This window comes from Bufo gargarizans, chromosome 10, assembly GCF_014858855.1.
Source record: "Bufo gargarizans isolate SCDJY-AF-19 chromosome 10, ASM1485885v1, whole genome shotgun sequence".
In the NCBI taxonomy this organism is placed as follows: Eukaryota; Metazoa; Chordata; class Amphibia; order Anura; family Bufonidae; genus Bufo; species Bufo gargarizans.
The window spans coordinates 22,532,044-22,604,132 of NC_058089.1; the positions used below are offsets into that span (position 1 = coordinate 22,532,044).

The 72,089-nt window shown below is 44.9% G+C and overlaps 1 protein-coding gene across 6 annotated transcripts; it reads right to left on the reverse strand.

Annotated features, from left to right (window-relative positions):
- Positions 1 to 38,941: 38,941 nt before the first annotated feature.
- Positions 38,942 to 59,127, reverse strand: LOC122920592 (protein phosphatase 1 regulatory subunit 12A-like). 6 transcript variants are annotated; one of them, XM_044270222.1, is made up of 21 exons: positions 58,811 to 59,127; positions 56,829 to 56,959; positions 55,141 to 55,259; positions 52,834 to 52,993; positions 50,818 to 50,962; positions 50,391 to 50,465; positions 50,163 to 50,248; positions 48,712 to 48,836; positions 47,462 to 47,538; positions 47,196 to 47,354; positions 46,935 to 47,011; positions 46,639 to 46,842; positions 46,112 to 46,186; positions 45,941 to 46,031; positions 45,674 to 45,823; positions 45,421 to 45,570; positions 45,274 to 45,332; positions 43,351 to 43,407; positions 43,060 to 43,079; positions 42,007 to 42,095; positions 38,942 to 39,046 (listed from the first exon to the last, which is right to left on the reverse strand). In XM_044270222.1, the coding sequence occupies exons 1-19, from the start codon at positions 59,060 to 59,062 to the stop codon at positions 43,076 to 43,078; spliced, it is 2,196 nt and encodes a 731-aa protein (XP_044126157.1). In that variant the 5' UTR covers positions 59,063 to 59,127; the 3' UTR covers positions 38,942 to 39,046; positions 42,007 to 42,095; positions 43,060 to 43,075. The 6 variants fall into 6 exon arrangements, with proteins under 6 accessions (XP_044126157.1, XP_044126152.1, XP_044126154.1 ...); XM_044270217.1 differs by having other exon boundaries at positions 48,712 to 48,860; XM_044270219.1 differs by having other exon boundaries at positions 42,007 to 42,122; positions 48,712 to 48,860.
- Between the last annotated feature and the right edge of the window lie 12,962 nt (positions 59,128 to 72,089).

Sequence of the window (72,089 nt, forward strand, 5' to 3'; positions counted from 1 at the left end):
AAAATCTTTAATCTGAATTTTTGGCATTTTTTTTCTCGCTATGTCTGTCAAAGTTGAGGTTTACCTATGATGAGAATTACAGGCCTCTCTCATCTTTATAAGTGGGAGAACTTGCACAATTGGTGGCTGACTAATACTAATACTTTTTTGCCCCACTGTAACTTGTGGCACATCCAGCAATTTTACGTACAAAATGCAGATTCTAGCACCAGATGAGGAGGTATGGTGGCTGGTCAGATGGCAAATGATTGACACTAGAAGACAGTTATGGATATAGGTGTCCACTGTGATACAGGCTTGATTTAAGTCTGGCCTGGTGATGATTCTAGGTGATGGGTGTCTGAGCCGTAATCCCTCACCTGCAGAAGTGTCTGTAAAAGCTGTAATTTCAGTGATCACTCTGCTATCTTGACACACTGAGGCTTTCTTCAAGCATTGTTCTTAATTCAGCTGATATCTCTAAAGTGTTGGTCTTACAGGAGAATCGGATACGGTCCCTTGGAGTAGGAGCTCTGGCAAGTGCTCCCCCCCCCCCCTTCTCCAGCTGAACTGTAACTCCCTCTCCTGGCAGGAATCAGGACCACCCCACTCCTACCAAGAGAGGAGGAACAGGATGGTTAACCCTGTTCCTGCCAACCATACCTCTTCTTCTGGAATAAATGGCCAAAACATTAAAATACATAACAATACATAACTATATAGAATTGCAGATAACCTTAGGTCTGCGGTACTTAAAATAAAACAGATAGAACTTGTAAAATGGAACTGAGAATGTGAAACCACCTCACTAGGTGGATTAAAAACCAGGGGGTAAAGAGAATAGCTAATAATTGGCACATTATTGTAACAAAAGTAACTAGTTTTTCATGCAGAGTTTTATTAAAATAACATTATTAAAATAACATTAACACAGACTCTAAAAAAATATGACATATACCGCTGTCACTATTAAAGACATATGATGTGCCGTCACAATTTCCAGAAGATCTTCCATCTAAATTAATCTGTAATTTACATGTGGTTTTCCTTAAAACCTCCTTAAACCCTCTTTCATTGTTACTGTCCTTTTAAGAACATGCAGGTGGGCCAGGACTCATAAATAACAATTTTATGTAATAAAAGCTTCAGGCCAGGGGCAGTCTGAGAATGAATGTGAAATCCTGCTTTAGTCCAAAGTAGGAACTGCATAAGCTCTCGGGCTGACGTCTGTAGGTTAAGTAACATGCTCAGATATTGCTCTGTTACATTGAGTGTTTATACATCCAGTGCAGAACGTCTCCCAGTTCCTCGGGCTGTATAGGTTTTAATGTGCACGGCCATAAAAGGTAGATATAACAGGACTGTGCCATCCGAAAGGGATGTGTTATTGTTAGGATGCTATAGAAACTAATCTTTATATAAAAGAGTTATTACAGGAAAAAAAATCTCTTTCCCCTTCGAGGCTCATAAGATAATCTGTGACAAGGCCTGCGGTGCATTGCATAACTTCAGACCTTGCAGTAATAAAGGGGAACTTCTTACAGTGCACATATACGAATGTTCACTTATTCAGCTTTAATTTCTTCGGACTTATCTGAGCTGACATTTTATTTTCCACAAATTGTTACTTTAGCAGGGAGTTAGGCCAGCCATACTCATTAGATAGCTGTGGGCCAACAGCTTTCTCTCCCAAGCCCACCATAAACATGCATGTGTCCTGAACAGGGAGGGGAGAGCAAGCCGCTACCAGGCACCTCTGGAGGGTAGTTTATCTCCCTGATGGATCAAGAACATCGAAGTCCAACTGCCAACGATCCTTATCTCACCAGCACCTGAGAGTTGGGCGGCCTCCATGAATATTGGATGGTTGGCAACTCTCATCGAAATTGGTGGGTTTGCCTGTCATTTATCTAATATGGATTGCCCAAAATTAGTCATTAACAATCACTTTCAGCTCGGCTATGCGGCGGGCCTTATGTGAGGGCCTGTAGTAAATCTCAGTGGAAATAGACCTCCTACTTGTTAGGCTGGTAGCAATGCAGTGAAGATGTTTCCATGCCCCCTGAGTCCAGTGGTGGTCTGCATTACACCAATGCAGCCAAGGCTTGATAATTGCACATGGTGATGCAAGGCACACAAGCAACTGCTGGACCTGGAAAGCCTTCTTCATGAAGCTCCTGATGGACAGACTTTGTGATGATGCCACTTCCAGAGGCAGTTCTAGAAGATTAGAAGTGTTTCAAGCAGGGATAGCAATATATTATAGATTGAGAGGAGGAGATGCAAAGTGAGAAAGACACACTGCTGGGTCAAAAGCCCTAGGTGCCCCTTACGCTATCTCCTTACCCCCTAATCCACTTGCACTATCCCTATCGTCACCCTACCTAAGCATGGACTGCCCAGCTTTGCCCGACAGAGAGAAAATGGTCCTGTGGATCCCAAAGAGCGATTTTTATGGCTAAACTGTGTCACAATGCGGCTCAGATGGCCTGTAACTGTAAAAACATGCACCTCCCTAGGGTCCGTACAGAATCCCTTGATAAAGATAAGTGAACAAAAAGGTCCCGACGCGTTTCAAGGAACAGAACTATCAAATCAGAGTTAATGGCTTCACATTTTCCCCAGTCTTACAAGACTGTTTTATCACGCCCTGTCTTTCAAACTGTGCATCCAAACCCTTACCACCTCCTGCTGCCTCCACCTCAAAAACATTTATTACATTTTCTTATTCTTTTCTTAACTTTAAGTTAACAAAAATGCCTGTACATACCCTCATAATCCCCTGCCTAGACTACTGCAACATCATTCATTGTAGCCCTCCATCTAACTCTTTTCAGTCCCTCCAATCCACCCTCATCTCTGCTGCCCAGTTAATCCGCCTCTCCCATAGTTTCTCTCCACTCTGCCAATCCCTTCACTGGCTCCCCATTGCATTGCTCAGCAAAATCAGTTCAAAATAATAATAACCACATGCAAGGCTATCCACAACCCATCTACTCTATACATCTCTGACCTTATCTCCCGATACCTTCTCACATGTAATCTCCGATCCCCCCAAGACCTCCATCTTTGCTCTTCTCTTGTTCACTGCTAAATCTATTATCTCCAAAACTTCTCCAGTATCAACCCCATACTCTGGAACTTACTACCCAAACTGATCAGGCTTTCCAACACCACCCAGACTTTTAAAGGCAATCTGAAAACCGTCCTCTTCGAGAATGTCTACAACCTAATTTGCGGCTGATCCCTTTCACATTTACACGCACCAATTATCTATATAGTTAGACCGATATCTGCACGAGTAAATTGATCCATAACATTTGATCTGGTATCAGAGACCAAATGTATATTTGTCCATCAGAGATGTGTCAGATGGGCCAGATCATCCATACTATTTTTTAAAGTTAGAGTAATAGGAAGAGTAGTTCAATTAGGACTTCGGTGAGAGAGGAAGTAGCTAACTTCTCTTCGTATTTGTGTTTCTCTCAATATAACTAGCAGCCTAAGAACTGCCTAAAAATAAAAGTAAACAGAAGCATAGCTATAGGGGTGCAGAGGTAACAGCTGAACCCAAATACACCTTTGCTACATAGGAAGACACCAATATTATAAACAGCACAAATATGGTTGTAACGTAGAGACAGGGGCGTAGCTATAGGGGGTGCAGAGGTAGCAGTTGCTACCGGGCCCAGGAGCCTGAGGGGCCCAAAGACCCTTGTGCCACATAAGACACTGGCATTATAGAAAGTGCATACTGGTCAAGTTACACCTCTGGCTGGAGGGAAAGGGTTAGGTCAAGAATTTGGCATGAGGGGGTGCCCTTTCAATGTTTGCCTCAGGCAGCAGGAAGGCTATGTGCTCCCCTGCCCCTTGCCAACAAGCACTGAGGGACGGGGGCCCAAGCTGAACTCTTGCACTAGGGCCCATGAGCTTTTAGCTACGCCCCTGCGTAGAGATAACCACATAGATGACCACATGCATCGATCATTATGGGTTCATGCCACCTCTATCGTCCTCCAACTATTATCATTTAAAGATGACCAATTATAATGTGAAAGGAATCATTATTAGATATTACAGAATTAAAGACTGAGATTGCCTATAAGACTCCGTACATCAGCTGGTATCTCCGCAAGGAGAAACAAACCACCACCAGCCCATCCCTGAGAGCTAAAGATTGAGTGATGTGCCTAATATACTGGTTCCCATATAGAACATGTTATGATAGTAGCATTCAGTATATATTGGGGCACTCATTTATTGACACCACATATGTGAACATATTCATGAAATGGCAGCACCCAGTTGTGGTAGTCGTAGAAAATACATGGGTGGTGTGGGGAGATTAGCTTTGGCTGTAGAAGAAGTTCTGCATGACCCCTCCAGTCACCTAGTTACAACCCCAAATCAAGGTGAGAGGCTTGATATAACATTATTATGTTGGTAATCCTGCAAATACCAGTCACATAGCGCAAAAGCACAGTGGGCATAGAAAACAACAAGGAAAAGTATTGTTCACTGGGTTATGACCAAGGAATGTGAAATATGCTAAACCATGTGCTATTCTCTCAACCAAACCTCATGCCTTTTTATAAATGACCGTCCATAAGAGGTAAAAACTAAGGGGGTCATTTATATACTGAAATACACCTAAATTAGGCGTATTTCAGGTGCAGATGGGACTATCTGTGCTTTCTGCGACTTCGCCCTGCTCACACCAGATCTAATTTACCATTTTCTACACCGGTTTTAGGCGTAAAGATAGCTCAGAATCTGTCTTACATTTCGACCTGGCGCTGGATGCACCGAAGTTACGGAGAGGCCGGCGCCTCTTCATAACTTCGGCGGACCCTCCGCCAGCTATGGGGCTTTATTAATGCCGGCGTCGTAAACGCTGTTCTTAATAAATGTGTCTCAAAGGTTATAGTATAGTTATGACTCCATCTTTAGTTCCAGAAGTTCTGTAACAAGACCCTGATCTTTCATAGTGTAGGTCTCCTTCTATGAGGCAAAGTATTTGTTTGGGCACCTTCTAACATAGATCCACCCCAGTAAAAGTAATTAGAATGTTGAAAACCTATAATAGTAGTGGGAACAAGTAGTGTCAACCCCTTTGTATCAGCAGTCGCGCTATGTATGGTGGAGCGCACCCTCTGGACATATGTTTAACGCGGTTATCCAAGAGTAAAACAGACCTCCCACAGCGGTGACCTGCTCCCCTTGTGTCACAACCGGTCACATGATGCAAGGGACACAGGTCAGCGCTGCAGCCTGTTATTGGCTGCAGCGGTCACGTATCCCCACCCCGACGAAAGATGTTGATCTCAGCATGTCAGGGAGAAAAAGATCCAGCCAGGGAGTGTAACTTACCTGGTCCCCGCTGCTGGGTTTGGTGTCTATCCTCTCCACCACAGGTCAGCGACTCTGGAAGTCTGTCTTACTCTTGGATAACCCCTTTTATTATAATGACCTATGGACAGGTTTTAAGACAGGTTTTGACCCCAGATGTTAAATCCTGAAGGGAGGTCTCCTCTTTTTCAACATATATTTAAAGGGAACCTGTCATGTGGATATTTGATTATAATCTAACTAATTATATACAATCATTAACTACTAAAAAGTACCTTAGATGTATTCACTTACTGGTGTGACAGATGGTTACCTCATAATATACACACAAAGATGCCACATGCCGCATGCTAATGAGCTGATTTGAGTCCAGCGTCATGTCATTGAGTCCAGCGTATATTTAATTCAGAGCTATAGCCACTCCCCTGCCCAGCTGCTGCTGATTTATATGGAAACAAACTGTCACTCAGCAGCAGGTGGGCGGGGAGAGTCAGGAGCTCATGAATATTCAGGACTCATCATTATCAGCTGGAGCTTTTCAATACAAGATGTTGGCAGATTGACTGGGTCAATTAAAGAAAGTGACCCAGCATTTTGCTAAGAGAATCAGTCACTTATTTATGTTGCCCTTAGTTAGGACACCATAAAACTGGTTCCCTTTAAGTGTGATTTTTATCTATTATGTTATTGTGTGATACCTGAGGAAGGGGCTGGTCCAGCCCTGAAATGCATTGTTTTACACAAATATATGGATATACCAAGACTATGTAGTTGAAAGAGTCTTCGGCAAGCAGCGCCCGCGAGAAGTCTCCTTTTTCTTCATTGCCCTTGACACTCTTCAACCGGATTTTGTCTGGTGAGACAGTGAGGAAGCAGCTTTGGCATGTCGGGTTGTTATGCGCCTAGGTGAGTAGTTTTCATACCCTTCCCCTATGTCTTTTGGTTTTCCAAGGTGTTGCTCTATGTGTCTGCTGTGTATTTTTTCAGATATTTACAAGTTTGTATAGGTCATGTCATGCCGGAAAAGCAACAAATGTAAGGGGGTGAGCGCATTCCATCCTACCAAAAACTGATATTTTGACCATATTGCTTTTGTGGTTATGTTTTGAATATGTTTTCCTTTGCAAAATGTGGACATTTAAAGGGGGGTATTCCAATGCGAAAATTTTTAATATAACTGAGGTCGGAGAGGGCAAAAATAACAGTGAGTACTCACCTCACTGAGGGCAGCATTTAGTAGTGACAGAAACAATGATATCAGCAGTGTGTCACTCATGAGCTAAAATTAAGAGCAAGCCGAGAACCAGCATTATAATCATCACAGCATGGGCCAGGTGAAGAGTCACAGCTATCTGAGAAGAGTCATGGTTATTCATGTGTGCAGTGGCCCCAACACTACACTGGGTCTCCCGGACACTGTCGAGGTGTCGCGACATGTTGCATCCCTATCTCAGCATCTTCCTCTGGTCACTCATACAGTTTAGCAGAGTCTCTTCTACTAAGCACTGGTCCCCATCAGCAGACAACTAGGAGCTCTGACTGCTTTCCGTATATACAGTTTCTAGCTAAGGCTACTTTCACACTAGCATTAACGGATCTCTATACCGGAAGAAAAAAAAGCTTCCGTTTTGTCCCCATTCATTGTCAATTGGGACAAAACGTAACTGAACAGAACGGAATCCTCCAAAATGCATTCCGTTCTTTTCTCATACCGGAGAGCAATTCGCAGCATGCTGCGGTTTGCTTTCCGTCCTGGGATGCGGAGCAAGTCAATGGGGACGGATCCGTTTTCTCTGACAGAATCTGACACAATAGAAAACGGATCCGTCCTCCATTGACTTTCAGTGGAGTTCATGACGGATCCGTTTTGGGTATGTTAAAGATAATACAACTGGATCTGTTCATAACGGATGCAGACGGTTGTATTATCAGTAACGGAATCGTTTTTACTGAACCTTGACGGATCCAGCAAAAACTCTAGTGTGACAGTGACCTAAACTAGAACCTTCTAGTGGGAGGAGTGGAGTGGAGAAGCACAGCCTAAACAGAAACAAGGTCAGTTTTTCCAGACATAAACAAGTCTTCAGACATACAGGGCTAAGGGTACTTTCACACTAGCGTTTTTCTTTTCCGGCACTGTGTTCCGTCAAAAGGGCTCAATGCCGAAAAAGAACTGATCAGGATTATCCCCATGCATTCTGAATGGAGAGTAATCCATTCAGGATGCATCAGGATGTCTTCAGTTCAGTCATTTTGACTGATCAGGCAAAAGATAAAACCGCAGCATGTGTAGCATTATCTCCGGCGGAAAAAAACTGAAGACTTGTCTGAATGCCGGATCTGGCATTTTTTTCCATAGGAATGTATTAGTGCCGGATCCGGCATTCAAAATACCGGAATGCCGGATCTGTCCTTCCGGTCTGCGCATGTGCAGACCGTAAAAAAGGTGAAAAAAATAAATACCGGATCCATTTTGCCAGATGACACCGGAAAGACGGATCCGGCATTTTAATGCATTTTTCTGACCGATCAGTCTTACAAATGCCATCAGTTGGCATACGTTTTGCCGGATCCGGCAGGCAATTCCGGTGACGGAACTGCTTGTGGGATCACTCTGCCGCAAGTGTGAAAGTAGCCTAAACTAGACAGTCAGAAGGTCACTGTGTCTGTTTTTTTCCCTCCAAAACATTGTATAGAAAGTCATAAAGTCTCTCGGTATTAGCTGGCTGTGTATTAACCCTTTCCACAGTGCATCCGCGTCCGTTCCGTCATTTTTCACAGTTTAGCGGAGGTCCCATTCATTTCTATGAAGCTGTGAAAAAAAACTGATAGTCCTCGTGCGTTTTGTCTCCGCGTCCGTGATCCACGATTCCAGTCCATCAAAAAAATATAACTTGTCCTATTCTTGTCAGTGGAAAACAGAGGACGGACCCATTCAAGTCAATGAGTCTGTCAAAAAAAACGGATGCACAATTGGTATGTCGTCCGTGTCCGTTTTTTTCTACAAGACCTTGGTGCAATAAAATTACACTTTTCATTAACCTTCCTTTTTTTCCCTGACACAAGGAAACACAACTGAAGCAAAATCGGACACGGATCACTGAAGCCAGATCACTGACAGTGAAAAAACACTGTCGTGTGCATGAGGCCTTCAGCTGAGGCTGCGATGATTATGATGCTGGTTCTCGGCAATCACTTACCTCATGAGTGACAGACCTCTGAAATCAGTGTATCTGTCACAGACTTTGATCATACAATACGACAGGTACCCTTTATTACTCAAAGGAAGGTGCCTGTCTTGCACCTCCCGTTATATTACTCTGTTTATAGTTGTGCCATTGAAGAAGAATCTGTGTATGTCTCCGGAGCCATACTGCCATAGCATACTTACCAATGGTCCCGAATTTGCAGGAACTGACCTTCATTTTCAGAGATAGCCCCTGAAAATTTGGGCTGGCCCAAGGCAGAAAATGAGTGGGTGCTTAAATGTCCAGGGGCAGGGCTTACATGTTCAGATTGACCAACTGTAACCTTGGTAAGTATGCCGTAGCCTCTGTAAAGTGTTTTTGCTGCACCTGAGACATTGTGACTCATCCTGTGCCTGCCTTAAAGGGGTTTTCTGAGATTTTTTAACTGATGACCTATCAGCCACCTGGGACCTCCGTCATTTATCGGTCGCATGGCTTAGGCGCAACTTGGCCTCATTGAACGGGGCTGAGTTGTAATACCAAGTGCAACCACAATCAAGTGGAGGGCGCTGTGCTTGGTGAGCAGAGAGAAGGCCGCAGCGCTACTGCGAGCGTCAGTGCCTTCTCAAACAGCTGATCGGCGGGGTTTCCAGGTGTCGGACCCCCACTGATCAGGTACTGATGACCTATCCAGAAGGTAAGTCTTCAGTATAAATGTCTCAGAAATACACTTTAAAGAGTTTTTCCCATCGTATAAGGTGACGCTTGGATATGCCATAAGGAAGGGGATTCACAGCTGGTATAGAGTGTGTTACCTTCCGTGTTTTCCCATGCGCAGCAGCACAGGAACTGCAGAGCGCGCCCCATTGAAGGGCACAACTAAGCGAGGGTAAGAAGTAAACCAGCGCTGCATCACTTCATCCTCAGGATGGGATCCCAGAGTTCAGAGTAGTGATGAGCGAAGCGAGTTTTGGATGCTACATCCGAAGTCGCTTCGTTCAAAAATTCTGAATAATTCTGTACGGAGATCCATCTCTGTACAGTATTAAGATGGACAGGCTCCCATGAGCCGAAGTCAGTTATTCGCAAACTCATGCGAGACTTCGTTGAAAAACTTCGGCTTTGGTTCTGAGGTACCAGTCGGAACTGAAGTCGAGTTTAGCTCCAAGTTTTAAAGTGGTTTTCCACTTTCAAAATCAATTAGCGAAGATATTCAATGAAGTCTCGTGCGATTTTGCGAAAAACTGACTTCAGCTCATCGGAGCCCATACATTCTAATACTGCACGGAGACAGATCTCCGTACAGTATAAGGGTCCATTCACACGTCCGTTGTTTCTTTCCTGGTCTGTTCCGTTTTTTGCTGAACAGATCTGGACCAGATCTGGACCCATTCATTTTCAATGGGTCCTGAAAATGTCAGATTTTTTTTCAGGACCCATTGAAAATGAATCGGTACAGATCTGGTCCAGATCTGTTCAGCAAAAAACGGAACAGATCAGGAAAGAAACAACGGACGTGTGAATGGACCCTTGTTCTGAAGTTTTTGAACGAAGTGACTTCGGGCGTAGTATCTGAAGCTCGCCGTTCAGTGCCTTCTCACACGGCTGATCCCTGGGTCTCCCAGGTGTCCGACCCCCCACCGTTTAGAAACTTATGACAGATCCAGAGGATAGGTCATCAGTATAAAAGTTTTGTAAAATCCTTTTAAACACCGGCCTCCATCTACAGCTACACATTGTCATTTAAAATATTCTCCAGCAATATCTCTCACCAGTGTTTTCCCATAAACTCTAGTCACCAGAGGTCATTTTGCAGCATCTTGTCATATATTTTGCACAATTCAGAACGGAAATAGCATTTTAATGGTGAGTATTTATAGAAGGATGGATAAATAGCATATGTTTGAAGACAAAGAGGTTCCAGAAAATCTAATAGACAGTAAATAATAATCTGGGATATTGGCGTTGTAATTTCACAGGGCCACCACTAGGTGGTGCAGCGTGAAGCTCTTCTGAGCCTACTTCTTCCTAGCAGAACACTGCTTCTTGTGTGTTTGGGAGTTTAACCTTATAAGGATCCCTGCCGTCTGCTCCCAGCTTGGCCGGATTCTTCTCATGTGAAAGCACAGCCTGGTCCCTGCCGTGCGGCCTTTTAAGGCATATAGTGGCTGGCTGTTTATTGTTTCTTAGATGGCTGCCAGAGAAAGGAAGCGTTGGGGGAGCAGCTTCTTCTCTTGCCCAGAGGGGGTTGCAAGCACAACCATCCCTAGCAAATCTTTGCTTGATGTCCCAGAGGAAAAGTCAGACAACCTCGTTCACCCCCACCCCGGCTTTCTGTCTCACACACTTAACTTTAGAGTTTTCGGAGCCAAATCAACGCCTGTTTCTGACACGATTCCAAAAGAAAAGCCTAACTCAGATCAAGATCTCAAATAGGTTTTTCCACTAATTGTTAAGTGAACATAGCAGAAAATTAAATTGACCGCCACGCCTCCCCGAGGCAAGAAACGGAGACTGAAAAAAATAAAATAATAATAAACTTCATCTTCTGTTTCCTCTTCACAATCCTTCCTAAAAAGTCTCAAGATGTTTTAAGACTGCAACTCCTATCATGCTCCAAGGACTAGAGCAGGGAGAGCTACAAGTCGCCCAACCCCTTTTAGTGTGGTGTGACTAGAGACATTTCCCCCCACCGGAAAAATCCTTTGGATATTTCGGATGACAGATTGGTTTTCCTATTAAACTGTTCTTGTATATGAGTCCTCATCATCCAAGAGCAAGTGTTTGGAGAGGAAAATTTCAAGGTCTGGCCCCAGGCTCTGAAATCACAGGGTGCCCCAAAGGTCCAGGAGAATAAAAAGCCTGTTTGACCACATTTGGAGGCAATCTCTTGCCAACAGAGTCTATTTCTTTTAATCAAAAACCTATTAGACATTATTGATGATATAGGGGGTTGGTCTGTGAGAATCATTTCCTCTGCTGGACCCAAGGAACCCTAGTCAGATACTGGATACGGTCTTCCGACTTTTCGGTCTTCAGGACACATATATTGAAACATATGAGCAAAGGGTTCTTCACTTCTAAGCAAATATTGAGGATCCAGGGCTCTTACCTATCATATTTCATGTTCACATTGGAGCCTGTATGATAATCCAGAGCTGCATTCACAATTCTGTTGGCTTCACAGCTGAAATCTCTGAGCATTCTTCGCTGGCTAAGTTTCCGCACGAGATCTTGGTTTGGCAATCATCATTTTGGGAAGTGTCATCTTTAAAACAGTGACAACATAGTACACTATGGCGGAAATATCTGAATTTTCCACCTCATCATAGACATGTTGAGGTCCACATTTACTTTTGTGGCTGCACCTGAATACTGGCGTAACTTGCATCAAAATTTGGTGGTTTTAAATATCTCATTTTAGAAACATTTCTGACATAAGTAAGCCAAAAATAATAATCTAATGCACCTCCCCTACTGAGGGCTCCTGCCTTGGTGGGAAGGGGACGTGACTTGGAAACAAAGGGTACGGCTTGAAATACAACATGGACTCTCTACCCTTTCATGTGCTTTTCTATGACATCTGATCATCCAGACTTGCACCTATCAAATCCCTTTCATTCTAGATTAAAGGAATCATCCTGTAGATATTTTCTGCACTGTATCCTGCCACATTTCTTCCTTTCCATCCTTCAAGTTCAACAGGAAGGAGACGACTAAACAACGTTCTGCTGCTCAGATTTATTTGGGCTTTGAGGACTGACAGCATTTTTCTACCTAGGCCAAGTAGATTTGGCTCATGTTGTCAGGTCTCATTTATAAGGACTAGTGAGTTAGAGCAATGATTCTGCTTCTCCAAAGAGCAAGTCAATGGAGGGAAATAATATAGTGACTACCCAAGAACTATTACAATGAAAAAGGGAGGAGGAGGATGTGTCGGAGGGAATACAGGGAAACTTCAGTTGTTCTGTTTGGTAATGGGGTTTTCAGGTCCTTCTATATTGATGGACTATCCTCGGGATAGGCCAACAAAATTTGATAGGTGCTGGTTCGACAGCTGTTCTGCAGTTAGTAGCTCCTTCCACTACACACAATGGTTGGATCTACTGCTAAAAACCCGATCAGTGGGGGTGCTGGGCATCAGATCCCCGCTGATCAGATATCTTGGCCTGCCCTGAGGATAGGTGGTCAATATAAATGGACCTGAAATGCCCTTTAACCACCGGCATAACTATAGGGGCTGTAGAACAATCTGAATTCTTTGCCTAATTATCACTGCTTGAAGTTGCATGTCCAAAAACTTGCAGCTCCCCTGCTTTGGTGTCTCCATGATATAAGATCCCTTTCTGTTCAGTACTATCATAGAGATATGGTGTGGATCCAAATGACCATCCGACCATCCACATCAATAATTTACACCTTGCTTAAATAATGCCACTTATGTCTATACGTGTACCCTTTATGCACATGGGGCAACCTGTAAGGTGTCACCAAAAGTTCTCTATAGTTCTACTATGAAGCTGTAGGCACTGTGTGACCTGTGAGCCCATGTATGACTCCTCCATACACTATATAAAAGGTCTCATGCCATCATGTAAACTCATCATACAGTACATTACCATCTCTTTCTAACAAAGCTAGAACCAGCCGTGTACCTCACATGGATCCAGAGATCTCCACATTCATTGTTCCAATTGTTCTGCTAGATGTATTACAGGCTGGCAGCTCAAGGGTGTGTCCTTTATCATGGGGCATGTCCTTTTTGCTGCAGCTATTTTCCTATCACAGCTAAAGGGGTGTATCCTTTCTGCAGCAGCCCTATCCTTATCACAGCCCGGATTGGGGGGGGGGGGGGTCCTTTCTGCTGCAGCCCTATCCTTATAACAGCCCGGAGGGGGGGGGGGGGGGGGGGCTTTCCATTTGTTGTACAAAACTGGAGGTTGAATCTTCTGAATCATTGTTCTAACACTGACCGGACATGTAAAACCCAGAAACAGGAAGATTTGTCATGGGATCGAATGCTGGACACCCACTGATCGTAATATCGGAACCCTGTAGCCCTCAGAGCCCACTCAATGAATGTAGCAGTAGGACAAGCATCCACTCATCTCTATGGCACTGTTGGAGATGCTAATTAACTGCAAGCCATCATCTTTTGCTGCTTTTGATGGATCAATTTTTCTGATGCACACAGATAGTTATTACTGCCTATGAGAGCTGTTTGTGACCACAGAAGAATAGGCCAGATGATCAGAGACATACTGTACATTTATCTTCTACACAGTCTATTCAATTCCCCAAGTCCCTGATCTCTTAGGTCTCTTCTATATTCAAGCCAGTCATCAAATGCAGAAAACATTTCTGAATAAGGTTAGCAGATAGCAACCAAGAATCAATGTGTACGCCAGGACTTAAAATACCATATAAATCCCAAAGGGTGCACACCAGACGTAGGTTTCTTCAACTGTGACTTCTTTTGAGGCATACTCCCATAACCTAAGCATTTTTTGATCCATATAAAGTATACAAAATGTAGTATTTAAAACATATACAAACCTACCACCTTACAGAGTGTATAAAATATATAATTTTGTACCGAAAAAATCCAAGGCCAAGCTTTCAGTATGTAGATGGTCTTTCTTTACTAGCTCCAGGTCAATTAATATTCCACCTTCTCTCATTTACGTGGATTTTATGTACATATAAATATATATATAAAGGGTATGTCTGTCACTCATTTCTAATGAGATAGAACAGCTTCGCAAACAGTCTTGACAATAAAATGTTGTACAAAGTTTGGGCACCCCTTGGAAAAAATTACTGTTACTGTGAACAGTTAAGCAAGTCGAAGATTAAATTTTCTCCAAAGGCATAAAATTAATGATGACACTTTCCCTTTGTATTTTAGGCATAACATTTTTTTTTTTTCGTCTTTTTTATTAAAAAATACAAAAAAATGGGGCAGATCCTGACCGCTAATGGAGGAAGACACATGAGAGACAAGCTCCTCCGCAGCAGTCCCTATCTACAACTTTCAGAACCAGCACTTTAGCCCAGACATGGTGAAATATGGCAAAGACCGGCGCTCTTAGACCACGAGTGTCCCTCAGAATGCAAAACACTCGTCGGACATCCATAAATACCTGCAACAGCGATCCTCTAGCTCCCTGCAGAAGCCTCTCAAGATAGCGTCTGGAGACTCAGCAACGCCAGACAGCGAGGATGACTCTGACCAGCATATCGGCGGCATAAACGAACAGGGTGAGTCGGACCTTGCAGCCGCATCTAAAGCCTTTTTTAAAACTACCATTACACAAGCCTTACGCCCGATTCTCTCTGAACTTTCAGAAATAAAAACTGAGATCAAGCACGTTGGCGCCAGAGTAGAAGGCCTTGAGACCTGATGCGCCGCCAATATATCGCACTCCTCCGCCCTGGAGGCTAGATCCAATGAACATCTTGTCCACATTAATAAGGCGCTGACCCCGAAGACCAGGGAAATAGAAACAGGAGGTGTAATGTACAGATTAAAGGACTACCTGAATCCTGGTCAACTGATTCTCTTCAGAAAGTGACCCTGGAGGTATTTGCAGGGTTAATAGGTGAAACTGCTGCCCAGGAGGTGGTAATTGAAAGAATTCATAGGTCTCTCAAACCCAAACCATCATCCCCTACCCTCCAAGGGATGTGATATGTTGATACAGCCAAAATCCTAAAAGCTTCTAGAGAGAAGTCCCCGGTGACATATGCTGGAACAGAGATTGCATTGTATCAAGATATAGCTCCATCTATACTGGCCAAGCGGAGAATACTCCGACCACTACTTGAACAACTGCGCCAGAAGAACATTGCTTATTCATGGCTCTCCATCCTACATAATGGGAATCTCATACGTATACATACACCTGGGGACCTTATCAAAGCATGGTCGCTCCTAGATATGGAGCTGCTCGAGATCACTTCCTGGTTGCCAGTGGATACCAATTTTAAGACAAATCGCATCCCCAAACTCCCTAGCTCACCCTTCTCACAATGGTTCCACAGCTGCAACACTACATCAGTCTCTAAGGGAGTATCAACACTGGGCAGCACAGCGGTTTCAACGCGTAGATGTGGAGTGCCAGCGGCTGTGGGAGTGAGCCACCTCCAAATAATCAATAAACGAAAAAAAATTCCAGGGCACATCCAGGGCGTAAAATCAAAGTGATTTATTTTTATTCACCAGACAGGACGTTTCAATAGCTATACACAAGTCAGTTCCCTTTGTACTCAAACAAGTATATCAAGATACAGGAGGGAGAGTTCTGATGGTCAAAGGAGAGTTAGGTTCATAGATGTACACGTTAGCCAACTTTTATGCACCTAAGGCTCCATTCACACGTCAACAATTGTGGTCCGCATCCGTTCCGCAATTGTGCGGAACGGGTGCGGACCCATTCATTTTCTATGGGGATGGAATGGATGCGGACAGCACACAGTGTGCTGTCCGCAACCGCATTTCTAGAGTGAGCCGCCGATCTTCAGGTCCGCGGCTCCAGAAAAAAAATAGAGCATGTCCTATTCTTGTCCGCAATTGCGGACAAGAATAGGCATTTCTATGGGGGTGCCGGCCGGGTGTATTGCGGATCTGCAATGCAATACGGACGTGTGAATGGACCCTAACACTAGTCAAATTCCATGATTACTAAAGGCATTAGATACACTGCAATTGTTTGCAGAAGGAATAATAATACTAGGATGTGACTTAAATGTCACTCTGGACCCGAATGTGGACTCTTCTTCATCCAGGTCCCAGACCCCAGCCAAACTCTTAAACAAACTCAAAGACAAACTCAAGGACGTGCATCTGGGAGATGTATGGAGGCTCAGCAACCCATCCACGAGAGACTATACCTTCCATTCCATCCCTCATAACTCCTTCCAACTTCTAGATTATATATTTGTCTCAGCTTCTGCTCTCTCCCTCTTCTCCTCAGCCCAAATAGGTCAAATCACCATCTCAGATCATGCCCCTTGTTTAGTGTCATGCCTCTTTTCACAACTTCCCCTGGGTGAATGGATATGGCGAATGAATCTCTATTAGACTCTGAAGCTCGAGGCTTAAAAGGTCAGACTCCAACAATTTTTTGAAGAAAACTCTTCCCCCCCAAACATCCCCGTCATTATTATTGGAGACTCACAAGGCTTATATAAGAGGGGTTCTTGTCGCAATGGGCTCAAGAGTAGAAAAGGAGAGACAGCAAAAGTTAGACCGCCTCCTAGACCAAATAGCGAACATGGAACGACTCAATAAAGACTAATTCTTGCAGAGTAGACAAGACAACCATTCCAACAGATATTAGACCTTAGAGCAGCAAAACAACACTTGTATTTTAAACATAAGTTATATGCACATGGAGACAAGGGAGGCAAACTCATGTCCTCAATGATCAAAAAGTCAAGAGACAGGACTTTTTTCCATAAAATCAGAGAGTCCCAAGGGCCTACTACAGTCCTCCGCTCTACCAGCTGAGCTATCGAAGGTTTGCCCGATAATTTTTATTTATTTTTTTCCCTTGGGGAGTAACAGGCATTGGGGAATGGGAGGGTAATTTATAAATGGTACTTACATTGTCTTTAAAATGTAAAAATATTAATATTGATGATGATTGTAATGAATTTGTGAGATACCAATAAATATTATATATTTAAAAAAAGAGAGTCCCAAGGGCCACTACTCACACAAACGCCTGATATAGCCAAAGCATTTCAATCATACTATACTGGCCTATATAACTTGACTATCTCTCCAGATTCCTCCCAACCCTCACATCTCAAATCTTTCCTGAATTCACTAAAATTGGCCACAATATCTTCAGAAGAAGCAGCTGCTTTAATAACCCCAGTAACCGCAGAAGAAGTACAAACCATGCTTCGTAGCTTTCCCCCTGGAAAAAGTCCTGGCCCGGATGGTCTTCCCCTTCTTTATTTCAGAAAATTCAAAGACATCTTATCACCACACTTAGTCTCTCTTTGTAACCATCTGCTTTCAGGGAGCAACCTCTTCCCACAAGCACAGGAGGCACATATTACACTAATCCATAAAACGGGTAAAAATCCACAATCATGCGGTAATTAACGTCCTATCTCTCTCCTAAACTTAGACCTGAAGATTTGGGCCAAATTGTTGGCGACCCGTATTAGCTCTTTACTTCCACGTCTTAATGGAAAAGAACAAGCAGGATTTATCAAAAACAGAGAGGGAAGAGACAACTCTTGTAAGCTACTTCATGTCATACATCTTGCCCACAAACGCAGTATACCCCTAGCTCTGCTAGGAATAGATGCTGAGAAAGCATTCGACCGAGTCAATTGGGCTTTTATGGCAGCCACTCTTCACAAATTTCGTTTTCTCCCTGAATTGATTTCGGCCATATTCACCCTTTATGCACAACCTTCAGCCCGTATTAAAATAAATGGAACCTTATCCCCCCCCCCCCCCTTTTAAAATCACAAACGGGACGAGGCAAGGTCGCCCACTCTCCCCCTCCTTGTTTTTTTTAGTTGTGGAGACCTTGATTCAGAGTATCCATCAAAACCCCTCCTTTGCAGGTTTTAAGGTAGGCTCTTCACAATTAAAATGTGTCGCCTTTGCACACGACCTACTATTCCTACTCTCTAAACCAGCCACAGACCTCCCATTGCTACACGTTTACTAGAAGGTAGATTATCCAATTTCAAAGTAATGTAACCAAGTCAGAGGTACTAAATGTCTCCATTCCAATAAGAGAAGAAGCCATAGCTAAACAACACTCTCCCTACCCCTGGGCATCTAACATAACTCAAATATCTAGGGATCCAACTACCTAGCAGATTAACAGACCTCTACAAACTCAACTTTCTCCCCCTTCTAACCGAACTAAAACACCTTTTACAAGAATAGGACTTTTCCTTTATCTCGTGGATGGGTCGCAAAAACCTACTAAAAACATATATAGTACCAAAGATCCTGTATACCCCATCAATGATACCAATGCACTTACCTGCAGCCTTCTTTAGCACTGTCAGAGCCACTCTCACCAGGTTTCTGTGGAAGGGGCGTAAAACTAGGCTGCCCTATACCTTACTGGTCAAGACGCAAGAACATGGAGGGTTAGGACTGCCTGACATCTTGTCATATTATAAAGCTATTTACCTTAACAGATGGATAGAATTACTCAAACCCAGTAAGCAATTAGATATTGAAGCTATAGCTCAACAATCTCTGGGTTAACTACTGTCTAAAACCCTCTGGATGCCAAAGGCAAGTACCATCAAGCGTCCCGATTTTGATCTGCTATTAAGAGGCACATGCTCTGTCTGGCTATCCGTGAGAGATGTCATGGCTCCTACCCCTTCTCCCCTACTCCCCTCAAGTCTAATTCCAATGGCTCATACAAAGCTAGACTCCCCATACCTTGGCCCTATTCCAATAATGGAACTATTCCACTCAGACAAAGCACCTTCTATCGAGAAAATACAGACTTTAGTACAATCTGCGCACCTCACTCCACTTCATGTAGCACATTTCCATAGGGTTAGTCAGCCCTATCCACATTAGACCCGTTACTGAGGAAGGTGGGAAGGCTCTACTCTTTAATCTTATCCCCTCCATCTATCACGAAATCTGCCTTTATCTCTTCATGGGAGAAGGAGCTGAACATCTCATTGTCAGACAATGAAGTTTGAGACATTCTAAGCTCATCTCATGGATTCTCCCCATGTGTAAAGTTGCAGGAAAATCACTGTTTTTTATTTACCCACAAACTTTCGCCTGACAAAAATTGCTGGAGATGCAGGGAACAAGTAGGCTCCTTCTCCCACATATGGTCAAATGTCCTCTTATTGTGCCATATTGGAACCAGATAGAAAAAAACATTCAACTAATATGCATACTACTTTTACTCTGAAGATTGACCAGGTTGTCTTAGCTAGAGCGAGCTCAACTTATAAGCTGTCCAAAACTAATTTAGTTACCCATCTACTGGCAGCTGCCAAAGCTCTGATTCCTCTGCATTGGCTCAGCCAATCTCCACTATCTCATGGAGACTAGAGTGGGTGGCGAAAGTCAACCAGATCTGTCACTTTGAAGAACTCACTAGCATGACCAACAGAAACAGAAATAGATATCTCAAAATATGGTCTCCCTGGCAGAGATTTCGAGATAGGCCGACATCACAATAATGTAATTCAATACCCCCCGCTCCTTCTCTCCCCTCACTTCCCTCTCCGAATTTAAGATTATACAACATGTTACCGTGACTCAATGGTCGCATATTCAGCTACTTATGTGATACTCTTATACTTTAGATCAGCTGCAACTGATCTTGTTTATCCCATGCTTTGATGTACTGTATCATTCAAAAATGAGACTATACATTGTTTATTTATAATGAAATCATATAAACACAATCAAAAAAAAAATATACCAAAAAAGGAAAAGGGCCCAAAGCCAAACATTGCGCTCATTGCATTGTAGTACCTAGTAGCAGGGTTGGACTGGACCACCAGAGTTCTAAAACCATAGTAGGCTCAATCGATCCAGTAAAAAAAAAATCTCACGCACATGCAAAACGCATTACAATGTTTTGCACTCATGCGGAAAAATTTGCTGCTTTCGGACCAAGTCACTCGCCACTAGGTTCCATTTCTGTATTTCAAAGCCTATTAAACTTGATCAAGGGGTTGGGCCTTAAGAATAATTTCCTCTGGTAGGCCCCAGCAACCCCAGTCTGAACCTGTCTAGTAGAACACCCCTTTGGCAAGTATCACAGCTTGTAAACACTTTTGTAGCCAGCCAAGAGTCTTTTAATTCTTGTATCGGGGATTGTCATCCATTCTTCCTTGCAAAAGTATTTGCAGTTCTGTGAGATTCCTGGGCTATCTTACATGCATTGCTGTTCTGAGGTCTTTTCACAGATTTGCAATGATGTTCAGATCAGGGGACTGTGAGGGCCACGGTAAAACCTTCAGCTTGCGCATTTTGAGGTAGATTATTGTGGATTTTGAGGTTTGTTTAGGATCATTATCCATTTGTAGAAGCCATCATCCTTTCAACGTCAGCTTTTTTTTACAGTTGATGTTATGTTTGCTTCCAGAATATGCTGGTATTTCATTAAATCAATTTTTCCCCCCTACCCATGAATTGTTCCCTGTGCCATTGGCTGTAACACAAACCCATTGTATTATTGATCCACCCCCATGCTTAATGGTTGGAGAGGTGTTCTTCTCATTAAATTCTGTGCCTTTTTTTCTCCAAACATATCTTTCCTCATTGTGGCCAGAGTTCTATTTTAACCTCATTAGTCCACAGGAGTTGTTTCCAAAATGCTTCAGGCTTGTTTAGATGTTTTTTTTGCAAACTTCTGACGCAGAATTTTGTGGTGAAGATGCAGAAGAGGTTTTCTTATGATTACTCTTCCATGAAGGTCATATTTGTGCAGGTGTCGCTGAACAGTAGAACAATGTAACTCCACAGTCTGCTAAATCTTCCTGAAGGTCTTTTGCAGTCAAGGTAGGGGTTCTTATTTGCTTTTTTTTAGCAATCCTACGAGCAGCTCTCTCTGAAATTTTTCTTGGTATTCCAGACCTTCTCCAGACTTCCACTCTTCCTGTTAGCTGCAATTTACATAGTTACATAGTTAATACGGTTGAAAAAAGACATACTGTAAGTCCATCAAGTTCAACCAACATTTCGAACTGAGGAAATGGCAACCTGAAAAAGCTTTGCTATCTTCTTATAGCCTTCTCCTGCTTTGTGAGCCTCAACCATTTTCATTTTCAGAGTGTCAGGCAGCTGCTTAGAAGAACCCATGGCTGAATATGAACAAGCCTTAACCTTAACAGGCTATTTAATGTCTGAGAAATTGGTCAAAGTTATCTGAACGCTCAAATCTCCTCGGTTTCCCATACTTTTGTAAGGCACACCTTCCTTTTTTTACTCTAAAATTGTACAAAACCCAAATAATACACTAGTATTGTTTAAAATGTTGAAAAGTGTGTTTCATCTTTAACTTTATGCCTTTTGGAGATCATTTCATCTTCAACTTGCTTAACTGTTCACGGTAACAGTAATTTTGACCAGGGGTCCATGCCACTATATATGTACACAACTAGATACAGAAATTTTTGGACAATGACACAAGTTTTGTCATTTTAGCTATTTACCAAAACATATTCAAGACACAGTTATATAATCAATATGGGCTTAAAGTGCAAACTCTCGGCTTTTTTTTATTTGAGGGTGTTCACATCCTAATTTGAGAAACGGTTTAGGAATTAAAGCTCTTCAATATGTAGCTGCCTCGTTTTAAGGGACCAAAAAGGTATTTGGACAATTATCTTAAAAGCTATTTAATGGGCTGCATAGGCTATTCCCTCATTAATCCATAATCAATTAAGCAGGTAAAAGGTCTGGAGTTGATTCCAGGTATGGCATTTGCATTTGGAATCTGTTGCTATGAACTCGCAACATGCGGTCAAAAGAGCTCTCAATGGAAGTGAAACAGAGAATCATTAGGTTAAAAAAAGAATAAATCGATCAGAGAGACAGTGGAAATGTTAGAAGTGGCCAAATCAACCGTTTGGTACATTCTGGTAAAAAAAAAAAAAAACACACTGGTAAGCTTGGGAACTCAAAAAAGCTTGGATGTTCATAGCAGACAACAGTGGTGGATGATCGGAGTATCCTTTCCATGGTGAAGAAAAACCCCTTTACATCATCCACCCAAGTGAAGAACTCTCTCCAGGAAGTAGGTGTATCAGTATTTAAGCCTACTATGAAGAGAAGACTTTATGAGAGCAAATACAGAGAGTTCACCACAAGGTGCAAATCATTAATCATCCTCAAAAATAGAAAAGACAGACTAGACGTTGCCAAAAAACATCTAAAGAAGCCAGCCTAGTTCTGGAACATTGTTTGGACAGTTGAAACTGAGATCAACCTGTACCCGAATGATGTGAATAAGAAAGTATGAAGGCTTGGAACGGCTCATGATCCAAAGCACACCGCATCCTCTGTAAAACATGGTGGAGGCAGTGTGATGGCATGGGCATGCATGGCTTCCAATGGCACTGGGTCACTAGTGTTTATTGATGATGTGACTGAAGACAGAAGCATCCGGATGAATTCTAAGACTACAGGGATATACTTTCTGCTCAGATTCAACCAAATGCAGGTTGATTGGACAGTGCTTCATAGTACAGATAGACAATGACCCAAAACATACTGCAAAAGCAACCAAGGAGTTTTTTTAAGGCAAAGAAGTGGAATATTCTGCAATGGCTGAGTCAAACAGCAGATATCAACCCAATCGAGCATGCATTTCATTTGCTTAAGACAAAACTTAAGGCAGAAAGACCCACAAACAAGCACCAACTAAAGACAGCTGCAATTGAGGCCTGGCAAAGCATCTCAAAGGACGAAACCCAGCATTTGGTGATGTCCTTGGGTTCCAGACTTCAGACAGTCATTGCCCACAAAGGATTACACGGAGAAAACAGTTCCGGAAAGCTCAAATTGAAAAAAAAAAAAAAAAAAACACACATGGGGAAGATGTACATGAGGGAAGCAACTACATGAGCAGATCAGTTAAAAAAACCACAGTAATGCCAGACTGGGAAGAAGATTTCTCCTACTCCTCAGCTGTCGTTACTCCTTGGTTCAATTTCTTTGATTAAGAAAGGGATTTTGCTGCTTGCGCTGTTCTACCTAGACACTGGAAGTCTTCTTCCCCTCCATCATTACAGGAGTGTGTTGCAGAGATGGACCTGTTAGAGACTGGCGCTTGGAGGCTCTGGTAGCTGAGGGCAAGGACACCTCGTAAGTGGTGCACCGTACATGGGCTCTTTGAGACGACTCCAAAGTGGGTCCTGACTTTCTAGATGGTTGGGTGGGACCCACCTTGGCTGATGAGTCCAATAATAATTCCATATTCCCCTTTCCCTTCTTCTCTTTCCTTGCTTTGCTTTATATTAATATGTCATTGGAAATTGCAACTTAGTTGTATATTTGTTTACACTGACGATACTTCTGTATTAGCCTCAAACGCTTGTTTTATTGTATTTTCTGTACTTTTATACAAATACCTTAATAAAAATCTGATTGATGCCAAAGAAACAAAACAATAACATAGTAATCCCAGAAAACAACTTTAAAGTTGTACCTTTTATATTTATGAAATCTGCCCAGTGGAAATTATTAGATTCTAAACGGCAATAAGTATGATGGATAATAAGAGATTTAAATTGGTTTCCCAGGGTTCATTCTCTATGGCAGTGTTTCCCAACCAGTGTGCCTCCAGCTGTTGCAAAACTACAACTTCCAGCATGCCCGGACAGCATTTGGCTGTGCGGGCATGCTGGGAGTTGTAGTTTTGTAACAGCTGGAGGCACACTGGTTGGGAAACACTGCTCTATGGAACCACCGGACAGCGCTCGGCGATTTCCCAGTGTCCTATAACCCCTTCTCTAGATCAGTGGGGGTCCCAGCAGTCCAACCGCCACCGATCAGTTTGTTATCCTCTATCCTGTAAACATCAAAACTTTTAAATGTGGTGATCAACAGCATTATACTGGTCCCAGCAATTCAGACCGGAGAACCAGGAATTTTAGAAGCTGATCTTTGTTTTAAAGCAGTGGAGCCGCCCATAGCGGAATAGATGACCCATCTCAAGTAAACAACATCTGCGAAAAGTGCTAAAATCCCAAACTGGAAAGGGATATAAAAAAAAAAAATCATAAATTATAAAAAAAATATAAAAAAAATAAAGCTCTCTGTCAGGAAATGACTTCAGCTAAGCCAGAGGTCAGAAGAGTTTTCTTTGTATTTTCCATTTCCATCACACATCCAGGAGAAGACACTCTGGGAAAATCTGCGTTATCTGGTGCTCGGACTAAGTTTAGCATCAAGTGTGCTGGGAAAGTAAGAGATGAAGGGGAAGGCACAGCGCAAGCACAAACAAATGGAAAAACTGCGCGCACTGCTGGCCCGGGCCTCCGATGGGAAGACGGAACTCCATGTCGGGAAGATGCACTACAAACAAGTGACTTCTGCTGTCATTGCCAATGCATTTCAAGTCTGGTTGTAACAAACCGAGCGAGGCATGTGACCAGATTCCCACAGCGAAGGCGATAAATAGAATCACAGTGCAGGCACTACCTCATGTTTCTAAGAGGGCAGCCGTCCTGTCGTCAAAGAGAAGCAAAGCCACTTTCTGTAATCCAAGGGTAAACGGCTTAGAGAACAACTCCCAACAGTAGTACGTGATTAGCCGGATAAACCAACCATTAGATCAGGGTTCAGCAGCCTTCGGCACTCCAGCTGCTGTGAAACTACAACTCCCAGCATGAACACTTATTCATCTGTTCTTGTAGCTCCCAAAAAAGTGAAAGACGGATTCTGGGAGTTGTAGTTTCAGAATAGCTGGAGTGCCGGAGGTTGCTGATCTATGCATTAGATGTTCAGACAGGAACTGACAATAAACTTGCGGATCTACGTGAAAATTTAAATTCTTCGAGGTCCATAGAATGCACAGGCCGTTTATGGCAGCCTGTATTCTGGGAATTGACTACGCAGTCAGGCTGATCAGAATTATTTTTAAAAGGACTGACGTTTTTCAAACCAGGATCTGAATACATTTGTAACTGCATGTAAATAAAAATTTAGCTTAGCGACTGACCTAGGGCTCATTCACACAACCGTATGGCCGTCGTGTCCGTGTTGTAGTCCGCAATACACGGCCATTGGACATGTGAACTCTGTGCTGCAGTGAGGACCCATTGACTTAAATGGGTCTGCGATCTGCAAAATATGGCAAAAGATAGGACATGACCTATCTTTTGCGGACCTGAGGCACCGATCGGAAGCCCACGGAAACACTCAGAAGCTCTTCCGTGGGCTTTCAGGTCCACGCCTCCGCACTGCAAAAGATAGGACATGTCCTACCTTTTGTTGTATTTTGCGGATCGCAGACCCATTTAGGTCAATGGGTCCGCACTGCAGCACAGAGTTCACACGGCAGGTCCGCAGCACGGGCACGGTGACCATAGGGCCGTGTGAATGAGCCCTTAATCAATAAAATGCATCTGTATAGCACCACCTGCTGTTTGTTCTTTTCCTCATCTCTGTCCACCTTGCTGAGGTGGTCGCACATGCCCAGTTCCACTATTTAACAGCCACTAGCCCTACCTACTGTTAGAAGCTGTGACAGTTACAGGGAGAGAGCAGTAGCAGAAAGGACACGCCCGTCCTATGACAAAGGACATGCCCCTCCTATGACAAAGGACACGCCCCCTGAGCTGCCAGCTTGAAATCTAGTAGAGCAATAGGAGCAATGAGTGTGGAGATCTCTGGATCCATGTGAGGTACAGGGCTGGTTCTTTGTTAGCAAGAGATTGTCATGTACTGTATGATGTCCGATTCTCATTTTTTACATTAGTCATGGGTTAACCCCTTTAAGTCTGGGAAAGACAATATAGATTAAACAATGACGTGCATTGCACGTATTTTTTTTTTCTGTTTTTGTTTCTGCACTGTATTCTTTTTTGTTCCATATTGAGTTGTTTTTGCTACAGATTTAACAATTTTTGAAGAAATACAGATAATAAAAAGGAGGGCAACAGATGCGGACTATGCAGACATGGAACATGTTTTTGAATTCATCCCACTGACTTCTATATCTAATCAATATAGATAGGTTGTTGCATATTGAAAAAAATGTCAAGATGTGTAAAAATAAATGTGCATAAAACAATTTAAAAGGGTTTTTACGGAGTACTTATTGATGACTTATCTTCAGGACAGGTCATCAATATCTGCTCACTGGGGATCCAACACCTGGCACTGCTACCGATCAGCTGTTTGAAGAGACCACAGCACTCCAGTGAGGGTTGCAGCCTCCTCACAGCGCCATACAATGTAAAGTGGCTCTGCTTGGTATTGCAGCCCAGGCCGATTCACTTGAATGGGACTGAGCTGCGCTGTCGATGATCATGACATCACTGGGCTAGGAAGAGGCTGTGGACTCTTCAGACAGCAGATTGGTGGGGTTGTCGGGAGTCAGACCCCCACCAATCAAATATTGATGGCCTATACTTATTGTACATTAGTATTCTAGTGCCAGAAACCCCTTTAAATGTTTGGAACATTTTTTTTAAGGAAAAAAATAAAATATAGACTTGAAATATGCAAATGTGAATAAGCCCTTTTGAGAAATCTGGAAATCCACAGTGTAAGTAGACACCGCAGGTCAGCTTCCGCATCGTGTGGGTGAGATTTTGTGAAATGTCGTGCACATTGCTGTTCCTGTAATACACTGCAGATTTTCCACCAGCAATTCTGCATAAGAAAATCTGCCATGTGTGAACAGAACTTTACCTTTCCTGTGAATTAAAAACTCCAATAATTTCTACCCACGTCTATGGTAATGTCAGGTACACAGTACGACACCTTTAGGGCTCATGCATACAGCTGTAGTTTTGGTCCATTCTTTTCAATGGGGCCGCAAAAGATGCGTACAGCACACCTTTTGCTGTTGACTGGGGGTTCCCTAAACAGGACCTAACAAACCCCAAAAATTCACAGGACCCACAAAAAACGGAAGCCACCAGTGTGCCTGAACGGGCGGCCCATTGTAGAAATGACTATTCTTGTCCGCAAAACTGACAAGAATAGGACATGTTCTATTTTTTTTTGCGGGGCCACAGAATGGAGCAACGGATGCGGAGAGCACACGGAGTGCTGTCCGCATCTTTTGCGGCCCCATTGAAGTGAATTGGTCCGCATCCGAGCCGCAAACACTGCGGCTCGGATGCGGACCAAAACAACGGTCCGGTGCATGAGGCTTTACAGTCATAAATACATCAAGCACCTCGAGGCAGCCAACGTTGGGGCCAACGTTGCGTGAAAAACGTAGAATATAGAACATGCTACTATTCTCACGCAACGTGAAATGATGCGTGAAAAACAACGCTCCTGTGCACAGACCCACTGAAATGAATGGGTCGGTATAGGTGCGGGTGCTATCTTTTCACTTCACGCATTGCACCCACGCAAAAAACTCGCTCGTATGAAAGTGGCCTTAAAAGTTTAGTTCCCATAATAACACCATTAGAAGTACTTTTTAAACGGAAATCGTGAATACTTTTGCACAATTGGTGCCAAGTAAAGCAGGACAGACATAAGTTTTATCAAGAGTAGTGTCAATATGAACTTTTATTCTGCCAGATACTGCTTCTACAAAACCCTTTGAGGTGTAGCTTCACTGTAAGCTACTTCACAGCTCCTCCCCACTGCTCTGCCAGACAGTTGTACTGGTCTCCTGGTTGGATGCTACAGCTGTCACTCAGACGAGAGGGGAGGAGCTGTGACGCAGATCAGAGCAGAAAGCAGTGAAGCGCTGCCTCCAAGGCACTTGCAGGAGCAGAATTTGGCAGAACAAAAGTTAATATTTGCACTACTCCTGAGGTTTTGTCCTGCTCTCCGCAACCCCCATCAGTGTCAGCAGTTATGAATGGCCAAAACTGCTGACAGCCTCCCTTAAAGCAACCTCAAATGTAGTCTCATGCATTACACAACCACAGCCAAGAACTGCATTTGACATAAAAATGAGGTAACAAGATGCATGTTTCAAAGTGAGTTTATTTGTATGTTCGGTGTGATGGGAGGACATCCCGTCACCAGTAAGACACACACGGCTGTAGAGAAGGACAAAGTTACACACAAGGATATCAATGGAATGGGAAATATAAACCAGAAGCTCACGTCTATGAGCCAGATACAGGCATGACTCGGGGCCCCAGTCTGCTGATGGACAGACCATATACAGTCCACCAGCAGCTAGAGACCCAAGGTTTGCCAAATTCCTGCTTTTGACACAATAGGATACAGGGCATGGACACATGGAGACAGGTTGGACCGTTGGCAAAATGAGCAAAAACACACAAATGAGTGCCTTGGAAAATAAAACAGTGCATTTATAAATTATATGAACAATATCAAAGCAAAAAGGCAGTAACTGCAGCATGAAGGAACGCAGTGTCTGGTAAAACCATTTATAAATATAATATATTGCACAAAATATTAATAACACGTGAGTGAAAAAAAACACAGGCAGAAGTAGACGGAGGAGGGGGACGCAGGGGATTCAGGTTTCACAAAAGACTGGAGAGGTAACGGGAGTGAAACGCGTTTCATGTCCTTCTACACAGTGTCAGTCAGCTCTGCAGCCCTTGACGTCCCTCACTTGGTTCAATGCCAGGAAATTTGTTGAGATTCAGCCTCCTGCTTTTTCTCACTCCTCTGCTTCCTGCGGCGGCTCAAACATCTCTTTCCCTCTACAGTTGGAGAGCAGGGACAGATTTGGCCTCGTCACAGGCTGTAGTCGATTCTCTGCCTGCGTTACATCCAATGGGATACTAGGGTGGTACGTTTAGTGAAAAAGCCAAAAATGTGTTCCACGAAAGACAGGATGTTAAAAGTATGCTAGGGAAGTGGGAGCGGCAATTAAAGGGGTTTTCCAGGAGTAGAATATTGCTTAGTTTAGGTCATCAATATGTGATTGGTGGGGGTCCGACTCTTAGCACCCCTGCCGATCAGCTTTTTGAAGAGGCTGCGTCCTCCTCACAGTGCCATATATTACATAGTGGTCGTGCTTGGTATTGCAGCCCAGGCCTATTCACTTAAATGGGACTGAGCTGTACACAGGCCACATGACCGATGAACGTGGCCTAGGAAGAGGCTGTGGGACTCTCCTCTTCAAACAGCTGACTGACAGGGGCGCATAGGAGTCAGACCCCCAAGGCCGAAATACTTATTAATCTATCCTCTGGGGATAGGTCATCAATACTGAACTCCTGGAAATCACCTCTAAAACAGTCCACACTCATTCGAGTATGTATTTATAGCCCTTATCTATTCTCTTCAAGAAACACTAACAGTAGATAGCCTTTTTCCAGTGTTTGTTTCAGGAACATGTCAAAAACACAATGGCCGGGCTGAACGAAATAATCGGAGGCTCCTAGCGCAGACAGGGCCGAGGAGGGGAGGCTCCTAGCGCAGACAGGGCCGAGGAGGGGAGGCTCCTAGCGCAGACAGGGCCGAGGAGGGGAGGCTCCTAGCGCAGACAGGGCCGAGGAGGGGAGGCTCCTAGCGCAGACAGGGCCGAGGAGGGGAGGCTCCTAGCGCAGACAGGGCCGAGGAGGGGAGGCTCCTAGCGCAGACAGGGCCGAGGAGGGGAGGCTCCTAGCGCAGACAGGGCCGAGGAGGGGAGGCTCCTAGCGCAGACAGGGCCGAGGAGGGGAGGCTCCTAGCGCAGACAGGGCCGAGGAGGGGAGGCTCCTAGCGCAGACAGGGCCGAGGAGGGGAGGCTCCTAGCGCAGACAGGGCCGAGGAGGGGAGGCTCCTAGCGCAGACAGGGCCGAGGAGGGGAGGCTCCTAGCGCAGACAGGGCCGAGGAGGGGAGGCTCCTAGCGCAGACAGGGCCGAGGAGGGGAGGCTCCTAGCGCAGACAGGGCCGAGGAGGGGAGGCTCCTAGCGCAGACAGGGCCGAGGAGGGGAGGCTCCTAGCGCAGACAGGGCCGAGGAGGGGAGGCTCCTAGCGCAGACAGGGCCGAGGAGGGGAGGCTCCTAGCGCAGACAGGGCCGAGGAGGGGAGGCTCCTAGCGCAGACAGGGCCGAGGAGGCTCCTAGCGCAGACAGGGCCGAGGAGGGGAGGCTCCTAGCGCAGACAGGGCCGAGGAGGGGAGGCTCCTAGCGCAGACAGGGCCGAGGAGGGGAGGCTCCTAGCGCAGACAGGGCCGAGGAGGGGAGGCTCCTAGCGCAGACAGGGCCGAGGAGGGGAGGCTCCTAGCGCAGACAGGGCCGAGGAGGGAAGGCTCCTAGCGCAGACAGGGCCGAGGAGGGAAGGCTCCTACCGCAGACAGGGCCGAGGAGGGAAGGCTCCTACCGCAGACAGGGCCGAGGAGGGAAGGCTCCTACCGCAGACAGGGCCGAGGAGGGAAGGCTCCTACCGCCAGTTGTCTTACAGACAAGCTCAGCACAGTGAGAAAGGGGAAACGGAAATATGAGCAGGAAGGGGTCTGAGAAATTAAGGGAGGTGAAAGCTGGGTTTGTTTGCTTATTTTTTTTTAGCATTTTCTATGTTTAGTGTTCCTTTAAGAGATCTACTAGAGAACTAGAGAGCAGAGCAATTCAGCAGTTTACCTGCTCCTTTTGCGGTGCAGAGGCACGCACCCGAAATCCCACGGAAGCGTTTTGTAGTGCTTCTGTTCCGTGCCTCCACACCGCAGAAGATAGGATATGTCCTATCTTTGGTCTTATCTTGCGGATCGCGGACCCACTATCTGTGATATGGAGTGCACACGGCCAGTGCCCATATATTGAAGACCCGCCATTTACAGTCCGCAATGGGGGCACGGAGTACTAACGCTCGTTTGCATAAGCCTTAACATAAGAAAGCTGCAAAGTGGAACATGCAGTACTGATCCCTGATCTAATTGGGGGTAAGGCTACCAGCCAAGTGATGATTGGGAGTGGTGGGGGAGCAGAGACCGATTTGCCATTTATAGTTGGGATGGCAGAAATGTCCGGCATTCTCCCCACCCTCATTCCTCTACTGAAATTAACATGTACGCTCAGCCGAGAAAAGCAGACATGTTACTGGTGGGACTGGGCTGACAGCTACTGAGGGAATAAACTTTGGGCTGGCACTTATCTCATCAGAATGAACAGATTGAGAAAGCAGCAGGCCGACCCTGGACTACAGGCACTATAGGCCTGTAAGTCGGCACAGTCCATCATTCATAATAGAGATAAAGAACATTCTGCCCCCCTTTACAATATACTTATGGCTTTTTAAGGACATCTTCCATCCAGGACTATGTTGGCACGGTTGTAAAACTAGCCTTGGTGGAATAAGTTTTGGCTTGTGTGACATTTTATCATTTGTTTCATAGCCATCTGCAAACTACGGGGTTTATAGATGAAACGCAGGCAGGAAAACATGAACAACCCAGCAAACAAATGAAGTATGCGGTAATGCTTGACGCTTCATGCAGTTCACAGAGGGACATTTAAAGAGGCGGGTGCAGAGCTTAAAGGGGTTAACCCATGAAAAGTATTCCTCACCTAACCACAGGATAGGTGATAAATATCGAACAGTGGGGGGAAGGGGGAGGGCAAACTGCTGGGATCCCCAGTGATCTGGAGAGCAGAGGACCCCCGAGTGCCCTTTCCATTCACTTCTATGGGACTGAAGGAGCCTGTTTAAGTCAGTCCCATTAAAGTGAATGGAGCACTGGACCAACATGCGCACTACTGCTTCATTCAGAGAGGAGGCTCAGGAGTCCCCATTCTTGGGATCGATGGGGATCCCAGTGGTCGGACCTGTTGCAATCTGATAATTAGGTGGATAGGTGATGAATAGTTCACGTGGGATAAACCCTTTAAAAAAATAGTTTAAAACGACAAAAATGTCACATAGCATCCAGATGGTCGTTTACCTTTCATGGACAGTAGTACAGGGGAAATGTAATGAGTTGCTATGGTTAAAGGGAAACTGTGACAGTAGAAAATTCAATCCTATCTGCAGGCAGCAGGTTATAGAGCAGGAGGAGCTGAGCAGATTGATATATAGCTTTGTATAGTGTGTGCTTTATTGATTAGAACTTCTGCTCTTGCAATTCCTAGGAGTCCAGTGGGAGGTCCTATAGGAATGGCAGCCAATCACTGGGTAGGACCACCTACTGGACTCCTAAGCACAGAAAGAGCAGGGATTCAAATGAATAAATGACAATTTGTGCCGAACCTTTTCCTATAAAACTATATAGCAATCTGCTCAGCTCCTCCTGCTCTATAACACGTTGCCTGCAGAGAGGGCTCTATTTGACAGGTTCCCTTTAACCTCATGCTGTCCATCAGCTAAATGTCCCTGTTCTACTATTTCATTTATTGGCACCACCATTAACAGTTAGAATTGTGCGATTTGGCAAAACAACTATACAAAATTTTTCACTCGTTTTTAAAAACTCAGGCCCTGACGTTAGATTAATGGGGGCAAGTTTCTGACATGAAATTTTTTAGAGGAATGCTAAGCCTCGCTCCTTGGTTATGAAGGAACTTTAAACAGTTATTCCATATTCTTAAAGTGATGGCATATTGCCAGGATGTGTCACAACATTACAGTCAGTGGGGGGCTGACTTCTGGCACCCCTCTGATTCTGAGAAAGAGGGGGCTGCACTGCTGAACCAGTGCTCACAATCCCTGGCCACCCACCCGTACAGTGAACGGCATCCGGCGCAATTCACTTCAAAGGAGCTAGGACTGCAGTTCACTTGCACAGTGGGCGGCCAGGACCGCCACTATTCGGGGAGAGTCTTTGACGGCGCAGCTCTCCAGATCCCTTCATTCTCAGACATCGGATCCCCAATCTTTAAAAGTGATGTCATAAACTAGTGATATGCCACCGCCCTATAAGGCGAGAATAACCATTTAAAGGGGTTGTCTGGTTTCAGGAAGAAGCCAGACAACACATAGGATCCTTCTGCTAAAAAGAACAGAGCACTACTTACCTGACAGGTCCTGCGCCGCTGCTCCAGTTCTTTCGGCTGCATCAGTGACGTCACAAGTGACTGCTACAATCACTGACCTGTTCGGTACGCCGCTGAGGCATGGGATCAGGTAAGTAATGCTCAGATTATTATTTTTTTTAGCAGACGAATCATGTGTCTTCCTGAAACCGGACAACCCCTTTAAGAAAAACTCCAGTCAAAATGTAAAACTAGCTATGACATAGTGTTTCTACATGCTCCTTAGCCACACACGGTAGAGATATGTGTCCTACTCACCCCTTATCTCACCTCTCTTTCCATCAAAAGTTGGCAAGTGAAGTGTCATTTAATAGCTCCACCCGGGATGGAAGAGATTTAGTAAATGGCATTTATATGCTTCCCTATTCAAGTCTTACCACTTTTCCTATGTATTTGGTATTCTTATGTGACGACTGGAGTGTTCCGCAAACGCTAAAAGACTCTGGAATAGCAGTTTTGCTGTAGTTATAGCCAATAGGATGGGATTTAAATTGGAATATCTATCGATGGGAAGCAAAAAAATACCACTGCCACTTAAAAAAAAAGTCACAATAAATAAAATAAAATCCTCTCTCCCTGATAAAACAATAAGAAAACCTATCGAAAGGTGGGGGGAAATAACGCATCAGAGTCTAGTGTTTAAAATGTGCTCATGAAACAGAACATACGGTGTTACCTACCCATACTGGCAGCTTCTTCAACAAAGTGACATCGGTTGCAAAAGAAAAGAGAAAAAAAAAAAAACACTAGGGAACAACAAACCAAACAAAACACGATCATATAGACTTGTGCTCTTCCCAAATGTTGGATCTGGATGGTCACGTGTTGCTCACCCCACTTTGTTCTCCGTCCTGTGACTATCTTGCCTCAAGGGGCAGGAGGACACAGTGATCAGGACATACACAGCAGCCACCCCCTCGCATCAGTCACCTAAGAGCAATCCTTTCTAACTATCCACAGTACTCCGCAAGGTCAGGGGACGAGGGATATTAAAGGATGACAAGATGGTGTGTCATTTGTCTGTCCTGTTGTCTTTTTATAGCATCACTTTATGGTGGGAAGTTGGAGATCTCAAGTGGTTCCCCATCTTGGGAGATGGTCATCAGTTGATGTGGTCAAAGCTTAGATTCTTGTGTCCAACATAAGGCTGTAGAAAATATATATATATTCTAGAAAGGTGCCACAATATCAGGAAAGCCGCACCATTAAGGTGGTCTCTCTCGACCAAAACTTTGTCTTAAAAACGGACAGTGATGAGTCTGGTTTTTCTGGGTACATTCTGAGGAGCACATACCTCCTTCTCTTCATAGTTGGTCTTGACCTTCACCTGTAGTAACGGCATTGCTCCCAAAGTGGCCTCTGAAGTGACAATTCCCAGACGTTGCTTTGTGGAAAACGAGTGATGTGGTAGTAGGAAGGGGAGGCTGATTAAACATCCGGTAATCCCCGGCTCCCTGTGATATTCTATGTCCACCTGGTCTGTCCCAATGGGGTGACTGGAGGGAGAGCAGGTAACGTGGAGCAGGTCCTGAGGCAGCTCTGCTATTTGGATAATTTACTAATAACTCGGATTAAGGCTCCATTCTCATCTTTCAAGCGTTGGTTATCAGCCTTCAGATCCCCGAGAACCTAAGATACAGACAGGAAAGCGTAAGAAGGAAGCAACAGAAATACATAATAGATGGTAAAAAACACACATTAATTTATCCATGGAATGTTCTAATGACTTTTTTCAGCTCTTTAGTTTCTTACTTAAAGGGCATCTGTCAGCAGTTTTGTACCTATGACACTGGCTGACCTGTTACATGTGCTCTTGGCAGCTGAAGACATCTGTGTTGGTCCCATGTTCATATGTTTTATTTTATGTAGGGATGAGCGAATCGACTTCGGATGAAACATCCGAAGTCAATTCGCATAATGCTTAGTTTGAATATTGTACAGTATTAGAATGTATTGGCTTAGATGAGCCGAAGGTTTTACTTTGCAAAGTCTCTTCATAAATTAATTTCTAATGTAAAAAAAAAATAACATTTCCCGAACTTGGGTTCGGTTCCAAGCGTTTCATCCAAAGTCGATTCACTCATCCCTAATTATATACAAATGAGCCTCTAGGAGCAACGGGGGCGTTGCCATTACTCCTAGAGCTGTGATGGCTAACCTCCAGCTGTAATAAAACTACAACTTCCAAGATGCACACTTAACACATCTGATTGGTGAAGGTGGCTCAAGTTTTCCCCCTCCTCTCCCCTCCCCCCCACTGATCCTAAGAATAAGCCATCAAAGTCTCGGAAAACACCTTTAACAACCAAATTTATTTCACCTTAACCTCATGCAGCAGTATGCTTTCTTTTGGTCATAAAAATCATTTAATCCTTTAAAATCAGAGTCAAAGTCAAGCAGGAGCACCTTTCATGGAACAGCGGGCAAAGAAAACCACAGAATTTAGGATCAAGATTTGGGGTACGCAGCAGAGGTGTCCTTTACTTACCTTAAGCTCGTCCTGAAGTTCGGATACTCTACGCTCCAAGATTAGCTTCTCCTGTGAATAAATGCAAATTACCTCCATTAAAGCGGTTGTCTGGCAGAGACCTTTAAGTTAACAGAAAGGAGTCTTGCTTTCAGGGCCTTCAACTATTTCATTTATTTATTCTGAAACACCAGGCGCGTTCATGCATTACACCAGGCATCAGCAACCCGGCACTTCAGCTCTTTTGGTTCAACTCTATTAAACCAGGCACACTGTCTGGTAGGGTTGATCCTGCTAATTGAAATCGTAGCTGGCTTGTGAAAATCGACTACACTGCCCCCCCCCCCCCCCCCCTTCATTCTTTATGCAAATGAGGGCTTCAAGGCACTGAATGGTTTGGCCAGCACTGAGGATGCTAAGGTGCACCAAGGGGTCAGGCCCCACTCTCAGTGCACCGAAGCCCTCATTTGCATAAAAAAGAAATAAAAGCCTTTTTTCCTTGGGAATGCCGAAACAGATTTTCACAAGACAGATATTGTTTCAAGTAGCAGGATCAAGCCTACTGGGTAGTATGTCTGGTTTATAAGGGTTAATAGTGTGCCTTCAAAGTGGACCCCCCGACACACACACACTGTATGGAGACACCTATAATTGTGTTTAGGGCCTAGGACATGATATCTCACCTTCTTCTCTGTATCAATTAGAAAAGATCTGTCAACGCTTCTTTCCTGCCTCTGGAGAAGAGAAAAATAAAGTAAAAAAATCAGTCTTGAGCAGAATTATGGAGGCTTCAGTCCCATATAGCTATAGTTATACAGTATCTATACCATCTAGTTATACAGGATCTATACCATTAGTTATACAGTATCTATACCATCTAGTTTATACAGGATCTATACCATTAGTTATACAGGATCTATACCATTAGTTATACAGGATCTATACCATTAGTTATACAGGATCTATACCATTAGTTATACAGGATCTATACCATTAGTTATACAGGATCTATACCATCAGTTATACAGGATCTATACCATCAGTTATACAGGATCTATACCATTAGTTATACAGGATCTATACCATTAGTTATACAGGATCTATACCATTAGTTATACAGGATCTATACCATCTAGTTTATACAGGATCTATACCATTAGTTATACAGGATCTATACCATCTAGTTTATACAGGATCTATACCATTAGTTATACAGGATCTATACCATTAGTTATACAGGATCTATACCATTAGTTATACAGGATCTATACCATCTAGTTATACATGATCTATACCATTAGTTATACAGGATCTATACCATGTAGTTATACAGGATCTATACCATTAGTTATACAGGATCTATACCATCTAGTTATACATGATCTATACCATTAGTTATACAGGATCTATACCATTAGTTATACAGGATCTATACCATCAGTTATACAGGATCTATACCATCAGTTATACAGGATCTATACCATTAGTTATACAGGATCTATACCATTAGTTATACAGGATCTATACCATTAGTTATACAGGATCTATACCATCTAGTTTATACAGGATCTATACCATTAGTTATACAGGATCTATACCATCTAGTTTATACAGGATCTATACCATTAGTTATACAGGATCTATACCATTAGTTATACAGGATCTATACCATTAGTTATACAGGATCTATACCATCTAGTTATACATGATCTATACCATTAGTTATACAGGATCTATACCATGTAGTTATACAGGATCTATACCATTAGTTATACAGGATCTATACCATCTAGTTATACATGATCTATACCATTAGTTATACAGGATCTATACCATGTAGTTATACAGGATCTATACCATTAGTTATACAGGATCTATACCATATAGTTATACAGGATCTATACCATTAGTTATACAGAATCTATACCATCTAGTTTATACAGGATCTATACCATCTAGTTATACAGGATCTATACCATCTAGTTATACAGGATCTATACCATCTAGTTATACAGGATCTATACCATCTAGTTATACAGGATCTATACCATCTAGTTATACAGGATCTATACCATCTAGTTATACAGGATCTATACCATTAGTTATACAGGATCTATACCATTAGTTATACAGGATCTATACCATTAGTTATACAGGATCTATACCATTAGTTATACAGGATCTATACCAGTGATGGCGAACCTTTTAGAGACCGAGTGCCCAAACTGTAACCCAAAACCCACTTAGTTATCGTGAAGTGCCAACACGGCAATTTACCCTGAATACTACAGTCCAGTATAGTATACCTTCCATGTCCTTTATCATTTAGCTATAATATCCTGCCTACATTCAGTACGCTGCCTGTGCTGTTCATAGTGCGCCCTGTGCTGATGAATGGCAGGAGAAGGCATATTGGTACACCACATCATAGACTTTTTCAACGGTGCAAGTGCCCACAAAGAGGGCTCTGAGTGCCGCCTCTGGCACCCGTGCCATAGGTTCGCCATCACTGATCTATACCATGTAGTTATACAGGATCTATACCATGTAGTTATACAGGATCTATACCATATAGTTATACAGGATCTATACCATATAGTTATACAGGATCTATACCATATAGTTATACAGGATCTATACCATATAGTTATACAGGATCTATACCATATAGTTATACAGGATCTATACCATATAGTTATACAGGATCTATACCATATAGTTATACAGGATCTATACCATATAGTTATACAGGATCTATACCATATAGTTATACAGGATCTATACCATATAGTTATACAGGATCTATACCATATAGTTATACAGGATCTATACCATATAGTTATACAGGATCTATACCATATAGTTATACAGGATCTATACCATATAGTTATACAGGATCTATACCATATAGTTATACAGGATCTATACCATATAGTTATACAGGATCTATACCATCAGTTATACAGGATCTATACCATATAGTTATACAGGATCTATACCATATAGTTATACAGGATCTATACCATATAGTTATACAGGATCTATACCATATAGTTATACAGGATCTATACCATCAGTTATACAGGATCTATACCATATAGTTATACAGGATCTATACCATATAGTTATACAGGATCTATACCATATACTTATACAGGATTTTTCTTCACTTTACTTCTTTTTTTACAAAGATTCAGAAACAAAATAACTTTATATATAACAAAACGAACAATAAAAATTAAACCTCTAAATGTGAATGAGCCCTTCATATCGGTCGCAGCTCAACACGTGTAGATTACATTTGGTTACAGAGTCCTCCATCTTGTAAGGCAGAAATGTTGGTGGTCTTCTTACCTGGTTAGCTCTTTCCAACTCTGCTTTTGTCTCATTCACCAAGTTTTGGGTGTTTAGCAGCTGGGAGCGAAGACGTCCGTTGTCTCTCATCAAGTCTTCATACAGCTGAAACGACAAAGCCTCCAAATGAGCCATCACCCAGGCAAACACTTGCAGCAAGTGATAGAGCAAAGTGACACAGAGCAGGTAAGGTCCTGTGTCTGCTCTGAAGATCTGCCGTGCAGAGTCCACACTGCAGTATCCACCAGTTTTGGCTGGGGTTGTCAAAACTACCATCCGCATCTACCAGAAAAAGTCTGCACAGATATCAGAGCATTGCAGATCTCACCCTTTGCAATGCATAAGGTGAAGTCTGTGCCATGGTCTGCATGTAATATGCGGATTTTGCTGCAGATTCACAACCTGGAAGCAACCGAACAAGCCAGTTTCATGTGACTACAATTTCACACTGTTCTCCCATAATAGGGTGAAGCCTAGATTAATTAGGGAATCACACAATTAGGGCTCTTGCCCACGACCATATGCCCTCCGAGATATACGGCCCGTGAGCAGGGCCATATGCCCCGGAGCGTCATTGATTGTGCACACGGGAGCGCACAGCATCATAGATTACAATGATGCTGTGCACGTCGGGCTGCCCGCAGGACTATTGTTCCGTACTAATGATTACATGAGTGTGGGACAATAGCCCCGCGGGCGGTCCTGGCATCCACAGCATCGTTGCTAATCTATGATGCTGTGTGCTCCCGTGCGCACGATCAATGCCGCTCCGGGGCATATGGCCCGCTCACGGACCGTATATCTCAGAGGGCATACGGTCGTGGTCAAGAGGCCCTTACTGGGACTAACACTGCCCATCTATATGATTAAGTGCTGTGCGCAGAATCTCCACTGTATTCCTGTGACATAACTTCAGGCTGTCTCCTGCTTGGACAGGTTTCTCGTGATCAGCTCTTACAAACAGGAGGCAGAGTAGAACAGTGTGAAAAAGCATCTCATACATAGGATACACTGGAGATTCTGCACACAGCACTCTCACCAGTCCAAACAAGTGTTCTTAGGCTACTTTCACATCTGCGTTTTTGCTGGGTCCGTCACTGTTCAGCAAAAACGCTTCCGTTAGGATAATACAACCATCTGCGTCCGTTGTGAACGTTATTTTCTCTAAAATAGCCATGACTGATCTGCCACTAAAACCGCTGTAAGTCAATAGGCGGTGCATCAGTTTTCTTTTGTGTCTTAGAAAACGGATCTGGCATCCCAAGACGCACTCAAAAACGCTGCATCCCGCAGACCATGACGCACTCAGAAATGCTGCTTGCATTCTGGTGCATTCTGTTCCGTTTTTTCCCCCATTGACAATGAATAGGGACAAAACTGAAGCGTTTTCCTCCGGTATTGAGATCCTGTGACATTAAAGCACAGATGTGAAAGTAGCCTTAAAAGGGGCTGTCTGGACTTTTTCTGTTAATGACCTATCCTCAGGATTGGTCATCAATATCCGATCGGCCGGGGTCTGACACAGTTCACCCCCACCGATCACTTGTTTGGGTAGACGGCACGCGCAGTGAGCACCTGCCGTCTCCCTTCTCTCTTGTTCGCTGCTGCTTTTCCATATACATACAGCAGTGAGCAGGAAGAAAGACGGCAGGTGCTCACTGCGCGTGCCGTCTCTTCAAACAACTGATCGGCAGGAGTGCTGGGAGTCAGTCCCTTGCGGATCTCATATTGATGACCTATCCTGAGGACAAGTCATCAATATGAAAAAGCCTGGACAAACTTCTTTAAGATCGCTTGTTTCCAATCATAGGCCTATGTAAAAAAGGCAACAATCTGCTAACAAGCAAGCAAGCACTCATTTCTTGGCTGATCCCAATGTTAACAGATGTGCTAGCGACAATAAGCGAACTGTACGGGGACTGTTCATCCCCATACTGTTTGAACTGATAAATGCTACACAGGGAAGACAAGACTTCTGGTATACACAGAAAACCAAACTCTGCATAGGTAGTAGGACTGGGTTTAAAAAGTGCAGATTCAACTGTTAGGGTCTGAGTCGGTGAATTAGCATTATATTCCCCTCCCGCAAAAAAACAATAAAAACATTCCCAGCGTGCTTCTTTACCAGCTGTGATAACTGACTGGAACTTGACTGTGCATACTATTACAGCAATAACATGCAATTCATGGATCTAACCGCACCAGTAACTATAGTTTAGTACCTAGGCTATAGGTAGAGGGGTATTCCCATCTGGAAAATTTACAGGATATGTCATACATGTCCAATAGGTGAGGATTCCACCTCTGAGACCCGCTCCTATCTCAAGAACGAGGCACCTGCGTGAACGGAGAGATTGATGATGCACATGCGCAGCATCCTCTCCACCCACTGCTATGGGACTTCCAAAATTAGCCAAGCATGCACACGAATTGCTCGTCATTCGTCATGACTTGCTTGTCATTTGGCTCCCTGCGAGACAGGATCGAGTCCCAGAGGAGCAATAAGTGTGGAATACCTCTTTATACACTTATGGAAAAACTTTAAGACTAAAGTGACCCCATAAATTGCCCACCTTGTAAATTCTTGACAGCGGCTCTTACAATCTAATCCTTAAAATGAATTGTCCAACCCTGAATTCCATTATGGTATTTCAATCTAACATCTCACTATACCTGGAGATCATCACGGCTTAGTACAGACCTAACAATAACGTGGTGCTAAAAATGCAAAAATTCACATTAGGCTAGCTGTATACGGAGAAGATACGTAGGGTCAGCAGGATATATTTTAGTTCTAATTCTTTTTTTTTTTTTTGTATGTCCCAAGTCCTAGCAAACATGACATCAGCAGTCCCCAATATTTCCCCCCCTCTATGGCCTAGTACTTAGCTGGGCTGTGAACTCCTGCACAGGTCACTCTGTAAGCAACATGGAAATGATTAAGAATGGGTTTTACATATACATCTCCGCTATGGACAGCGGCCGCACATCCTGTCTGCAGTGGTTTTCAAACAGGATTCCCAATAAATGAAGACTTTTTTTTTCTACCTTCACCTAGAACTTACTTTTTTGAAGTCCTTGGTGTCCCTGTGTTCAGCCGCGATGGCCTGCTTCTACCCGGCTTGCAACGTGCGCATTGGGAACTGTACCTGCCCTGAAAGATATTTTCGGATTGGAAAATCTAAACATAAAAGCAGAACATAAAATCATCATATAAAAAGGTTTCGACAGATCGAAGACAGATGGCAGGGTACATGCCGCAGGCATCGAGTACTTCAACAATGCAGGATCCCATAGAGACGCTGCTTCATACAATAGAAACCAACGCGTCCCGGGAGGGGGGGTTGGGGGTCTGCTTCATAATATTCACAGATTAGTTTTTTTTACTTGTTTACTTATTTTAAGCTTTATGGTAATCTTTTAATGCTCCTTTAAGCCTTTCAATCTACTTGGACCAACCCATTCCATAAAAGAGGAAACTAAGGCTCAGGTCAGGAGCGAGATTTTCTCCAAGAGGAATTCTATCATTTTTCCTTTTACTGAAATGTTCACAGAATATTAGTATTCCTGCACTAGAAGGCCAAGAGACTGATCAATGTGATCTGTAACATGATGCCAGGATGTCTATCTAGTAGATACGGTGTTCTGACCTTCGTCACACAAGCAAGCAAAGACTCGAACTCACACAGCAAGTGTTTGAACAGTGTAAGAAATGGCAGCCGTTCAACGCTGACTCCAAAGTAGTCCATCCTCCCTTCATATCATATCCAACCAATGTTGAACCAGCTGCACCAGCAACGAGTTTGGACAGGTGAGTGCCACATATCTAAACCCTTAGCAATAGGGCATTTCCTGGTTAAAGGGGGTTTTCCAAGGTATTTTAGGTGGATAGGTCACCAGCATCTGATCAGTGGGGGTGCGACAAGCAGGGACCCCCACCGATTAGCTGTTTGAGAAGGCGCCGGCGCTAGCAGTAGCCACGTAACCTTCTCGCAGCTTTGCCTAAGGTCATACGGCCTAGGCGCAGCACAGCTCGGCCCCATTGAAGTGACATGAAAACACTTTGGGTGGTCCATGGCAGCCTATAAATGAATGAACACAAATGGCAAAGTTCTTACCGAGAGCTAAGTCCATCTACCTGGGAGGAAAAAGGAGAAACACATTACGTTACACAAGGATAGACGATTCGCCACTGCAGTAAAGGGTTTAAGCCTATTGCCCATGTCACGTGACCCATTCACGCCGTTCACTTACCCAGTTACAAGATCGCAAGAGCCACGCAGCAAAAACAGATATAAAACCCACGTTATACATTATCAGAAAGACCCTTCTACACACTTTATGTTCCTCTCCCTGCCAAAACTTTACAAGTCAGAAAAAGAAACCTGCTTGCATGCAGGTCCAAGCACCTGAGCTCGCGGACATCCTTCCGTGTCTTTCTCCTCCTCAGATTCCTCGCCATCACTCTGTGAAGGGAATGATAGCTTCGTTCATGAACAGATATACAGCATGGTGGCTCAGTGGTTAGAATACACTGCGGGGCGCCCAAGATACAAACTTGACTAGTGGCAATATCTACATGAAGGCTGTATATGCCCTCCCGGTTTCTGTGAGGTTTTTGTCAGGATAGTTCAGTTTCCCCCTACACAATAACTGAACGTCCTGACTCTTTCACAATGGCGGATATCATTGGAAAGAAGGATCAGGCAAGTTGGATTACAACATGGCCAATCGTCTGGGCTCATGGGAGATATACCGTTGCCAGGAGGTGTCCGGCAGGTGCTTTTTCCCCTCTGCATGTGGACGGGGGCGTCAGGAGAAATAGCTGTTTGGGCGACAGCTAAGGCTACATTCACACACGTTTCTAGAACCAATTGAAGTCAATGGGGCTATTAATATGATGGACCCCACTGAAATCAATGGGACCGTTTTTAACAGCCATTTAGACAGGAGTGCACCCATCTAATGGCTGTTAATAAAAGGGTAGACTTGATCTTTCAGGGGCTAAATTAAAATAAAAAATAATACGCACCTCATCCAGTTGCACACACAGGGACACTCACTCTTCACTTGATGCAGAAGGACCTGATGTTCTCAGCGTGATGACATCACCACTCTAGGAGAGCAGGTCCTTTCCCACTGCATTCAGTCAAGGGCGAGTGTCTCTGCCTGTGCAAGTGGATGAGGTATTATTTTTTTTTATTTTAATTCAACACCTAAATGATCAAGTCTACCATTTTTTAACGGCTATTAGATGGGTGAAGATGGGTTTACACTGCCCAATTGTCGGGCAGATTACCAGGGACGAACATTCCTACAAGCGCTCGTTTATGATAATCTGCCAGTCTAAAGGTGCAGCCAATCACCCAATAAACCAGTGAAACGCTCGTTAATCGAGTAAAAACAGTTGTTGGTGCAGGCAAGTAAATTATTGTTTCCGGGCAGCAGATTGTGCTGTCCAGAAACAATGCAGCTGTATGAGGACAGCTATACTGTGGAGGAGATCGCTCCATGTAAATGCAGCACCTCACCCCCACTGAAAGAGTAGCCAGTTGTCAGGAAGGAACGCTTCCATCCAGATAATTGGATGCTCCTTGGACAGTGTAAACCCACCATAAGTGATCTGTGTACAGCACTGCACAATATGTTCGCACTATTTAGCTTAAAGGGGTTGTCTCACCTCAGCAAGTGGCATTTCCCATGAAGAGAAAGTTAATACAAGGCACTTGCACTTACACCACCCTACAATCCATAAGTGGTGCTCGTGCTTGCACACTATAGGAAAAATTGCCGGCCTCTCTGGTGGCCGGGGCCGTGGGAGCGGCACATGGGCTAGTGCTTTTTCCTATAGTGTACAAGCATGGCCACAGCTGCTGGATTGCAGGGTGGTTGTAACCATGGAAACGACCACTGTATAATGTAATGGAAAAATGAATCCAGCCAGCAAAGGAAGCAATATGGATAATCACAATACATTAGTAAGTGCCTTGTATTAACATCTTCTACATAATAAATGTTATTTGCTGATGTGAGCCAACCCATTAAAAAAAAAAAAAAAAACTCCATCTAAAGGCCCGAAATAACTCAAAAACCTCTATTCACTAGCCCACAGTAAAAGAGTAATTCACTATGACATAAGTCTGATTTACAATACTACAGCCCCCTCTCTACAATGAGTCTTTGCCTATAGAGAAATGTATTAAAAGGTCAACCCGAAACACAGGTCAGTGATAGTACAGCAGCGATCACTTGATTTTTACATCTCTAGTGGTCAGAGGAATTCCAGTGGATCTCCTCTTTCCTCGTGGCTTCCTCCGGTCCCGAACACCTGCCTTGCTCCGGCCTCCTCGCTCATCACTTTCTTTCTCGTCCTCTTGGGACTTCTGCAACTCTGTAAATGATATTTATCTCTGAGTTATGGTGACCCACAGAGGCACCTGAAACACATCAAATGAACACGTTGTCTGTCAAACACTAACCTTTGCTCTCTTGACTTTGTCCTCTCCTCCTCCTCCTCCTCCTCCTTGTCTCTGTGAAACTGAAGATACTGGGGTAGGATCTGGAGTGGTTAATCCTAAAAGATCAGATTTCTGCAAACTGGCTATTCGGGACCTCCAACTGACCTCCGCCTGAAAATTCAGAACGCAACTTATCAGGGCTTTACATTCTCCTCACAGACTGCTTCAGGAACTCTCGGTTATAATCAGTGTTTTCCCCTCCAAGACCACTCACCCCATCATCACTGATGGCACGGCTACTCCTTGGTCTTGTCTGGCTGTTCTCCTCTTCTTGGGTCTTCGCTGGCTCTGATCCTGCTTCTTTATTTTCCTGCTGACCTTTGATGACTTTCTCAGCCTCTTTCAGATCTGTGAGTGTCACTCCCTGCAGTAGGTTAAAGTTATTACAGATATATGACAAAACTGAATAGGTCCAGGAGACATAGACAGATTTATGTAGACAATGACTACGATAATGTCTGAAAGTGCCTTTAGTACTTACCTGAGTGGATCGGCGAGACTGTCGTGCATGTCGAGACTTTGCCTTTCTCTGAGCTTCAGCCTCTTCATCTCTCACAGGGGTCAGGTAAGACCTAAAGACAAACACTGTGAGACACGGTGTAGAAATAGGTCCATACAGAACGGAGATTGCATCCAGACCTTTACTTCTTACTTGCGTCGCTCTTTGGTCTCTGTATTGGTTGCTGGCCCTGAATTTGTACTTTTAGAGTTTGCAGTCTCAGCAGTCCTGAAAGTGACAGAATAGATAATAAAGGACACGTTAGTTGTCCAAGATATCTGTGAGGAACAGAAATGCAAAAGCTAAATTATTTTAAGTTCACAACCTTTTTCTTGACAATTCTTGGAGGCATATTTGCTCTTAAGAAGTACTGTAACAACTGCCATCATTCCTGTAGTATACATAGGCTGGTGGCCAAACTGCCAAAGGAACACTTCCGGATCAAATGAGCGCTAACCTCAAGTCAATCTTATCTACATCTACTGAGCAGTTGAATGTATTGGTACCAGGTGCCGCAGTAATTGCTATCAGGTTTAGACTACATTTACATAGCGTCTGTAAGTGTTTGTTTGCAGTATGTGCTCCTGTCACGCATATGAAATGCATCCATAGACCCTCATTACCCAACAGAGGCCAAAAAAGTGTCCTTTTGGTCTCGACCGTTTAGAGACAACTGATACCTTGAATATGCTGTTGATACAGTGGCATCTACTTTAGGAGGCAAAGCATCTCCACTTGTTATTGAAGATTCTGGCTTTGTTAAAGGTTCTCTTCTAGACAAGGAGGTTGATGTCAGAGGCTCCCTCTGTCTACGGAATGAGTTTAGTCCTTCATCTCCATCATTATATTGACGGGTGAATGGCCTACGGGTGAACTGAGGTTCCCTTTGCAAAACATGAAGACATCAAAATAGTTGACTTGGGCCTCAGAATAAAAAAAGAAATCTACCACCCTGCTATTGGATCTTGGTACTGACCTCACATTTTCCTGGTTACTAGACAGTTTTTGACTTGGAGGCACACGTGCTAAACGAAGTTCAGACCCCATCTTCTCCTAAAGGAAAGAACATCATGGTCATGAGACTTTTGGAATAATAAACTAAGAATGGACACGGAGGAATTAAACGAGATTCAAAGAAAAGCATGGAGTCCACCGAGAAGATAAAAGGAAGCCATGAAGATGCTAGAAAGAAATAGTTATGAAACTAAGATAATAGATGGCCAGTCACAATACACACTCTGTCTGCTAGCTGGGAGCTGGAGGCAGATTTAGGTAGTGCTGCCCTCCTGCCTTCTTCAGAAGAGGTGCCAGAGCTCAATGTGCCAGAACTACTAGTCTTCTTCAAAGAGGCTCGCCATGACGGCTCAGTTTTCTCCTGCTCCGGGACAGCTGAGGTCTATGGACAGTAGTGCGTGTCAAAATTATTTTGTGCTTCCAATTAATAAAGAAATGATTATGGTCAATGGAAGATCACAGAATAAGCCCCCTCCCATTTTTACTCACCTTCTTGGTGGTGGTTGTTGAAAGGTTACGTAACTGATTGTTCAGATTATTAATTCTTTCTTGAGCTTTCACCTTTTCTGTAAGTAAATGGGGGGTAACAATAATGTCAAATATCTACACAAAACAGAAGGGAGAAAAAAATGAAAAGAACCAAAAAACTGAAGGTACAGTCCACAAAACGAGTAGCCAAATCCAAAAATTTATTGACAGCTCCTGCTTTATTCATTGGGTCATAATGCTAATTGGTTGTGGCCAAGTGAAACATTCATGATCTCTCTAGCGTTTCACGTTCTATAGAGATGCATGTGAAGGAACATGTAAGGAAACCTAGTAAAGAACTGTCAGGAGACAGAGATGCACTACACACAGGCATCTCTAAGACGCCTAAGGGCAGTTAGAATGGCAAAAAAACAATACCATATTAGCTCCTAGCACCTGGGCCCAATTACATGTGCAGATGATCAGGACTATCATTGGGAATGAACGCTGTGTAAATGTGCCTCCAATCACTCGACAAAGCAAGCAAGACTCATTGTATGTCGGGTGATCCGTCATATCTTCAGCATGTAAAATCGGCTGCTGCCAGCAGAACACATCGACCTAAGTAACAAGGGATGTGCTGGCAACAAACAATAAATCTGTGTAGGGATGAACGACCGCAGTAGCGATCACTCATTCCCAACCAGATGGGATGATTGCTTCTTGTAAATGCAGCTGGGCAAGCGGGCAATGATCAGGAATGGGACAACTGTTCCCGACCGTTGCCCTGTCTATTGAAACAACAGGGAAATTAAACTACGAGCCTCATTAATAAAAGGTTGGCCCATCTCATACATTGGGAGCATATCGCTAAAATATGCCCCCAATGTCTGATAGGAGAGGGCCCCAGAGGAGGGACCTGCAGCTTCTTCTAAAATGGAGCCCGCAAAGAGAAGGAGAGTGGACCGCGCATGCGCAGCCATCCTCCATTCATTTATAGGGGAGTGCTGAAACTAGCCAAGCAGTGCGCTCGGCTAGTTTCGGAAGTCCCATAGAAATGAATGGGAAGCGCATTGTGCAAACGCGGCCACCACTCTATTCACTTCTATAGGGCTGATGGAAATAGCCAAGCCTGAGCTCAGCAATTTTCGGCAGTCCCACAGAGATGAGTGCATAGGGGGGCTCATGCGCAGTCCGCTCTCCTTCTCTTTGCAGGCTCCCGTCTAGAGATACGGATGACTGTAGAAAATAGAGGAATACAAAGTGCTCACCAGACTCTGCATCAGAACCAGAATCATCAGAACTTGAAGCAATAGGTTGGCTGGTGGGTACGGAAGGCGTAATGGGCTGTGTCCGGCGCTCTTTGTCCTGCACACGAAGTGCAACTTTCTCTTGGCTGCTCATACGAGAAATAGAACTCCTATATGAAAAATGGGTTGGGGGGGCAGGGAGCGTGCAAGGGGTCAGTGCACATAGTGCCCAGGAAAACACACCAAGTGTCACATACACATTCAGTGAGAACACACCAAGCTCACCCAGTGAACAGTCCACGCCGTGTACCACACTTTCCCTTGTGACATTAATCAGTGGACGACACAGCGCACAATCTAGTGGTCTAAGAGCAACTGCCACTTCACCAGTAAATAGAAGTCTTGAAATTGTGCTCTTACAAACTTGAACATAACATCTCCGGGACTTTTATACTAATAGCCCACCCACAGGATAGGTCATCACTATCAGACAGGCGGGGCTGCTCTGACCCAAGAAACAGGAACCTGAACTACACAGCTCTGTCCGCTGTTTACCTGCCAGGGCTGCTTACTACATCATTTAAATGGGTTGTCCCATCTTTACATTTATGACATATCGCTGGGATATGCCATGTCGGCTAGCTGCGGGTCCCAACACCCACTTCTATCTCCAGAACAGGGCCCCAAAACTGAAGGTGAGCATACTGTTAGCACTGCCACCTATACATTCACGGCCATCGGAAATACCAGAAATAACTGAGCCAGTGCTAAGCTATTGTTGGAACTCCCATAGCGGTGGAATAGAGAATGGCTGTGCATGCGCAGCTGCTCTCCCTTTACTTCGTGGGGCCCGTTCTGAAGATAGCTGGATGCTGGTCGCAAGACCCACTCCTATCTCCAGAACAGGGTCCCCGAAGTGAAGGGAGAGTTGGGTTACAGGTAGAGATGGGACAACCCCTTTAAGAGAATTGGAGTAGTGCTGCAGTAACCTAGCTCTGACCACTGAACAGTCGATGGAGTCGTGTAGTTTGGGTGTCTGGTTCGTGTCCCAGAGCTACAGCAGAATAGTTGGACCCCTGCATATTGATGATCTATCCTGAGGATGGGCCATTATTTCCAGAGAACCCCTTTTAGTTATGTCAGTTCTGGCATATATGGCCAACCGCACAGCTTGTGCAGAAGTTGTGGCCCAACTTTCTTAGATTTGCGTCTGGGTGAGAACCTCTGAAAATTGCAATGACCGAACCCAAACAGGGGTTTGTTACACAGCTTTCATGGAAACAGATCTTAAAAACAGCTTGAAATGAGAGGACGACGCCAAGGCTTATTGACTGATGATTTTTTTTAAGTTTAAAGGGGGAACACTCTTGAACTCTCATGCAGCCCAATCCTTGTGCAACTCCACAGCACAACGGACGTGCCACACAGCCTGCTCCAATGCGTCACACAAGCACAGCATACGCATTACAGACCTCCTTGTTCTGCTAGCTGCATTTTGATTCGGAGGACTCGTCTGAGACATTATCTGCGGGGCATTCTTCATCTTTTCCAAGCGTAACTGCAAAAGGACAAGAAAAAAAAAAGCCCAAGAGAAGACGCTACATAAAACAGCAGCGAAGAAGTAAATTCACGTCATTTAACCATCACTTCTAGTCTGTGCCATTTCTTGGCCCCTTAATACAGACGCAATGAGATCTCACCACACTCTGTTTCTTCTTCATCTCTTCCAGGACAGACTCTAAACTGTCATCAGCAACATCAAAGGGTGTCTGGCCCTAAAAAAGAAAGAAAGAGGAAACAACCTTGAAGGGGATGCTTGCACATTGCACAGAGCAAGACGGAAAGGACACCTTGCAGAAGAAATGCTGCCAGCACCAAGACGCGATAGAAAAGACAAGACAAAGGTCGCTGGAACCGCAGATAGGCGTTCGAAAATGCACAGAGAAGATCCAGACAGGACAATGGGGAATAGTTGAGGAAGGCTCAAGCAACACAATGATACATGCAGCCAAGACGACACCGAACGCACATGAGATACACTGCATAGGTGAACAGAATCAGCCATGGCAGAGCCAGGGGGGCATAAGCAGTCTGTGTATAGTGTGAGGAGACCGCTGACCCCCTCACCACTTTGCTGACAGCCTCCATGTCACAGAGAGCCTCACACAGGAGACGGCATGCATCCTGTTGGCCCCAGTGAGCGGCCGCGTGCAGAGGAGTCCAACCATCTAAGTCGCGGGAATCCACGTCTAACCCCAACTGTAGGAGCAGCCTGAGATAGATATGGAAAATGAGAAAGACAAGAGACATAGGAGATAATGGAGTTATGGAAGGCAGAAGAATGAGCTAAAATGATCAATGAAAAATATGGGGGAAATCCCACATATATTACCATATCTATATACATCTAATACAAAATAAACTCTGCCTCGTTCATAATTTTTAGAAATTCTCTAGCAACTGGCACAAGGCAAATGCAGCGCCCATTTTTATTTTATTTTTTAAAAAGGGCTCTAGGTCTTCCCCAGGAAACCATAGATCAGTAATCTTAACTTCAGTTGTAGGAAAAATGTTTGAAGGGGCTCTATAGAGGAGTACAGTGGCCATAAATAATATAACGGACACCCAGCACTGGTTTACCAAGGACAGAAGTTGTCAGATTTAGGGTCCATTCACACGTCCGTAGTGCATTGCGGATCCGCAATACACACGGCCGGCACATGTTCTATTTTGTTTTATCGGAGCCGCGGACCGAAAGATCAGCAGCGCGTTCCGAAAATGCGGATAGAGAATGAATGGGTCCGCACCTGTTCCGCAATTTGCAGAACGGATGCAGACCCATTATTACAAATGTATGAATGGAGCTTAACATGGTTTGTTATTTTTGTTCAACTTAAAGGTGTAGTCCCATCTGGGACACTGATGGCATATATCGCTAGGATATGCCATCAATATTAGATAGAAGCGGGTCCCAAAGATGGGATCCGCACCTATCTCCAGAAAGGGTGCCCAAGTGAAGGAGAGCATGCCGCCATATGCGTGGCCACCTCCCAATTCACCCATATGGGACTAAGAGAAATAGTCAAACCAGTGCTCTATTTGCAGAACTCCTATAGTGGTGAAAAGAGGGTAGCCGGGAGGTAGGACCCACATCTGACATTGATGCCATATTCTAGCGATATGCCATATCCCAGATGGGAATACCCCTTTAGCTTGTGGCATAACATGACATTACATGTTGCCAAATATGTCTATTACTAGGCACCAGCTAATGTTTAAGGTCCTGTCACCACTCTCCCTGATGGCAGGGGGACGATAAGGAACACGAAGTTGGATTTCAACATGGTCGAGCCTGCCAAAAATGTTAAGAACTCACACACGATTGGCTGGATCATGCAGATTCTGACAGGATCCATGAAGAATTTAAAAGAGTTATCTCATCTTAGACATTGGTGGCATATAGCTAGGAATTCCCACCAATGCCAGACAGGTGCGTGTCCAGTGGTGGGACCCGCAGCTATATGTAAACGGGTCCCCTGAAGTGATCGCAGAGCAGAAATGCATGGGCAGCCTGCCCTCCTATTCATTTCTATGGGACTGGAGAAAACCGAGCGCTGGCTTTGCTATTTCCGTCACTCCCATAGACGTGAATGGAGCGGTGGCCAAGCTTGAGAGGTGCACTCTCCGTTCATTTCTATGGGAGTTCTGAAAATAGTCGAATGCACTTGCTCGGCTATTTTTGGAACTCTCATAGGAATTAATGTAAAGCACGCCACGCATGCGCAGTGCGCTCGCCCTCACATTCAGGGGACCATTCTGGAGACAGGTGGGACACACACCTATCCTAGCGATATGCCACCAATGTCTAAGCTGAGACAACCCCTTTAATGTCTATGGGCCTGGGAGATCAGACATAGTCGATTTCCCTTCTCTGATATGTTATTTCCCCATGAATAAGGCAGCGGACACCCCCTGTGATGCCACTCATCTCCTCCTGTGCCACTGAAACAATAGGCACGTTTACCAGTGCCAAAGTGAGGGTCTAAGGGCCGCGTCACCAATTCTAATTATTATTAATTAGTATAGTAGCTTGTACATACAGTAATTGCCCTTCCACATGATTGCCTGGGACGAGCCGCTCACCTTATGACCTCAGTATAGCCCTTTGCAGCTGCTACATGTAGAGGAGTAGCCCCGGTGGTGGGATGCCTGAGGTCTTCATATTTTCCATTGTTCAGCCAGCGGCGGGTGTCTCTTAACATAAGCTCCTCCTCCTCTTTTCGCGCTGCATCTAAATCGACACCTGCAAGACGGGCCGCAAATCAGGTGAACAAGTCCGAGGGTAGCAAAAAACCTTACATTATAAATACTCATCCTATACCACAGGTACTGTTTAGCACAGGGATGCTCAACCTGCAGCCCTCCAGCTATTTTAAATCTACAACTCCCAGCATGCCCAGAGAGTCTACAGCTATCAGGGCATGTTGGGAGTTGCAGTTTTGCAACAGCTGGAGGGCCGCAGGTTGGGCATCCCTGGTTTAGCACATGCAACGTGAGCAGATTTCAAAGCCATTATTTCTATGCCGTGTTACCTGGATAAGATACAAGCATAGACCTTAAGGCGCCTTTCACACGAGCGAGTTTTCCGCGTGGGTGCAATGCGTGACGTGAACGCATAGCACCTGCACTGAATACTCACCTATTCATTTCAATGGGTCTGTGTACACAAGCGTTTTTTTTTCACGAATCAGCTCTGTGTTGAGTGAAAAACGCAGCATGTTCTATATTCTGCATTTTTTACGCAGCCCTGGCCCCATAGAAGTGAATGGGGCTTCAGTGAAAAACACGTTGCATCCGGAAACAAGTGCGGATGCGATGCGTTTTTCACTGATGGTTACTAAAAGGGTGTTTGTGCAACCTTCACTTTTTTATCACGGGCGTGAAAAACGCATCAAAACGCATTGCACCCGCACGGAAAAAACTGAACAACTGAACGCAATCGCAGACAAAACTGACTGAACTTGCTTGCAAAATGGTGCGAGTTTCGCTGAACGCATCCGGAGCCAATCCGTCACGCTCGTGTGAAAGAGGCCTAAAGGCGCGGTCCAGCTGGTAATTTCTTTCCATAAATGGGTAGGAATAGCTTAAAAAATAAAAATAAATGCAATATACACTTCACCAGTCCCGCTACTCCCTTTCCGACGCCTTCTGGGTCCTCCCGCTGGTCTTTACTTCCTAGTCCTTCTCAACCCAGGACTGCTCAGCCAATCAAAGGCTCAGGCGGGTCCCCGCTGTGGCCAATAGAGGACCCAGAAAGCGTCAGAACGGGAGCGGTGAGGGGTCTGTGAGCCGGACGACCCCTTTAATATAAATATCCCATGTGGGCAGCTTCCCTGATTGGACAAACAGCACTTCTGTGATCTGTTCTCAGGGGCCGTTTTTTTCGGGGGAGATTTATCAAAACTGGTGTAAAGGAAAACTGGCTTAGTTGCCCATAGCAACCAATAAGATTTCTCCTTTCATTTTTCAGAGCTCCTTTGGAAAATGAAAGGATCAATCTGATTGGCTGCTATGGGCAACTAATTGGCAGTTTTCCTTTACACCAGTTTTGATAAATCTCCCCATAGTATTTTTCACTTAAAGGCAGGGGCGTAGCTATAGGGGGTGCAGAGGTAGCAGTTGCTACCGGGCCCAGGAGCCTGAGGGGGCCCAAAAACCCTTGTGCCACATACAAAGACACTGGTATTATAGAAAGTGCATGCTGGTCAAGTTACACCTCTGGCTGGAGGAAAGGGGCTAGGTCAAGAATTTGGCATGGGTGGTTCCATTTCAATTTTTGCCCCAGGCAGCACGAAGGCTATGTGCTTCCCTGACCACAAAGCAGTGAGGGAAGGGGGCCCAAGATGAACTCTCGCACCAGGGCCCATGAGCCTTTAGCTACGCCCATGCTTAAAGGGGTTGTCCACTGGGGCCCTGGGCAATCACGAGAACAGGGGCCCATGCTCCCTGTTTTAATGGAGCAGCCGACACGCATTCATGTCCACTGCTCCATTCAACAACATGGGGTTGGCTGAGATAGTACAGTATCTCTGGCAGCTCCATAGAGCTGAAGGGAGCAGCAGCACTTCCCTCCATTTAAACGTGAGAGCATGGGCCCCCCATTCCCATGATAGGCCAGGGCCCCAGCAGTCTGAAGGTCTCATTCAGATGAATGAGATAGTTGCAGACATTTTTACAACAAGTCTGCCTAAAAGAACCTGTGTCTAACCAGGCCTCAGGTAAGGAGGAAGCCATCAAGATCAGCAGGGGGCCTGGCAGGCCAATCACAGCGCAGCTTTCATTTCTCCAAGAGGGATTGATAAATAAAAGCTCCGCTGTGATTGGTTGCCATGGGCAACAGAGCCTGTTCTCCTCAGACAGATGTCTTGCTTCTTTTCGGGGGGCACTTACTTTGCTTCTTGATCTCGCTCTTCAGCAGCTTCTCCATGGCGCTCTCATGAGACACGTCCAGTGGAAGCTCCCCTTCACTATTTACAATGGCTACGCTCGCCCCCTTAGAGATCAAGTACCTGTCGAAAAATAAAAGGATTAATCCACCAAAATTAAAGAAATAACGCTTAAAGGGGTCCTAAAGTTTGGCAGCCACTAAACCACAAGCAAGGGTCTTTTTCAATTTTTTTCCCCCCAAAGATGCCCGTCAGCACAGACTCCTCCATTTGGAAGATGAGTCGGGCGCCCCTGGGCACATACACTGGCACAGGAAAACAAGGTGTACTGCTCCAACTGCGCAACGTACATGTCCCCAAAGCCATCAGACTCAACTTTGCCTTCCCCATGCTCGCGGCTCTCAAGGTCTCTGCTTGCGGTCAGGGAATAGAAATGTTCCTGCTTAAAGGGGTAGGATCATCTCATACATTGGGAGCATATAGCTAGGATATGCCCCAAATGTCTGACAGGTGCGGGACCCACCCTGGGTGCAAAATGAAGGAAGGCACACCGCGCATGCCCAGCCGCCCTCCATTCATTTCTATGGGAGTACCGAAAATAGCTAAGCGGCGTGCTCGGCTATTTTCTGCAGTCCCACTGAAATGAATGGGAAGCACACAGCGCAAGCGCGGCCACAGCTTTATTCACTTCTGTGGGGGCTGACAGAAAAAGCCAGCGCTCGGCTATTCTCAGCAGTCCCATAGAAATTAATGGAGGGTGGCTGTGCATGCACTTTGCGGGCCCCAGTCTAAAGATAGGTGCGGGTCCCACCTCTGGGACCCTAACCTATTAGACAATGGGGGCATAACCTAGCGATATACCACCAATGTATGAGACGATACAACCCCTTTAAATCCAGAGGCTCTAATACACAGTAACAAGCCCTGCACCTGTGTCAGCAGGATGGGTTTTAAACTCAATGTTTTCATTCAATGACAGCAAGCAAATTAAATCAAGCGACTCAATGGTGAAAACGAATAAATTCGTCAAAAAACATCAAAAATAAACAATAAGTATGCTATTGTGTTCATAGATGGAAGGTCAATTTTTGGAACCCCCCATCCCTTTGACGATGAACCCGTCTAACCCCGGTGACGGAGAGGGCTGGAATTTGTGTAATTAACACCTGGCTGTATCCCCGCACAGGGTTCGGGTGTGTGTAGCTCACAATGTGACAGGCCCGTGGAGGTGTCGGCCAGACACCCCTGGTATAACCTGTTCCGACCACATACCTGTAATCACTTGAAAAAAACAATTACATCATGGTTGACATTTTGATCGTCACTAATCACCGATAAAAGGCCACAACGTGCGTAGAACGAAAATAAATCGCAGAATCACGGATGCTGACAATCAGCTTTCCCAGAATCCCGCTTGAAGACGCTGAATTGATTCATCATTTGCCATTCAGGAGTCTGGAAAGCTGGGTGACTGCGACAGCCAGGCTTTTAATGACGGCCATGGCGGTTCTGTCTGACCCTGGGAAAGCTGGGTGATCAACCAGAAACAGAAGTTCTTGATTTATCCTTAAAAATTTATTCCATGTATTTTTAAATATTTGGGGACCGGGGCGACGGCAGGGGTCAAGAACTCATCAATCAGATGGAAAATTTTCATTGATAGGACTAAAAGGTCCGTGCCCCCCGACTTACTGTGCTATGCTCACAAAACCGCAGGACGCTGCTGCATGGAGCGGGGTCCACCCCTCGTTGTCCTGCTGGTTCACGGAAGCGCCATTCTCCACCAGAAACTGAACCATGTCTAAATTTTCGTCAATACAGGCCTGAAGGAGGAAGGGGGAAGGGGGGGAGAGAGAAGAAGGTCAAAGAGGAGAATATGACAAGAAAATAGGGATGAGCACCGATACCGGAACCCTAAGGCCTCATTCACACGTCCGTGATCCATCCGTGTTTGAAGCGTGGTTCTGTGATTTTCAGTCCGTGTGTCATCCATGTTTCACAGACACTGCTAGGCTGAAAATCGAGCCTAGAGCATCTTCCGTGAAAAACCACGGACCAAACGTGGATGGCATCCGCGGAACTCATAGTGCGTGAGGGACCCATAATTACGGAGAAAATAGGTCGTGCTTCCGTGGCGTCAACATGGAAAACCACCAATGTGTGAATGGACACGTGTGCTGGCCGTGGCGAGCATGGGCAGCACATGTATGTGAATCACTGACGTGCGAAAGGGGCCTAAATCAGGGCTGTCAGAACTGCAGCTGAAGTAGTGATCATGGGGGTCCGGAGTCGCCCCCGGACGTCAGGTGACATGTCTCATCAGCCTGAAATGGCTGATAACAGAGAACAACAGCATAGCGTTAGTGTCCCTTTAAAGCAGAAAGCATCCATAAATATCCAGCAAATAAGCCTTTTAGTTGTTTTTAACTTATATCTGTCTCTAGGAAAGTTGGGTGATCACCAACATGGCTGCCATTTCGGATAATAAAGGGGGTGTCCCCCATCCCAGGCTCCTAAATCTGCCTGGTGACGCAGTGACGTATTCCCGGCATCCATGCGGTTTAGAAGCCTTAGAAGAAAATGGCGACAACCGTCTTTAAGGAGTAGTTATGGCGGCCGCGCTGGTCGTCACCCGGCTTTCCCAGGAACAGATATAAAAGCGTACGACTCATGGGCTTTTAGGGACTTTGTGCGGGGAAGCAATGGACATGAAAGACATCGGAGGCAAACACATGAAAATGTCAGCCCTGTGAGGAATGCAAACAGGACGCCGTCTGCAAGCTGCAGCTATTCGGCTGGCCCGAGACTACAACTCCCAGCGTGAAAAGAGTAGTCGAACGAGAGGTGGAGGGCCGCAGCTTGCAGACGTCTTGAGGGTGGTCCGCTCTTCACACCGTTACTAAATGGTGACAACCCCATTACAAGAGCAATAATTAAAGGAGGAATCTGGATTGGGGTGTGGGCTGTGATGTGGAGGGCAACGCGCGCTCAACACTACTCAATATGGATATACGCTCCGACGTCTGGGGGGCCGGGGTCGACTAGACAGCATCTTAAGACGTTGTCACTGGAAAATCTCCTCCATGCTAACGCATGGACCCCCCCCCCCCATAACCAATATTCCGACACCTCCCGCAATCTGGACGTTTTTCAAAAGCTCCTATTCTACACAATGATTTTCCAGGCATTGCCCGGCTCTCCTTAAAGGGGGTTTCCACTTTTCTGAGACTGGTGGGGCTCGCCACCCATGACACCCATAAAACCCAAAAATGCAGGCTAATCCTACAGCAACCCCCACTAACGCTCAGAAAGCAGCCCCTTCTGTTTGGTCCTAGTCTAAGTGATACCTTGCAGTTTCTAAAATCTCTGGAGGGGTCCGATCATTGCATGAGACCCCCTGCACCATCATTTCAGGGCTCAGGACCCCTTCTACTGAGCTGTCAGAAAAAAAGTGGAACTCCCCTTTAAGTGCTACCATGACGGTGACAACCAGGGAGCAAGGTGCAAGCCCTGAAGCCTATTATGCGCTATTTATTGGTGCATCGATAGCGGTGCAGATGATGGGCGTAGTAGTCAGTGTGACAAGGCAGCACAGGGCGGACGGCAACCTGTGGCTCTCCAGCTGCAAGTACTACTCCCATCATGTACTGACAGCTCCCCTAGGACGCGGGTACCTGGTGCAGAGCCGTCAGTCCGTCCACGTTGGTGCCGTTGATCGGGGCTCCGGCCGTCAGCAGTTGCCGGACCTCTTCCCGGTCTCCAGCCGAACAGGCGGCCATGAACACGGCTCCTTGGGCGAAACGCACCCGGGGCGGGCGGCGTGTGCTGCCCGGACATCGCTCCGTCTCAGAGCCCAGCCACCGTCTCAGCTGCTCGCTCCGCTTCTCCTTAGCCGAGTCCGTCCGGGACCGATCGTCCGCCGCCATCTTCCGTGTCCTGCCCGGAGACAGGCGGGAGGAGGGGACCGGGAGAGGCCGGGAAAGGGGGGAGGAGGAGGAGGAGGAGGAGGGAGGAGACGTCAGGAAGAGAAGGGAGAGTGCGAGGGGGAAGACGGGAGGACGGGGGCAGAGGCAGCGAAATCAGATGTGCTGGAGTAGTGACAGCACAGTGGGGGTAGTAGTATGTGGGGGGCACTGAGGACAGGGGGCAGAGGCAGCGGAGTCAGATGTGCTGGAGTAGTGACAGCACAGTGGGGGCAGTAGTGGGGGGCACTGAGGACAGGGGGCAGAGGCAGCGGAGTCAGATGTGCTGGAGTAGTGACACCACAGTGGGGGCAGTAGTGGGGGGCACTGAGGACAGGGGGCAGAGGCAGCGGAGTCAGATGTGCTGGAGTAGTGACAGCACAGTGGGTGTAGTATGTGGGGGGCTCTGAGGACAGGGGGCAGAGGATAGCAGTGTCAGATGTGCTGGAGTAGTGACAGCACAGTGGGGGTAGTAGTGGGGGGCACTGAGGACAGGGGGCAGAGGCAGCGGAGTCAGATGTGCTGGAGTAGTGACAGCACAGTGGGGGCAGTAGTGGGGGGCACTGAGGACAGGGGGCAGAGGCAGCGGAGTCAGATGTGCTGGAGTAGTGACACCACAGTGGGGGCAGTAGTGGGGGGGCACTGAGGACAGGGGGCAGAGGAGTCAGATGTGCTGGAGTAGTGACAGCACAGTGGGTGTAGTATGTGAGGGGCACTGAGGACAGGGGCTGAGGATAGCAGTGTCAGATGTGCTGGAGTAGTGGGGGGGCACTGAGGACAGGGGCTGAGGATAGCAGTGTCAGATGTGCTGGAGTAGTGTGGGCACAGTGGGGGTAGTAGTATGTGGGGGGCACTGAGGACAGGGGGCAGAGAATAGCAGTGTCAGATGTGCTGGAGTAGTGACAGCACAGTGGGGGTAGTAGTGGGGGCAGAGGATAGCAGTGTCAGATGTGCTGGAGTAGTGACAGCACAGTGGGGGTAGTAGTGGGGGCAGAGGATAGCAGTGTCAGATATGCTGGAGTAGTGACAGCACAGTGGGGGTAGTAGTGGGGGGGCAGAGGATAGCAGTGTCAGATGTGCTGGGGTAGTGTGGGTGTAGTATGTGGGGGGCACTGAGGACAGGGGGGTGCAGAGGTAGCAGTGTCAGATGTGCTGGAGTAGTGACAGAATAGGATGGTGGCATACATGGGGGATAGTATGTATGGGGGCTCTGGGGACAGGTGGCACCTGTGGTCATCATTAACCATGCCTACCGACGTCAGAGAAGAGACATCAGGAAGGAATACACATCTGTCCATAACCCGTCCACATCTATAGAACTTTCTCATAAATAGTACATAAGACCCTCTTCCGCACACCCCAAAATTACTACAGACCACACACCAGACCCCTTAAACATGGAGGCTACTAGAGAACCCAGACCCCCTCGAAAAACAAAAACCCTAAATAAATACCAGTCCAGACCCGTATGTAAATATGGGCCCAGAACCCCCCTGCCAAACAATACTGCACCCCTCCCAAATCGCAGAGCGAAAAACCGCCCGGTTTGGAACAATTAAATACCCCAAACTAGACTCATGTCATATAGAATCACACATTTATTGGACAGACACTTATAGAAATCCGTATATATCAGCAGCATTAGTCCCACAGGATTGATATCCACAGATCCGTCATTTCTAATACATATAACTAGCAGTACATCTCCCAGGCCTCAATCAGTATATAAAGTGCATAGTGCCCCAAAACACAAACCACATATAGGAGAGAAATGCAGTAAAAATATATACAGACCAAGACAGTCCTGGATCCCGACACGTGTTTCGCGGTCGCTTTCTCAATCCTGTGGGACTAATGCTGCTAATATATATGGATTTCTATGTTTTAAACAAGTGTATGTCCAATAAAAATGTGTGATTCTATATTACATGCTGTTCTGAGTCTAGTTTTGGGTATTTAATACTGTACCCCTGCAGCTTCCCTGGAATGAATATAGCGGCCGGTCATGCGTGTAGTCGCTCCATTCATTTCTATGGGAACCCCGGAGAATAGAGCGGCATGTGCAACTGGCCACTCCGATCATTTCAGGGTCCCTGTCCCAGCAGTAGGACCCCCACCACTCTAATAGTCTCCACTGTGGATAGGGGATAACTTACTCTGACCGGAATACCCCTTCAAATAAATACACATCCCAGAACCCATTCACAGACCCCGAATTATCCTTTTACAGACATTCACCTCTCCACGTTTCTGCTGTGGGCTGACGCGTTTCATTCTTGTATTTCCAATTTATTGATTCCCTTTAAAAGGGTTATACAAGTCTTTAAAAGACCTCAGAGAGTGGGCGACCTGTGGTGGGGTTCATACTTAACCCCACCACTGGGGTCCGTCTCCATTGCTCCTTGGCCATCTCTGCAGCTCTGCAATGCTCAGGCACCACATGACTGCTGCAGCCAACCACTGGCTTCAGAGGTGACCTGTCACCCATGCGGCACGATACTGGGTCATTGATTGGCTGTAGTGGTCACGTGGCACACGTCAACAGGATGTTGATGGTGGAGCTGCTCAGACGGCCGACGACCAACGGAGCTGGAACCCAGCGGCAGGGACCAGGTAAGTATGAACCCCACCACAGGTTGGCCACTCTCTGAGGTCTTTTTAAGTCTTGGGTAACCCCTTTAATGGGTGTATTCGCACATCAGTGGTTTTCCATGGACCATGGGTCTGTGGTGACATCACAGAAGCATGTCCTATTTTTTTGCCTGTGATTACCAATCCCTCACGCACATTATGTTCTATAGGTCTGTGAAAGCTACGGACACAACACTGATGTTCACGGGAATTTTGCAGCCTAGCAGTAAATGTGGAATACTCAGGACTCATGGAGGCCAAAAAACAGACACATGGACCAAACATGGATCCTTCACAGATAAACCTCTGACCATCTCGCAGATATTGCTGCAGGATCTGAGCTTCTGTTGCAGAAGGTCCACCACACTACCGCCACCTTGTTTGACTGTTGGTATGAGGTTCCTATGGTGGAATGCGTTGTCATCTTTACACCAGATGTCACAAGCCACATGTCTTCAAACAGTTCCACCTTTGACTCATCATTACACAGTATATTATCACAAAAGTCTTTGGGGTCATCTAGATATTTTTTGGCTAGCACAAGAACCACCTTTGCGTCTTTGGTCAGCAGTGGTGAGTTCTTTACATGTTTGGGGTCTTTTGTGGAGGTGCTCTTGTTGAAATTTTGGTAGGCCAGCCACTACTGAGAAGGTTCACCACTGATGGTGGATGATGGCTCTCACTTTGATTTGATGGGAGTCCCAGAGCCTTTCCAGTAGGGTTCAATTATTTTGCTTCGCACCTGAACTTGAATCCTGCTAGGGCAGGAGCACATGTTGCGGTTGTGAAGCAGCTGCTGAGCGGGCTGTAATGAAACTAAATTACCAATACCGTGAACAATACCGACCAACTAAACAATTAGGTCCTAATTAGTTTAATTAGAGCCTGCTGTAACTCCTACAGCCACACAGTACTCAACCTCAGGGTGGCCGAGTCATAGCTGCGTCATGACCACGTTGTCTAGTACCCTTAAGATACCTGCACGATTGCGGGTGAATGGACATAAAATCCACACAGATTTCTGTGCAGATTTATGTGTGGGTTATCTGCAACAAAATACTAAATTTCCAACAGCGGTTTTGGGTATAGATCTCACCCTTTTGCCTCTTTCAGACGAGTGAGTTGCACGCATCGGACTTGCAGTGTGAGTATGTGGCAGCAACCGTCCTGACCACCCAGCACTGACTGGGTTGAATAGCATTATATTGATTTATGATGCTATGTAACCCTTAAAGTTCTGGAATGTATTGGATAACACTGACATGGATCATAAATCAATATAATGCTATGTGACCCCCTCAGTGCTGAGAGGTCAGGACAGGTACGGCCACATACACTCGCTGCGATGTCGCTCGTCTGAAAGGGGCCTTTATTGGAAAAGGGTGAAATCCGCAGCTAAAACTGCAAACACAATTGACATGCAGGTCAATTTCTACATGGAAAACACATGTATTCCACGCAGTGTACAGGTGGCCTTAAAAGGTGCTGGTTTTGAGGCTTTCTAGCCTGTTTCATAGGTTCTATTTAAAGGAGCTGCCCAGTTTTTAGTAAGGACGATTTCATGCGGTCAGTGTTTGATCAATGATTTCCATCAGTGATTGTGAGCCAAAACCAGGAGTGGAGCCTCCACAGACACAAGGTATAAGCAATAGCCGATCTTAGGGAGACCAGCTACAGAAAACACTGTGGAGCCTCATTTAAGAGTCTCGACACAGCAATCCAAAGTGCAAAGCTCCCTGGGAAACAGTAATATGCAAAATAACCGTGGAGCCCCAGTTATGGGTCTTCAACACAGTGAAAGCCAGATATCCCTCAAAAGAAGGAAAACCGAGCAAAGGGGTGTCCCTATTACAGAGATCACCAAATCCACCATATTAAGTGGCCCCTATGTCAAGATCCCGCTCTTTTACAAGCTTTAAGGATGCGACGGGGAAGACCTAAGCCAGTTATCCATCCACAAACAGCTGTTTCAGGGTGTTGCCCCTCATCAGTGTGGAGTAGGATTCTGGCTAACCAGGAGCAATGCCTTGGAGACTACTCAACAAAACAATAGCCGATCTTAGGGAGACCAACTACAGAAAACACTGTGGAGCCTCATTTAAGAGTCTCGGCACAGCAATCCAAAGTGCAAAGCTCCCTGGGAAACAGTAATATGCAAAAGAACCGTGGAGCCCCAGTTATGGGTCTTCAACCCAGTGAAAGCCAGAAAGATTTGCTCCCGGATTAAAGATATTTGAAGCAGCTGATATATATTGGTGCCACTTATATTTATATTTTGTATTAAATTAGTTTACATTATCTTGTTGCAGATTGCAAATATAACTATGTATCACTGGATTTGTCTTTACATATTGTCACTTTTATAATTATTATGTATGCGTCTATTCATTGATTTATACACTAATAGTGATTATTGATTATTGTCATTTCTTAAGTATGTACACCTATTTATAATGTGCACTTTCACTTGTGTTTTGTTGCTTGAGAAAGGCTCTGGATTTTGAGCCGAAACATCGCCTCACTTTGCCACTTTGGCCCAATAAATAATCTTTTTTGGTATTATTGGAGTTGCTGTCCTTTTCCGAATATATATATATGTACAGGGGGCCAACACCTCTGATAGCTATTCTTTTTTTCTTTTTCTTTTTTTCTTTTTGGTATTTCTCACTGTCCGATCAGACACACATCAAGGGTACCACAACTGGGCCGATATGGTGTCACGGCTGTTCCACCATCTATCTGGTTTAGATTTGCCCCCTGCAACACCTGGGTACAGACTGGAGGAGAACCCTCGTGGGTATGTAAGCGACCGGACACCTGTGATGGGTAACCCCCTACATATAACGGTTTCCGTTGTGATGGTGGGCTCCTATCCAGGTAAGACATTAGGACAATCTGGTTTCCGGGCTGTCTATGTCGGTCTGGTTCGCTATACCCTGAAGTACCGTTATCTGGATTAAGGGCATCTTTCCAGTGTCCAAGATGGCGTCCCGGCATGGGACATGCGCAGTGAAGCACCTAGGCCGGAAGTGACGACGTGGTGGTGACGCAACAGAGGGCGGCCTCTGATGACGCAAGGCGACAGACAGCAGGCGATATCCCCTTCTTGGTGCCGGATCGAGACAACAGTGAGTCGGTAATGGGACCCAGCGATCGCACAGCTGCGGCGTTCAACTTACACAGGATCAAGTAATAGCATAGCTATAAGTTTTTGAAAGTGTCCTTTGATCCATTTCTCAGCTCCTCCCTCAGTATGTTCACATGTTTTGGACACATCCACTGGCTGTGTATTAATACAAATGCAGCCGATGGGTCTGCCCTCTTCCTTCTTATATTCACCATATATATATATAAATGTCTGACACATGCACTTGAATGATGTCTCACATGGGATTAACATCGGATATATGTAACTGATGAAATTTGTTGTATTTCTGTATTTGCTATTTTTGTAATTTTGTTTATGTAATGGTTAACATTGAACACGCCCCTCTGGGTGGGACGTGTAGTGATCACATGATGTGTAATTTAATTAGCTCACCTATATAATTGCTCACACTTGATTTGTATTTGTGCTTGAGAAAGGCTCAGTATTGGAGCCGAAACGTTGTACCGCAAGGTTGATTAAAACCACTTTTACCTTTTCAAGACCGGAGTGCCGTCCTTTTTCTGGATTCATTGATTGGGGTAAGGAGTCGATTCCCCTGGAACGTGCACCCTATTTTTCCTGTTCAGTAGTCAGTGCCGCCATTTTTCACATCTATATATATATATATATATATATTGCTTAAAAAAACTGATATTTGGTTGTTCTTTGTCCATTAGGGAGCAAGAGATGCTAAATCTAAATCAAAATCTCTAAAGTGCGCAACCTGTGCCAGGAGACTTCCTGATACTTTAAAAAGAAGTTGTGCAAACAATGCATTTCTGACGTCTTAAAAGAGGAGCAACAAGCTATCCTGTCCGAAATGAAGTCTTTTATCCAGGATGAGATTAAGTCTTCCCAAGCATCTCTGACTACTCCTAGTATGCCTGTCCCGCCTGCCAAAAAAACAAGATTATCCATTCAATCCTCCTCTGATGCTGAGGACATTGATGAGGATACCTCTACCTCTAGACGAGTACTTGAGGAAGAACTTTTCTTAGCGGGTGAAATTGTAGAGGATGATAAAAAATACATTTTTTCCCCTCAGATGAAATGGAAGATTTACTGAAAGCAGTTAGATCTACCATGGGCATAGAGGATACTCCCAAACCTAAAAGAACCAAAGTATTCCCCATAAATGAGAATATCAAAGAGATGATATTGGATGAGTGGATTGATCCTGAAAAAAGACTAGGGGTGTCCAAAGAATTCAGGAACAGACTACTATTTGATCAGGCTGAATATAAAATCTTTGAGATACCTAAAATTGATATTCAAGTGGCAAAGGTAGTCAAAAAGTCAGCCTAACTATTTGAAGATGTGTCACAACTTAACGATCCAATGGAGCGCAAAGCAGATTCTTTATTAAGGAAAGCTTGGGAGGCATCTATGTTTGGTGTAAAAACCAACATTGCGGCTACATCCGGGGCAAGAGCTATGTACTTCTGATTTTCAGAGTTAGAGGATCATCTAAAGAACAAAACTCCCAGAGAAGATATCATAAATTCCATACCGTTATTAAAATCAGCAAGAGCCTTTTTGTCCGATGCCTCGGCAGAATCGGTACGTTTTGCCACGAGAGATGCAGCCCTTTCCAATGCAGCTAGAAGAGCTTTATGGATGAAGGCATGGTCAGGGGATAAAATCTCCAAATCTAAACTATGCTCTATCGCCTTCTCGGGGGAGTTTGGTTTTGGCCCAGTGTTAGATAAAATACTGGAGAAAGCGGCTGATAAAAAGAAAGGGTTTCCGGAGATAAAAGAAACCAAAAAGAGGCCCATTCGTCAATTTGCTTTACAATCCAGGTCCTACAGAGGTAAGGGTAAAACGGGTCGCTGGAGCTACCCAAAAGGTGGAAGGGGTAAAGGATTCATTCTTAATCCCCAAAATAAACAGAACAATAGACAATGACACCAAAGTGGGAGGCAGGTTGAAGTGTTTTCTAAACCGGTGGAATCGGGTTACGTCAAATCCATGGGCATTAAACATCATAGCCCAGGGATACAGAATAGAATTCTCTTCAACACCTCCAGAAAAATTCTCAGTTACCACCCAAAACAGAAGTATAAGGGAAAAAATTGGGCAGGGTACTCAGGACTTACTCAGATCAGGAGTAGTCATAGAGGTGCCAGACTCCGAAAAGGGGAAGGGGTTCTACTCAGGCCTCTTTCTAGTCAAAAAGCCCGACAACACATTCCGCATAATAATAAATCTAAAGCCTTTAACAGATCTATAGTATACAGAAGATTCAAGATGGAGTCAATCGCATCTACGATTCCGCTGATTCCAAAGGGTGCCTTTATGACGTCAGTGGATCTAAAGGACGCCTACTATCACATACCGATTCATCAGGCCTCCCAGAGATATCTAAGGTTTGCAATAAGAGATCCTGGTGGACTTCTCCATCACTTCCAGTACGTAGCCCTCCCTTTTGGTATCTCATCGGCTCCCAGAACATTTACCAAGCTAGTGGTGGAAATGATCGCTTTTCTGCGCAGGAAGGGAACCAATATCATCCCTTACCTAGACGATTTCCTAATAATTGGCAATTCAAAAGAAGAAACCTCCAGGACTACAGAAGAAGTTATAAGTACCCTTTTCAGGTTTAGGATGGGTGATATCGGAAAAAATCTATTCTCATCCCATCTACAAAAATAAGGTTCCTGGGTGTAGAGTTAGATTCTGTATCCCAAACAACCTATCTACTCCAGGACAAAGTAAGAACTCTCAGAAACAAGATAAGTTGCTTTAAAAAAATCTCACAGGGGTTCCATTCGGGGGGCAATGAGCCTGTTCGGGAACTTAACCGCATGCATAAACTCGGTTCCATGGAGTCAGGCCCATACAAGAATTATGCAGTCATGGATCTTGGGGACAGGAGGCAGACATCCCTAGACAGGATGATACAGGTACTGTCAACAGTCAAAATAGATCTAGACTGGTGGAAGGAAGAGGATAATATGCTCCAGGGTATAGAATGGCTCAGAATCCCAGAAGCTCAGGTCATAACAGATGCCAGCAATTCAGGCTGGGGTGCAAAGGTGGGCAACCAGTTTTTCCAGAAAGACTGGCCAAACAGCATAAGAGAAAGATCTTTAAATTTCAGAGAACTGAATGCAGTCCTTATGACGCTCACAAAAGCAGTAAACCTATTAAAAAACAGGCATCTGAAGGTCCTCTCTGACAATATCACTACAGTGGCGTACCTGAAACACCAGGGGGCACGAGGTTCGATGCGCTGGGGGAAGTAGCAAAAACAATATTTTCCTGGGCAGAAACAAACGTTATCTCCATCTATCTCCAGCAGTCCATCTAAAAGGGTCAGAGAACCTAGAGGTGGACTTCCTAAGCCGAAGGTAAATAGATCCAGGAGAATGGACATTACACCGCGACATATTTCACAAGATCACTGCCAGGTGGGGACTACAAGAGACAGACCTGTTTGCCTCCGACACTTCTGTTCAATAAATCCAAGAGATAGACCATGGGCAATAGATGCCTTATCAATAAGATGGGAGTGGGACCTAATCTATGCGTTTCCACCCTTTCCGCTGACTCCCCTCTTACTACAGAAATTACAGAAAGAAACAACAATAATCTTAGTAGCTCCCCACTGACCAAAGAGAAGCTGGTTCTCAATCCTGAGACAGTGGGCATTAGAGGAACCTTGGAAAATACCCTTCAGGGAAAACATGCTCTATCAGGGCCCAATAAACCACCCAAACCCCCAGATCTACAATTTGGCGGTCTGGTGTTTTTATAATCATGTATGGTATCTATTTATAATATGCATCATGACTACAGTATATTATTGTGACACTATGTTTTGGATAGATTACATAATGTACTTAATGTTGCATTACATGATAACATAATGATGACGTTAGGCAATCCTCTTCTCGGAACAGTATTTATTGTATATATATTCAGATGTACTTAGATGTATTGAGCTCCGCAATAACCATGATGTTGCATATTCATTTTCCCAACGACTCTCATGTTTAAATGTATTCGGATGTACTCGGCTTTCTATTGATGCCCTATATTGTTAATATCCCCTCTATAGACTTCGTATATTGGGCTTTTTAATGCGAATGACAGTGTCCAATATGTTAGATGTGGTTTTTATATTCTCACAGCTTGGGCATCTTCACGCTTGGATAGGCTGATGCAGCGCTGTACGTGGGGTCACGCCGCTATGTTTCCTTATGAGGCGGGCTGGAACGCATAGCTTGCGTTCCACCCCTCCTCCTGACGAATGCGGCGCCGCCATGATGTACTCGGCGTGCATCATCAGGCAGGAGCGCTCGATAGTGAGTATCAGCTGTTATATTCAATTACTGGGATTATACGCCCTGAAGCTACATGGGGGATATAAATAGCGCAGTGTTTCCCAACCAGTGTGCCTCCAGCTGTTGCAAAACTACAACTCCCAGCATGCCTGCACAGCCAAAGGCTGTCCAGGCATGCTGGGAGTTGTAGTTTTGCAACAGCTGGAGGCACACTGGTTGGGAAACACTGAAATAGCGGACTATGGTCACACTTTCATTTACCTCCTGACGAAGCTGAGGCGAAACGCGCGTCAAGGTTTCTAGCTTGTCCTGTGCCTGCCCTCCATCATATCTCATGGTATGTTGTAATTTTTCATCAGGTGCCTACAGATGAGCTCGGTTTATAGCCGTTACTTGAAGGTCTGGTGCGTGGGGTCTCACTCATTTGTGAATTCCACATATATATATATATATATATATAAAACTTCGTCTATGTTTCGTTATTTGTGCATTAGCAGGATTTAGTGCTTGCGACTCATCTAGTGGCTATGCACTAGAGCAGGGATCAGCAACAGTCAGCGCTCCAGCTGTCGCTAAACTACAACTCCCAGCATGCCTGAACAGCCTACAGCTATCAGCCCACAGCAGGGCATTGTGGGAGTTGTAGTTTTACAACAGCTGGAGGGCCACATGTTGAGCATGCCTGCACTAGAGTGATGATCACAGTTATTATACTTCAGTGGCTAGTATTGTATGCCACTTCTCTGTGAATCACCATACTGCATAACATATACATACCTGACATGTGTTCCATCTTTTGGCGGTTTACAGAGACACCGGCCAGGGGACTGCGGCATCCGGTTTTTGCCGACCCTGCAAACGTTTTTGCCATCTCTAATATCTTTATTTCATAATAATAAACAGATCATGATTATTAAGTATATATTTTTGAATATATTGGGCATTCGTTTGTTTAACAACACTTTAGGTTTACATGGTTGTTTTTTCTCCTTTGCCCTATATTACGGCGTTATAGTGAGGCTTTCTTTGTTTGGTTCTACTGTATCTAGAGGCAGCAAAAAAAATTCAGGAAAGATGACAACCTCCTAATCCAGTTTGGTGGCCGAAACAAGGGGAATTTTTTTTACAAAGCTTCGATAGCTAGTTGGATCAGATCTACTACAGAATGTTGCTACTTTCTTCAGAACAAACCTTGTCCGGAAGGTATAAAAGCCCATTCTACCAGGGCTGCTGCCTCTTCTTGGGCAGAAAGAGCTGGGGTGTCACTAGACCAAATCTGCAGAGCGGCTACCTGGTTAAGTCTCAACACCTTCGTAAAACATTATCGCCTTAATCTTTCCGCCTCCGCAGATTTAGCTTTTGGCCAAAAGATTCTGCAGGCGGCTTTCCACCTTATTTAAAATATTTGTTGGTTGTCATTGTGGCCGTCATGGTGGATGGAATGGAAAACCTTAATTAATCTTACCGGTAATTCAGTTTCCTTGAATCCATATATTCCCTTCCCCTTAAAAAAAATAATTAATAGATACGTATAGATTAGCAGTTTTTATATATATGGAAAAATTCTTATATATACAGTATATTATCCAATATAGGTCTCTTTTTGGGTATGAAGTAATTAATACTCAAAGGGAACACACATAATATTGCTCACCTGCTGGGTAATTTGTAAAAGCACTGAGGGGGAGGGCAATTTGAACTCTCTCTGTGTATTCCTGCCCCAACAGAGGTAAAGGGTCTCTCATTGTGGCCGTCATGGTGGATTCAAGGAAACTGAATTACCGGTAAGACTAATTACGTTTTTCTCGGGTACCCTCTCACAGGAGAAGGTGCATTAAATACCCGGGGGCAGACAGCCCCTTTCCCATGGCTGGGGAAGATCAAGGTGCGTTGGCATTTTAGGACGCAGAGCAAGTGCGCGCACGTGCCCTATGCACAGAGGCAGGCCTCAACTTGCATGGAGTGGACAGTATGGTGCTTCCTGGAGGCCGTGCCTGCCAGAAAGAAGAAGAGGGATGCCAGACTGCCGGGAAACCAGAGCAGGAGGACAGATGAGTGTTTCGGCGGGAGGAAGATGGCAGCGGATACAGACTGCTAGTGTAAGGCTAGTTTCAGACAAGCAAGTTGTCTTTGGGGGCATGATTTCCTGGCCTGAATGCCCTGTAAAAAATGAGCATTGTTATAGCCATTGGCAGTTACCTCCACCCTGAGGTGCACCTAGCCTTTCTGCTGTCTGAGGCAAAAACAAACAGCGCACCCTCCCCCCCCCATGCCAATTTCTTAACCTAACCCCTTTGCCACAATGAAAGCGCTCATTGCCCATGGCCCTTCTGCTGCCCAGTCTTGCCCTTTCCTGGTACTGCCTGAGGCGATCACCTCACCTGGCCTCATTGGTGGTGCACCCCTACCTCTAACGTAGGCAATAACAAAATCATTAGGTGTGATGATGTTCTCACTGCCTGGCCTGTCAATCAATGTAGAGGGTGCAGCAGTTGCAGAAAGAGCTGAGCCTCTAGGTGTAACGGCAACGCCCCCATTGCTCCTAGAGGATAATTTGTATATAATAAAACACAGTTTTTCTCCGCAATGAGGGCACATATAAACATGGGACCAACACAGCAGAAAGAGAAAAACAAAAAAATAATAAAATATATAGTGGCAATTCTGGAGGAGCTGCTGAACCCCTGACACTGTGGCGTGTCTTTTATTGGGGGAGCAGCCCAACCGCATGTGGACCGCAGTAATCGACTAACCCCAGCAAATTATGCATACAATGGAGGATGTCGGCGCGGTCCACATGCACCACAAGAGCAAACTACACAAAAAATGTAGCAATCATATGAAACACACAGAGAGAATGCACCAAACAGATAGAACACTGACTATGCTGGCAAGACATGAATAAAGGTATTGAAAGCTGAGA

Excerpts from the sequence above, each read along its gene's own strand:
- LOC122920592 (XM_044270217.1), bottom strand. The coding sequence starts at position 59,062 with ATGGCGGCGGACGATCGGTCCCGGACGGACTCGGCTAAGGAGAAGCGG. Across the intron at positions 52,994-55,140 it reads GAGCGAGATCAAGAAGCAAA|GTGTCGATTTAGATGCAGCG; the intron begins GTAAGTGCCCCC and ends CCCGTCTTGCAG. Across the intron at positions 47,012-47,195 it reads GCTCCCAGCTAGCAGACAGA|GAGAAGATGGGGTCTGAACT; the intron begins GTGTGTATTGTG and ends TCTTTCCTTTAG.